This window comes from Thermobia domestica, chromosome 1 (genome assembly GCF_964235325.1).
Source record: "Thermobia domestica chromosome 1, izTheDome1.hap1.1, whole genome shotgun sequence".
Taxonomy (NCBI): Eukaryota; Metazoa; Arthropoda; class Insecta; order Zygentoma; family Lepismatidae; genus Thermobia; species Thermobia domestica.
The window spans coordinates 42,269,177-42,330,124 of record NC_137454.1 but is presented as its reverse complement, the minus strand read 5'-3'; the positions used below and the strand labels follow the sequence as shown (position 1 = coordinate 42,330,124).

The 60,948-nt window shown below is 35.8% G+C and overlaps 2 long non-coding RNA genes across 2 annotated transcripts; both read left to right on the top strand.

The window, feature by feature from the left end:
• The first annotated feature begins 737 nt into the window (after positions 1-737).
• LOC145684540 (uncharacterized) lies at positions 738-18,326 on the top strand. Its single transcript, XR_014131322.1, has 2 exons — positions 738-893; positions 17,999-18,326. It is a non-coding gene; the product is annotated as an uncharacterized LOC145684540 (long non-coding RNA).
• A 7,383-nt stretch (positions 18,327-25,709) lies between these two features.
• On the top strand, positions 25,710-57,568 carry LOC145684524 (uncharacterized). The gene is made up of 3 exons (XR_014131321.1): positions 25,710-25,922; positions 46,245-46,397; positions 57,403-57,568. It is a non-coding gene; the product is annotated as an uncharacterized LOC145684524 (long non-coding RNA).
• The last annotated feature ends 3,380 nt before the right edge of the window (positions 57,569-60,948 follow it).

Here is a 60,948-nt window from a genome sequence, read left to right as displayed (position 1 = left end):
TCAATCCGATTTACAGTCGGTATAGGACGGTCAAACGCAAAATTTTGGATCAGAAAAAGCTTTTGACTAGCCATTTCGCCCACAATAGAGAGATCCCAAGTTCGAATCTTCAGGATTGCCCGGTTTTTCTCAACTTTTACCCGTAAATTTGGCATAATACTTTTAAACGTTGTTAATGTGATCTATCTTTAATGTTAAAAAAAATTCTTAATGACTATATTTGGACTTTGTTAATAAATAGATCAATGATTTTTTTTAGTACTTCATAAATTGATTTACAATGTTTTCCTAATGAACTGAGAAAATAGATTAAAGAGGCAGACGTAGATTATCACTTACCCTTCTATGCACCGTCGATATTAAATTTGGAAGAATTGTGCTATCTACGTAACGAAAATGTATGAATTTGCAAGCAGCCCAAAACTTGTGTAAGTTTAGTTTTTGGCAGATAAACGGGTTTTATGGAAATAGGTCATTTAGAAATGTGAAGATTTTTTTTTTTTTTTTTTTTTTTAAAGAAGGAAAATTCTACAATCGTAATTCAGGTATATCGGACAATGAGATGGGTTTGATTTCTTGTAGAGATAAGAAAAACAAACAATGGCTAGTAATAAAAACAGGCATTCCAAAGAAAAAGTTGAAACGACTTCTTTTAAGCCATCGGGTAAGAATGAAGATTTTTTTAATTACCAGCTGTTATTTGTTAATTCTGGTTTTGTTTGTCTTCAAAAATGACACTTTTGGGAATCCCATGCTAGTTCTTAGAAACTGGTCGTCCATATTTGTATATAAAAAGAAATTACCATCAACACCTGGTTGTGAGACATTTCCAGAAGCCAAGAAGCTTTGAATTTCTCGCCTCGGATTCATCGAAAATGAAGCTCTCTATGACGGTATAGTATTCTAGTTTTATATTTATTACTATTTTAAAGTTATATCATAACTCATACTGTATGCATTACGCTCGTCTAAGGTATACTAACTTCAAAGATGCGTTGTTACGAATACCATCAATATTAAGTATGAATTAACAATAACAATCAGAGATATTTCGCAATTATTGGCAGTTACTTGCGGATGAGAAGCTTCCATGCTCCAAGACCTTCCATCAAGGGCGTCCATCAGGGGGGCATGGTGGGGCGCTCGCCCCCCTAGAGGAAATTGTACTTCAGAATATCGAAAATCCAATAGAATTTTTACATTAGTTTCAGCAAAATTTGAAACTATTTTTGAAACGTCGCTTAAACTTGCCTCCTTTGGAAACCACAACATGGGCGCCCTTGTCTTCCATTAACCTCTTCGTCTTCACGTGCAATTGAGGAGTTCGATGCAATAAGACCGTAAGTCTGAAACATGCAGTTGGAGAAAAAAGATGTTGAAAATTTAAATAGTTTTTTTTTTCTCACATAAAACAATGTAATATGCAGCATTTTATTCCGATATTGAATTGAAATGTTATCAGGAAACTAAACAAGCATGGCAAAAGCCACAAATGCGTTTGATGCGAAAAGAGCGTAAACTCGCTTACGCCCTTGTTACATTAAACTCCTCAATTTTTCTGTTTTGACATCGTCCATTAATTGTAGCCTTCTTCGCCCTTTCCCTCTGTTTCCTGCCACCATACCCTCTAGCATGTCCCTTATAATACAGTCCCTTTTTAACCAACGTATCAATCAATTTCTCTTCTTCTTCTCCTTCTTGTTCTTGTTCTCCTTCTTCTTGTTCTCTTCTCCACTACCATTGTAACATCCTCTCATTCATCTTCCGCTCGACCCAACAAATGCTCTTCAATCTTTTCCACACCCACAGTTCGAAAGCTTCCAGTTGTTTTGTTTTTTGTTTTTTAATTGTTTTTGAGTAATGTCCATATTTCTGCACATACAGTACAATAATCCAGGAGCGGATGCAGGACGGACTTCTAGGAGGGGGGGCGGTGGGTTGTAATACTGCTAGCTACTTAGAGTTACTTTTAAGAGCTTCAAACTCTGGGATGGGTTTTATTTATATATAAGAAATCTCCCTCTTCTGGAGGGGGGCATAGCCCCAATCACCCTCCCTGGATCCGCCCCTGCAATACTCCTCATGAAAATTAATTATTCTCATGAATTCCCATATTGAGGAAGCAGAACGAGAATTGAACGTCTTATCTTTTGGCTAATTATCCACTGTTGGGTTATTTTAATGCCTAGTTTCGGGTACAATCTTTAACATAAAAGTAATATCTCAATCTCTGATCGAAACAAAAAGCGTAACTTGTGTTTCAGTTTCTGCAATACATTAAGAGCCTTCATTGCTTCATTGGACATATTCTTTAAATTCATTACATATTGTATCTTATGAAGGCAAGGAAAATTATTGTGAAAACTATAATACAGTGTGTGCCAATTATTAATATGAGATTTTTGATTTTGTTAGATTTTGGTATCGAAATGAAAAAGCTAAAGACTATGGATGATGAATGAAAGTGATTGATTCTTTAAAAATTGGTGGAAGAAGAATGCGGGAGGAAACGATTGATTGATTGATTGATTTTTGAGTTTTACGTCCCGTTCAGCAGCGAGGCTATATGAGACGTGGACCTACTGATTAACGGGGAATCCGAACCACATGAGCTCCCGCCTGGAATCGAACCTGGGTCTCCCACGACGAAGGCATTTCGAGAAATATCGACATATCAAAAATATGGAAAATACCATAACATCAAAAAGTTTTGAAATATCAAACAATATCGATATATTGATCAGTAAATTTTTTCGATATTGATATTTCGATGTGTGAAAAATATCGATCGATATATCGAAATATTACACAGCTCCGCTTAAGTCCCTCTAAAGAACATGAACGTTTTTAACTGTTCTCGAAATGTCGAAATATTATCGAAATATCGAAATTTCGAAGAACATCGACATATCAAAATTTTCGAAATCTAGAAAAGCATTAAAATATCGAAATATCATAAAATATCGTAATATCGGAAAATACTGTAACAACAAAACGTTTTGAAATATCAAACAATACCGACGTAGTGATGAGTAAAATTTTTCAATATCAATGATCGATATATCGCACAGCTCTACTTCTAGGTCCCTTGAAAGAGTATGATTATTTTAACTGTTCTCTTTTTGTTTCTATTTTTGTCACTGTCGAGTCTAATAGTAATCAAAAGTATACGAAAGAAAAAAATAAGAGTAAGAAAGTTTAATTTGTGAAAAGATTATGCGAGGGGATTTATGCGAGGGGTCCGTATTTCGATACCATGCTATATGAATATCTTTGTGAACAAAATTGAATCCGTAAGTTTTCTCCCCCATTCTTATTTCACTAATACCTTCATAATAATTCATTTCCATTAATCATCCGCTCCTTTAGCCTACAGCGTGAAACGTTACATTAGTTATTTTGTTTAATTTGTTTTTGTTATAACGGATTACGTCTTTGAGAGATGGCAACCCCAAAACTGACTGGGTTAGCATTGATTAAAAAAAAAAAAAAAAAAGATTGTGTGAAGTACAACTACCAAACTTGTACGCTGATAGCGATCATGTATCAAACTATTTTAAGGGGAAACTATTATGATTTGTATTTACCTGGAGGAATAGTAACAGAAAGACTGACTTATATAATAGTAGTGTTAGTCGCTCCTTCGTGATCAGACTATCCGAGACGGTTTGAGCTGCATTAAGCAAACTTCTCACGGTAATAGTGGTACACAGGATTTAGCTCAATGAGGGCACACTTATCCCTCATTTATATTAGGATAGATTTTAACTTTTAATATAGTTTATGTTTAAAGACCATTGGCAGGCCAAAATTTCATCCTACCTTTGAATGTTATTTTGGGAATCAGAGGATGGACGTGAGACACGTGATAGTTCAAGCCATGACTGGTAATAAGCTTTTATACAGACATTTTGACTAGGGATAGGAAAATATTAATGTGTAAATATTTTACTGAATAGAGGAGCTATAAATAAGTTCAAATTTATGTAATTCGATACAATTTGGTAGATTGACAAAGTATTAGAAAGGTATTTTGTGTCTCTTGTCCCCAATTCATACGCTATTGCTTGGTAGAAGTGAGCATATAGAAAATTCTTTATGAGGCTACATAAAGATGTGGTAGCAAGGGCGCCGATCCTGGGGAGGCCAAGGGGGCCCGGCCCCCCCAAAGTTCATGTGGGCCCTAATAATATATGAATATACAATATTTGGCATAATTTGAGTGCAACTTGTCTTAAAATCTTCATATATATACCTTTTGCATTTGAATGCCCCCCCCCCCCAAATTTACAGAGAAATTGGCGCACTTGTGTGGTAGTAGCAGTAGTAGCAGTATACTCCATAGCACTATATTCTTTGAAAGGTATGACCGATCTGGAGATGCATGTCTAAATGATATTATAACAGTATAAGGCATTGGCTACCAACGCCAACGTTTTTCTTCTGGACTTCCTTCCTTTTAAGTCTGGCAGTCTTTATTTTTTTCTCTCCTGAGTTTAACATCCTGCGAATACACTGAGGCAAACGGAGACAGTGATAATGAAATTGATGATAATAATGTAATAAAGCAAGTAGGAAGAAACGTGATAACCCCTAGAAAATTCAACAAATTCCGCTTGGGGGAGGATCTGGGATCAAACCAAGGACCCTACACAATAGAGTTGGGTGCTGTACAAGTAAGCCCCCGCAGCCCCAGTTGGTTACTATTTAATTTAAGAAGCTCTCCAATTGTCTTGTGGTATTGTATCCAGTGACGTAACCAATGTTTATTTTTATTTACTTACTTATTTATTTATTTTGTAACAGCTACAGAAAAGTTACTTCTTGGGCATAATTTGAGATTTTAGAAGCTAGCACTTGATTTTAATATTTTCCTCCTTTCACATTGTTAAAATAACGGTTCTTAAAGCCAGAAATATAATGTGCACTTTTATGTTAAGGTTGGTGTAAAGGGACAAGTTTTGCCAATATATGTCACTACAGTCTTCGTATCTCTCTCATGTATTTTTCACGTTTCACGAACATTTACAATTTCTCTTACAAATTTCAACCTAGAGACTTCAAATTTTTGGAGAAGGAAGTTCATAAAATATCGAAGGCAACAATCCGTGCCGATTTCTAATTTTAAAATTTTCTTCATTATTGAAAGAGTTATATTGTTAAAGGTTTGGATATCCCTTTCAACAATTAAGCCATTTCAACAACGAAGAAAATCCTAAATAAAAAATCGGCACGGTTTGTTGTCTTCGATAGGTTATCAAGTTCCTTTTCTAAGAACTTGAAATCTCTCGGTTGAAATTTGTAAGAGAAATCGTGAATTTTCGTGAAAGGTAAAAAATACATGAGAGATATACGAAGACTGTAGTGACATCTATCGGTAGAACTTGTCCCTTTAAACTAACCTTAAATAATTTAACTAGGAAGAAAATGTTTTCCGATTTTCTTATAACTTTTGCTACAAACTTTGAAATTTCAATTCTGGAGCTTGATGCATCATTCATTCTTTGTGACTTATTTAACATAAAATTGATATTTTATTCGTTATCCTAATTTATAAAGTGATGGAAGTTAGAATTCGAAGACTTAGTAAAGAAAATATTTGAAGAATTACATTAATTGACAGTTGATTTTTTACCCATATTTATATTTGAATTTTAAATAAATGGTTGTGCAGATACAGAGAAATGGAGGATTCGGTATAGGACATTTCAATGCACGAAGGTCTCGAAGCACTGAAAGTTTGGTGCAATGAAATTCTAATAGAACTATAGAGGAGCCAGCAAGAGAAGGTCTCTACCAGCTCGCAGTGGCATTGACACTGCTCACGTGTCAAGGCATTTTTCGGTGCGTCTATAATGGCAATTTAAATAATGGTGTAAAACAGGACAGTGGTTGGTAACACTAGCACTAAAGTAGGGACTGTATTTTCCCTCTATTTGTGTTAAGGAACTTCAGAGACCATCTCTTGTTGGTCCTGCTATAGATCCATGGAAGATTAGGCCTAAATAAAACAACAATTCGTGATCAGTGCTTGGAAATAGAAGAGCGTATTACTGACACGTAGACTTCGGATTTACATGCACTAAAAATCGTTAAAAGTATGCATGCAATTATGGACTAAAAATTGCAAAAATATGCAGTAAAAAGATAGATATGTACCAAAATATGCAATACAGAAGTTAATATTTAATAATTCTATTAAACTCTTGGGAGCACGGTGGCTTAGTGGTAGACTGCTTATTTCTGATACGTGAGGTGACTGGTTCTATTTCCAGCCAAGTAAGTTTGTGGTGGACAACATCGTGCCCGTGGGTTTCGTCGAGGTCCTTCCACATTTTCATTCCATCAATTATTCCATCATTTACTTGCCTTAATCGTCCGTCTCCTCTAATCTAACAGAGATAATCGTGGGACGCTAAACTGAAAGGTTTTTATTTTCATTTAATTTCTATTGAATTCTTTATTGAACATGTTAAGTAAATTTCCTCATTCAAATGAGAATAGGGAGGCGCGGTAGCTCAGTGGTAGAGTGTTCACCTCCGGTGCTTGGGGTCCCTGGTTCGATCCCAGCTCGCGCCGTGTGGACTTTGTGGTGGACAAACACCTTGCTCGTGGTTTTTCTCGGAACTCTCCCGTTTTCTCGCACTTTCTTCATTCCACAATTTCATTCATTACTCATTAACACCGTCTCGTTTAGCCTAACCGGCATAACTGTGGGACGTAAATCTCAAAGATTTCATTTCATTTTTCAAATGAGAATATTCAATGTGTATGAGTTACAGTATAATGGGACAAACGGTCTCGATGTTGGCATCGTGCCCCCGCGTAGCATAATCCCTAACGCTCTCGCCTTCGGTGCGAGCGGTCCAGGGTCCGATTCCCGGTGGGGGCAGTCGGTCGAAAAAGTGTAAAACGCTTTTTCAGGCCAGCCATTCTGAATGAGGTTTTCCTGGGTTTTCCTCATATACACCAGACAATTTATAGGTCCCAGGCCGCTTCCTTCCTTCCCCAATTCTTTCTTCATTCCCTTTCCCCGGATAGTCTGCTCGTAGAGGGACGTCGCCCCTCAAACGTGACGGGCTAAATGGCCTTAGATGCCGACAGCCCAGAAATCTAAATCCTAAATCCTAAATCGATGTTGACATCCCCATTAAACCTAAACCAATCAAGTTACAGTGCTTGGGGTCCCGGGTTCGATCCCCGCCCCCGCCAAGTGAACTTTGTGGTGGACAAACACCGTGTGCGTGGGTTTTCTCGGGGTTCTCCCGTTTCCTCCCACTTTCTTCATTCCACCATTTCATTCATTACTCATCATCACCGTCTCCTTTAGCCTATCCGGCATAATCGTGGGACGTAAAACAAATATTTCATTTCATTTCAATCAAGTTACAATATAAGAATTTGGCGTATATGTGGGGGGAAAAAACTAGTACAAATGGCTTATTTTTATTTGTGTTACATCAAGATTGGAATTTACGCGCATACTTCGTAGACTTTTGGTTTGCGATAAACTACATATTTTAAATATTTTTTAAAAAAATATTTTTCTCTCCTGCGCTTAGCGCTTGACACACTTTTTCACCTAGAAAATGTTCTTTCTCTCTGATAAGTAGCTGTTATGTTTCAATGATGAAATGTCACTTGTTGAGAAATCGAGAATTTCTTGACTCATTTATTCCTTGAAGCATTTGATTTTTATCTGATATAAGTTTTAGACCTGAGGTTTTTTTTTTTTTTTTTTTTTTTTTTGCAACAACTTACTCTGCCTTTTGTATAAATGCTTTCCAATTGCCCCTGGAAGAGTTTGCGTTGCTACTGATCGGAACAGTTCTATATTCTTTCAATTCTATTACCCGCTAGTATTACTTGAAGCTCTACCGGCAAAAACACACCTTTCAAAATTTAAGAGGTCAAGTGGTTCTGAAAAACGTCTTAAAATTGTTAGGGGTACGTATCCCAAATTTTTCGGCACTAACCTTTGATTTTCCTAAAATTTGTGATTATGGGTATATGGTGGCCAATATTTGACCTTTGATACTGAAAACTGTTTGACATTTGATCTCTGAAAGACGTACGTGTTAGGCCTCCCTACATTCTGAAAAGAGGAAGAAGAAAGAAGGAAAAATGATAGGTTTCAGCTTAACGTCCCACAATTATGCCCTTTAGGCTAAGGAAGACCATGATTAAGGTAATAGGAGAATTAGTGGAATGAGAATATGGGAGGAAACGGGAGTACCCAGAAATAACCCATCCACGGACACAATATTGTCAACCACAAGCTTAGTTGGACGGGGATCGAACCAGGGACCTTATGCACCAGACGTAAGCGATCTACCGCTGAGCCAACGTGCCTTCCAGAGAAAAAAAAAGGAATGCAATCTATCTTGGCCTTGAATGTATGTTAGGACCGCGGTGGCTCAGTGGTAGAGCGTTCACCTTTGGTACTTGGGGTCTCGGGTTCGATCTCAGCTCCCGCCAAGTGAACTTTGTGGTGCACAAACACCGTGTGTTTCCTCGGGGTTCTCCCGTTTCCTCTAACTTTCTTCATTTCATCATTTCATTCGTTACTCATCATCACCGTCTCCCTTAGTCTAACCGGCATAACAGTGGAACGTAAAACTCAAAGATTTCATTTCATTTTTAAATGTATGTTGTAGAACAGGCTTATGGGAGTACATTCTCCCATAAGTTGATAAAGTTTCTTCGCTCACAATCCACTGCTTGACGGAGGAAAACTTGGACGACTTCTGTTTTGGTATCATGCTCTCATACATAGAACAGAACAATTTTGTCAAATGACTTCGTTGACTGACTGAAGAATATTTCTACTTTTGACATGAATCTTTCCAGCCGAGAAGTTTTTTTTTTTTTTGTTTCAACACGTGATTCACTCGCCCTTTACCCTCTTCACATAACCCTGGAAATTACATGAAGATATTTCAATTAACAAAGAATTAATTTAAACTTCTATACCAGATCCAGGTCAATAATGATCTAAGTTTTGTGGTCTCTAAGTTCTTTCTTTCAGGAACGGATTTTAGTAAATGAAGTTTTAAAAACGGTCAAACGTAATAATTCTATGAATTATTCATTTATATACAGTGAAGTTAGAAATATACATTATGTGCACTGGACAACTTCGTAATTTCGACTGCAAAGCGGGTGTAATGAATGTATATTAAGAGAGCATATCAGTATCATAATAGAAAATAAAGAACATAAAAATATGCAAAAATCCCAAGTAATTATAAGAAAACTCAATATATCACATTTCTAGCCTTTTAAGATCCATATCTTAATACTATTGTTAATCAGACACGTCAAAAGTGTATATATGCAACATACAGTAAATCAGGGGGGGGGGGGAATGAAATCTTTGAGTTTTACGTCCCATGGTTATGCCGGTTAGGTTAAAGGATACGGTGATGATGAGTAATGAATGAAATAATGAAATGTAGAAAGTGTGAGGAAACGGGAGAACCCCGAGGAAACCCACGCACACAATGTTTGTTCACCACAGCACCTATAGGGGGATCCACCCTCCGATCCCCCCCCCCAAAAAAAACCTTCCTAACTCAACATATTATACATTTATATACTTTCTCAACAAAGCCATATTTGTTTAACAGAGAAATGATTGATGTAGTATGAAGATTTGATCTTACACTTCATCTGTTCTTTTTCTATTTTTTTTTTTTTTTAAATCTAGCTTTATAATTTTTTTTTCTGAAAATATAGGTGGAAGTATTTTACAATTACTTATCGTCTTTTCGGGTGCAGAATAATAACTGTTCAATACTACACGGACGTAGTGTCTTGTAGTATTAGATACCCCCCCCCCCCAAAGCTTGAACCCCATCCAACAAAAATTTCTGGGTGCGTGCCTCGAGTTTACATCTATCAAGTAATGCATTAAACTGACGTAAAGGAACTTCACAAACGTATGGCTTACACACTTGTAAACTATGTGCTGTTTGCCTGAAACAGATATACAAAAATACAGGCCATTATGCTGTATCTCTTCCTTTTCTGCCAATAGAGCATTTCTGACTTTGGTATCTGCCATAAATAGTCCTCCACTTACGTAAATAGGTCGTTCTATACCTCTTTGCTTAAGTCGAATTTTTATCATAACTTAACGTTTGTCGCCAACACACACACACACACACACACACACACACACACACACATATATATATATATATATATATATATATATATATATATATATATATATATATATATATATATATATATATATATATATATATATATATATATATATATATATATAATAGTGTTTAGTAATACCGCAGTTTCGTGATCCAGGGGGCCCGGGCCCCACCCTGTCCCCCTTCGGGTGCCCATGGTCTGTAGTGTTCTCATTACAATTGTCACACATCCAATTTAAAAAGTACACACAGTGAACTCAATTCGGGCCTGAATAATTACTCCAGAAACATGAACAAGCGTGTCATTGGTCTTCATTTGAGAAGCTGTTCGCAACTGCTTCTATGTACTGTTTGTCTAATTGTGGTCAATGTTGAAGTAATTGTTGAAAATAGGATTAAAGAAAAAAGAGCTAAAAGAGGGAAAATTTTGCTGTAGAACAACGTTGCCAAATTTACGCCGCTCTATGCCAATTTACCCCCATTCTATTGTTCCCCCATTTTACGGTACTTATTTCAGTCATTGCTTCATTATTTTGGCTTTCGAAAATACGTGTGAGTAGAAAATCATTACTATTTCGCATTTTAGAATTTGCTTGATCTCGAATATGTACCATTAAGCTATTTCACACCTTCTATATAATTAGAAACTAACAAGGGAGGGTCACGAAGTTGCTCCGCTGAGATCTGAACGAGACAATTGTGTTTCCATTTGACATGTTATAACTAGACGAATCCCAAAGTTATACGTACGTGCCACCGGGCGGAATGTCGTGAGTTACAACATATTTTGTAATGTAAAAGCTACAAAAGATTACCTGTCAGAATAGTTTGAATCGAGTCATTTGTTCGGAAACGGTTGGGTAAATGGAAGCTCGGCGAACACATATCCCATCATTTTCAAGAACACACTTTTTGGGCCCCAGGGACCCCCGCAGGCAGTGATGAAAATTCACCGGAAAATTTTGAAACGGAAAATTTTCCGATTCATAAAAACATACTCCACTTATTTCTACATCGTTGTTTAGTCGAGATGTGAGGTGGAAAATTTTCTTCTATATTTTTCCGGAAAATTTTGAAACGGAAAATTTTCCGATTCATAAAAACATACTCCACTTATTTCTACATCGTTGTTTAGTCGAGATGTGAGGTGGAAAATTTTCCGTTCTTAACAAATATCAGTGATTAAGTAACAATTCGTCAGTATTCATAACATTGATTGAATTCATATATAGAAACGTTAAAAAGTGAAAGATCGTTTAAAGAATCTGAAAATTTTCATGGCTCAGACAATTTTCAGTACTATGTAGGAACTAGTGAAACAATTTTTCATGAATCGAAAAATTGTCTGTCCTACAGTGATGAAAATTTTCCGATTCATAAAAACATACTCCACTTATTCCTACATCGTTGTTTAGTTGAGATATGAGGTGGAAAATTTTCTTCTATATTTTTCCAGAAAATTTTCCGTTAACAAATATCAGTGATTAAGTAACAATTCGTCAGTATTCATAAAATTGATTGAATTCATATATAGAAACATTAAAAAGTGAAAGATCGTTTAAAGAATCTGAAAATTTTCCGGAAAATTTTCCGATTCATAATAACATACTCCACTTATTCCTACATCGTTGTTTAGTCAAGATGTGAGGTGGAAAATTTTCTTCTATATTTTTCCGGAAAATTTTCCGTTCTTAACAAATATCAGTGATTAAGTAACAATTCGTCAGTATTCATAACATTGATTGAATTCATATATAGAAACGTTAAAAAGTGAAAGATCGTTTAAAGAATCTGAAAATTTTCATGGCTCAGACAATTTTCAGTACTATGTAGGAACTAGTGAAACAATTTTTCATGAATCGAAAAATTGTCTGTCCTACAGTGATGAAAATTTTCCGATTCATAAAAACATACTCCACTTATTCCTACATCGTTGTTTAGTTGAGATATGAGGTGGAAAATTTTCTTCTATATTTTTCCAGAAAATTTTCCGTTAACAAATATCAGTGATTAAGTAACAATTCGTCAGTATTCATAAAATTGATTGAATTTATATATAGAAATGTTAAAAAGTGAAAGATTGTTTAAAGAATCTTAAAAATTTCTTGGCTTAGACAATTTTCAATACTATGTAGGAACAAGTGGAACAAGTGGAGTATGTTTTTATGAACCGGAAAATATTCATGACTTTTAATAAATTGAAATTTTAAATAATAGAATGGGATATTTGTACTCTACGAACTCGATGTATGTTCTCTGCACTTTGCATACACACACACACACACACACACACTGAGAGAGAGAGAGAGAGAGAGAGAGAGAGAGAGGGAGAGAGTAGTTGAATTGAGTTGATTTTGAGTTTAACGTCCCTTTCAGCAGCGAGACTATATAAAACGGTACCAACTGATTAGCGTGGAATCCGAACTACATGAGCTCCCGCTGGGAATCGAAGCCAGGTTTTCCATGCCAAAGCAACGAAGGAGCTGGCAGAGCAAGAGAGAGAAAGCGAGAAACACTGTAAAATTTTATTTCCCAACTTGAAATAGAAAATTTTCCGGTTCCCGAAACCTAATTGAAAAATTATAATTTGTTGCTGACTAACTTTCCTCTACTGAAATTCAACTTTGTAGCTCTATGTGCAGTTAAATATAGTGGAAAATTTTCCACCTAACGTCACTACACATAATATCCAAAATTGTCTGGCCTATGAAAAGTGTTTTCCACTTGTTTCTACATCGTGATGAAAATTCTCCGATTTATGAAAATTCCTTTCACTTGTTTCTACAGAGCAATAAAACTTTCTGATTCACAAATAGTTGTTTTACTTTTGCTTCAAAATGATGAAAACTTTCCGACTCATAAAAAGTTCTTCAATTTTTCCATATAAGGCAGAAAATATTTCGATTCATGAACAATTGTTTAACTTGTTCCTTCATTGTACTGAAAATTGTCTGAGCCATGAAAATTTTCAGATTCTTTAAACGATCTTTCACTTTTTTTAACATTTCTATACATGAACTCAATCAATTTCATGATTGCTGAGGAATTGTTAATTGATTTTTGTAATTTTTTTTAGAACGGAAAATTTTCCACCTCACATCACTACCCGCAGGGTCCCAGAAGGGGTCCAACTCAAAAGTTTCAAATGGCAAGGGGGGTTAAGTAGCACATCGTTTGAAAACTGTTGTGAAATGAAAGAAGATGGAGCAAGTCTCGACTCTCTACGACAACCTTATGCAAAACGGTGGCAGGTCAAAATGTAAACAAAAACTTGAAAAGTCAATGGCCACAACTATAAATCGAAAACTGTGAGACAAATGTGAAAACAGGAAAGTACGTGTGGTTTTAAAGTACAACGATTTAGAGTAAACACATCTTGTCCCAGGAGCCCCACAGGGTATCAGGTGGGGTCCAACTCAAAAGTTTGGAAGGCAAGGAGGTTAAATAGTGCATCGTTTAAAAGCTGTTGTGAAATGGAAGAATATAAGTTCACAATGACTGACTAATTTATGTATTATACAAACTGGATAGAAAATGAAAGAATAACAAAGAAGTAATCGAAATGGTAAATAAATAAATAAAAGAAACAATAGTGGTCTCCGTTCTATGATGCTTCCAATCGTCTACTGCTGCGGTTAGAGCTGCCATCTGGTGGCAACAACTTCTGTATTTCGGTCTGGTCACTCGTAGATCTCTTTATTTCAGCGGGTCGAAATAATGAAGATGCAGCATAATTGTCAGATGCAACATAATTGCCAGCATTTATATAGAAACTCAGTTTCACGATGGCAGCCATATTGGACTACAGATGATATTTCTTTGACTTTTTGTGGATATCTACTATTGACAATAAACGTAAATACCACATTTTGCTTCTCCAGCCCCAGTGGTTTGAGCTGGATATGGGTGTGATACATAGTGCGGCATTTTGTACTCAAGATGTCGCGTTTTTGAACATTTCGTATCTTTGCGTCACCTACGCTTACTGCTTAACACGCATGCCAAATTTAGTTTTCCTAGCTTCAGCAGTTTGGAGTGCCTATACTTTCGACATAGATTTTAAGAGGCCATCTTGGATTCAAGGTGGCCATATATTTTTCACGTAAGTTTGTGTTTACATTTTGACCCTCTGTCATTTTGCACAGGGTAGAGAATCGAGACTTGTTTCATCTTCTTTCATTTAACGACAGCTTTCAACAAACGATGTGCTACTTACCTCCCCCCTTGGAATGGTTCTGGAGAAATTCTACAAGGATATTCTTTTTTTTCCTTTCTTGTTATCTAGCTTCTGAATTAAGACCCAACCATGACGGATGCTTACAGCTTATATCAAATAAGGGTGCTCCACAAAAAAGAAGAAGAAGAAGAAGTAAATTTAATGATATTTGTATGAAACATAGTTTATGTGTATGTGTTTTTAAAATGTTTCAGCAAAGGGTTCAGTGTTTCACATTATTAAAGAATTAGAGTTGAGGTGCTATAGGAGAATAAAATGCAATGCACATTAACTAGCACGAGAGGAAGAAAATATAAATCTCTGATCAATATTTCTAACAACACGATAAATGAAAACAAATTTGGTTTTTAAATGAAGCGAGTTTCAGACTTAATGCACCTTTGAGCCGGCAAAATGATCGTATTTACCGTGCTGTTCACGCTAAAAACAAATTTCAGAGAATGATCTATTGGTGGAAATTGATAAGCAACAGCCGTTAGTCATGTGCTGTGGCGCGGTCTTCTGACATGGCAAAACAGAGCTGCGGTTTCTCGAAGGCGAGCTGCTGGGCAAGAACGTCTACCAAAATACAGAAGAAAGAAAGAAACAGTAAACCAGGTTGTAGAGAGATGAAATGTGCCAGTAATGGATCAAGATGAATGGACATATCGACAGAACGGAGCAAAAGCTTATACAGCCAGGGAGACTGTTGCATGGCTCAGAGCCAATACTCTGGACTTTATTAAATCTAACGACTGGCCATCAAAAAATCCAGATCTTCACGTATAGGGATGCGCACGAGACGAGTCGAGACACAATTTTCCTGACAAAATTCGAGTCGAGACACAGCTCTTCCAATAGAGAAGAATACATTTTTCGAGTCGAGACCACTTTTACAGCACATTTTCGAGACGAGACAGTCTCAAATCTTGTCTGGTGCGCATCCCTATTCACGTATTGAATTTTAGGATTTGGGGTCTATTTTTGATGCCAAGTTCAAGAAGAGGAGAGAAATCACAAATATTATGTGTGCTTTAAGACTATGTTGATAAAAACTTGGAACAATATTAAATTGAAAATGTCTTTATTTGTGAGGCGAGGTTCAGCCGTAGGTTGCTCTTCTACCTAACCTAATAAATAATTTTAAAAACACAAGAATCTGTTACATAAGAATATACAAGAATAACACATATACACTTAAGGCCAACCTTAGGCAGAGCTCCTCCCTGGCTAAGCAGTTAGTGTACGCGATTTTGGCGTGGGAGACCCGGGTTCGATTCCCGGTGGGAGCTCATGTGGTTGGGATTCCACATTAATCAGTAGGTTCACGTCTCATATAGCGTGGCTGCTGAACGGGACGTTAAACCCAAAATCAACTCAACCAACCTTAGACAATTTGCCGCCCTCTTTCTTCAGAAAGAACACATTTTAAAAGCCACAATTTTAAGTAGGCTATGCTATTCCATCATAAACAACTAAGGGGAGGGAAAGAGAACTCGCACTCAAAAAGGCCTAACTTTATAAATACAATCTCGTATTTTTTTCCTTAAGTAATAATCTATTATTTAGTGAAAGATGGTAATCCTTTTTATAGATTTAATTCTCAATATATCAGTTTGCAATCCCAGTGCAACTAGCTCTATTATCTTTATTTCTTGATTATCCTTCCACATCTGTTAGTAATTATTAAAAAAAAAGCTTGTTTCCACCTTCAATGATAAGGAACTTGTTTGTGACAAAGACAAGCCTATAGTTTTCGTAGAAGGAAAGTCTTCGCTACTGTTCGAGAATTGAGTTAAGGTCACATGGCCAGGATTTCGTAATGGGGGGTGGGCGTTACATGAAATACTGTGGTTACACACTAGGAGATCCATCAATCTAAACTATTTTACTGGCAATATACTCATATTGGTTTGTTAGGACAATAAAATGAAGATGTTAGTAATTATAATCATAATAATTTATTTTATAATTTATTTTAATTTATTTTTTATTATTCATTATAATTTATTTTAATAAAAATACTATGAAGAAATCTTGAGTAAAATAATATTAAAAAGAATTGAAAAAGATATAGTCTTCCGAGGTCATTCGAACTCTGTTCTTATTTTCTTTCTGCTAGTGCATCAAACTAAGATTTTATTCAGAGAAAACAAAATTCTTTATCTACGTTTGAAGATCAAGTGTTCTCTGGACTCATTTATGTCGGATAATGAATTTCAAGCGCTAACAGCTGTAATATTAAATGCTTTTGCTGCTTTTCTCAGTGTGTGCCGTGGGATGTCGAATGCTCGAGAACTTTTTATTTGGTATAGGTGGATTTCATTCCGAAACGTCAGCTTAGTTTTAAAATGTAACTGGATGATTGATTATTGTTTATGACTTTACTGTATGTAGTTGGCAGTGCAGACGCAATAATCGCCTTCTTGACATTGTTAGAACTTTGTTCTTATTTAGTAGACTTAGAATATGTTCAGATTTTTGTGTGTTAGATAAATCTCATGCAGACATTTTGGACTTTTTGAATGGTTATTGTTAAGAATTTTTTGTGATGGCTGGTTCATATACAAGGGTAAAAGTCGATCTGAAAAGACAGGGGGACGCATGACGTCACGCCGTCCTCCGTGCCTATCTTTGACGCCACATATATTTTCTGGAAGTAAGGGCCACGTTCTCTCTCACTTGCACCCGCGTCCATATTCAGAGTCACAATAAGCGAATATTGGAAACATGCGCGTGTGTACCAAGTACAGCATTATGTTCGTATTTAAGAGTTCGTTATTAAAAAAAAAAAAAAAAAAAAAAAAAAAAAAAAAAAAAAAAAAATTAGTGAATAAAGCAACGTTTATTTAAAAACAATAAATGCGTAACAGTTTCAACATATTGGTTTCATCAGACACTGTCAAGTCAATCTGTTAACATCTTCATGATTAACGGATGACTTTAACATTGCTGTCTATTATTCTACACGTTACCTCTTGAACGAAAGTGAACTTTATCTTTGTAATAGATAGCTAGAGCGGTTATCTCAACTGAAATCGTTAATGAAGCCAATTCGTTAACATCTTAACGGCAACGGTCCATCCGTTACACTGCATGATAACTCTTGAACGAAAGGGGAATTTTTGAATCGGTAATCCGTTAACATCTTCACTGGAAACAGTGGCTATCTATATCTAATTTTCTACTGTTGAAACAAAGGTGTTTAATTGCAGAATGTTAAAAGTTACAAATCTTATCGCTAGACGGCAGTAAACATTCTTCAACAGTCTTACTCCTACCAGTCGAGCGAAGAGGACCGATTAATCTTTCTAATTTCCAACAACTACGTCACGTAGAGAATAAGTCGACTGCAAATTGTAGAATATTCCTTATTCCTTGTATCACACTCACAAAGAAACCGTCATCAGCAAAACTAAAAGTCCTGGATGAAGTAGTTGTTATGTCACGCATAAAATATACTCTAGTGGAGATAAAGCAAAGCCTTGGGGAACTCATTGCAACTGAAACATGAGATAGGTTTGGAATAGCACATTTTCTTTAGTAATTGTAATTATAATAATGTAATGAGCAGATATGATAATTAATTGATTGTGTTTGTACATTACAGATATTTATTTTCGCTTCCATCCTGTTTCTGGTTGACACACAGGCTATAGTGAATGTATTGAATGGTGGAGTTCCTCTGGTGGATATAGATGTGAATAATGTGGGTCCCGGCGTCAATGGTTTAGTTGCTCAACGTGTTCCTGTCGGAGTGGGCATTTCTAACTTCTTTTCCAACCGAGTTGGCGTCGGACTAACAAACTTACTGTCTACCCCAATAGTCCGTGGAGGAGTTTCTTTTCAAGTTGGATAACCAGCGTTTAAGAAGAGTAAACTGACTTGTTTGTTGGGTTCATAAATATGAAGATAATAAATTAAGTGAAAAGATTTGATATGTGGTAGATCATTTGCAAAGATATCGCATTTCCTATGATACTATCTTTTCCGTTTGCTGAGAGAAAGAAGGCGACCAAAAATGTCTTCATACAGTTATGTATAAATTGATCGTTTTGGTAGTTTGGCATACTGCTAACAACTCTGCAGAACGCTCTTCTTCTTCTATGTCGAGAGCCTCCTGCAAGTTTCCTCAAATTTGTTTGTAAAATGTATAATACCAGTAGCGGTTCGTGGTGTGTACAAGCACCGGTTGCAGTATTACAATATCAAAGGTACGCGCAAGCAGGGATGAATTTAGGGGTAGCCCGGGGGAATTTACTTCCCCCCGGAGAAACTCAAAATTTCAATCACAAAATGTAGAAATTACTTCACCCAAACTTCCCTTTCCCCTGAGGAGTTCACATTCCCCCATGTGAAAATGTCTGAATTCAACACTGCGCGAAAGTGTTCCTCTCCCCCAGCATTCTTGAGTCTTATCCAAAAAATATTCAGGAAATATGAAGAGGAAAGTCTTTTAAGCTCTATTTGTATATTATTGATTAACGTATTTCTCTAATATTCATTTAATATATAATCTATTTCCTTTTTTTTTTTTTTCAAACAACCACTATCAATGTACGTCTATACACTACTTATATACAAAACTTCTACACTCATGTTATTGAACAAGAGATCAATCGAATATGTAGCATGTGCTGTGAATGATGGCGTTAACCCAAAAAGAAAAAAAAAAGCAAGAAAATTGCATATATTCATGCACGCAGTTAAACAAAATTATTTAATTATATAAACTATGCATTATTTCAAAATGGAAGGTCTTTCTTCGTTCTTTTCAAGCTTCAAATGTTTCTATGACTTCATTGAAATCTGAAGTGCTGCTCGCCAAGTTTTTCTGAATAGAAAGCAGGGCTACCGTAAATGTTTTCCGCTTTCTTTTCTTTAGGGTACAGAAACACCTCTCTTCTCCGACAATATGTATTTTGTTAGCATTTCTTTGTATGAATATAAGGAACAAAAATTCTATTTTCAGAAACCACGTATTTTTGTCTGCTGTTCTACTATAAAGAAGCATGAAAACTAAAACTTTTTCCTTCCAAAATAAAAAAAAGGCTATTTTCTAACATTCCAGCAAATTAGACTAAAGAAGACAGATGATTATTGAAAGTAAATGGTTTGAGATTAATTTTTTATGCTCTCCGCCGGAAATCGAACACGGGATCATGTGCACGAAAGACACAGAGCTAGGAGTTAGACCAGTTTTTCTTCTTCGAGACTCTATCTTCTCCCCCCCCCCCAGAATAGGATTTTTTTTTATTTTAAAAATAAAACATACCAAGAATTTTCATCTTTGTATTATAAATGTAAAAGAAAATCTACTGACTTCGAACGACCATCCTCCCCCAAACATTCAGCCTGGATCCGCCCCTGCTACCACCAGACACGTATTTGTTCTTTGCGAGTTTCTGTTTTGTGAATAACCTCTCTTCCAAGCGTCTATATCTCACTCACTCTATCAATTGAGTCAAGCGCTACCAAGCGGAGGAATTCGTAATTACTACAGAAGCTGACTATATACCAGTTGCCGGCGAAGGAGCAACTGCAAGAGGGCAATACGAGAGGATAGCAGCGATGCAAGAATAAATCCATTTCCCCACGCTAAGAGATAGGAACTCGCTGCCATATGCTCAATGTTACTTCTTCCAGTGGCAACGTTCTCTGCAACTGGAAATGTAAATCACTCTCTTTCTTTCAGTTTTTAAATTTAATTTTTTTAAGAAATGCATCAATACTGTTTTGCGCTCAAGAGCAAAGGTTTATTTTTTTTATTGATACAGTACTGTAATACTTAAAAATATTTTTAGTATTAAAAAAAATATCCGGCTGCACAACCATGCAACATATAGTACCAGCCGCCGCTGTATAATACGAACAACATTTTCAACCTCCGCTGAGCTATATTAGTGAGATGGCGAAACAGGGTCAAGGCAAAACTGTTTATTGGGCATTGCTCACCTCGAACATTTTGTCTCTCTCCCCCACCTAAGTTCTAAATTTTCTTAAAAACTTTACACCGTGGCATATCTTGTATGAAAGGACCAGGCGAGAAAGAGCAAGGTATGATAGTCAACCCACGTTATTAACCATTAAAGCATGATACTTATTGTCACACCATTGCCGAACGTCAGTGAGGCTTCTGGGATGACTTGATCCACATTTTTGTTCGTCTGTCTGAATGTATGCACCACGCTACACGGCGCAATTGCGGTCTTTTAAAATTAAATTTTGAGGGTAGAGGCACGAGATGTCCGGAATTTGCTGTACAGATTTTGACTGCGATCCGATGTACAATTTCAAAATTAGTGGTTCGGATCCCACTTTAAATAATATACCCTGTCTCAAAAAGCCTTGCTACTGATGCAAACTGTAATCAAACTAAACGAACTAATATTATGAGTTTCGAGCAAACAATAGATTGCAGGACAAATTTCGCTCCAACTTAGTTTTTTAAAAATATTTTTAGATATGGGGCCTTCAGTGCACAAGGGATCAAGTTCATTCTCAGAAAGGTTCACATTTGCTCAGCAAACGTAGTATTTTCGTAGCCAAGAGTGCGACATAAATGAAACAAAAACTACGTGTTTTAAGAGTTTCATAGGACAATTGCTAGACAAGGGCGTTCATGGGACGGAGGAACAGGAGGGCTAATTTCCCCATCCTTGCTCATAAATTTAATATATTAACATTATATTGCGTACGCTGCAGCGTGGGAATGATTAACAAATCAAGCTCCGAATGCCATAGTCAATGGCGCATAATTACGTTAAAAAAAATTACGGGGTGTGTCAGAAAGAATACACCGACGGAAAACGTCATATCTTCGCAACCACGAATACGAAATGAAAGAAAGGAAAACTAGTGACAAGGTGCAATCTAGAGTTGTATATGATCCGCTAGAGAAGGGCGTCCGTTTGGAGATCATTCATCCCCTACCCTGAATTTCAGATTTTAAGGGCAGTGATGCAGATTTAGGAACCTTTTGCTGAGCAAAGTTTAACAGAATAAATTTGAAGTCCTTATATCGAGCAAATACGGATTTTGATTGGCCGCAAGGAGCTATAGGCCTATATGCTTTTTGCTCAAGAGTTCCAAACGTGGCTCTACATTCGAGCTTCGCGCCTGTTTAAAATTCTGGAAATTGGACCTAAGCAAACTTTCCAGCTTTGATCATCTGCATTTATGCTAAAAGAGGCATTAAACTAACCTAATCTTAAAAAAGTTGAACATGAACATATTATAACTTTACGCGATATCAATACACGATAGCAGACTACCATTTATTCAACGCTTGCACTTAACTTACCATCTTCCAAACTAAACGAAATTCGAATTCCAGTCTAATTTATTACTACCATCGATTACCCACTTCGTTGGGTTAAAATAAAAATTTAAATGCTGAACTCCTTACCTTATATGTTTAGTACCCGTGGAATATGCTGTTTTTATTTTTAGTCGCATGGATTGAAACAGCATTGGAAGTATCACTGTTCAACTCTACGACTCCGAAAACTATGGGTTCGGCACCAATATCGGTCATTTTCAATTATTTTAAAATATCTCCCTCCTCCCCCCTCGTCTACTATCAAAATGATATGATAGAAACGATCCCAGGTCTGAATCTCATCTATGTTGAAAAATTGATCGAGATCGGTCGGGTGGTTCAAGAGAGAGGTCAAAGTGAGGAGGAACGCGGGGAAACGTCGTGCCCCACCTGCAAAATATGTACGCAACCTCCCAATTTCTAAATATATATATATATATATATATATATATATATATATATATATATATATATATATATACAATGGGCAAAGATAGGCAGTGGGCGACGTGACGTCATGCCTCTATCTACCGTCCCCCTACCTTTTCAGATCCACTTTCCCCCCTGGTTTCATATATATTTGATCCAGATCGATCGGGTCTCGATCAAGAGTCATTAAGTCACGAAGACAGTTACTTTCATATTCATCTTTTAAATATATCTCCTCCCCTTCACCTTCTCTACGTTGTATCATCAAACTCAAGCCCGAACCTCATGTATTTTAAAAGTTTGATTGAGATAGATCGGGCGATTCAAGAATTTTTAAGTCATAAACATAATAACTTTCATCTTTATATGTATTGATTTTTATATCTCTCCCTTCCTCTCCCCTGCGTTGCTCCGTCAAAGTGAAATGATAAAATCCATTCCAGTCCTAAATTCAGCTATGTTGATCAAGATTTGGTCGAGATCGGTCGGGTGGTTCAAGAGATTAAGTTATAAATAGTCACTTTCAATTTTATAATATAGATATGCAGTTAAATTAGTGTATCTCTATTCAACAAACTATTCTTTGAATGCAAATACTCCTGGTAACCACGCCTTTGGTGCTTGTCATGGTGCAATAATAGAGTACTTAGGTTTGAAATTCTTGAAATGGGAAAGTAATAATGGGATATGCTTAGTGAATCTAGCAAAGAACATATAATTTTACTCACAAATAAGTAAAATGTACTAAATTGAATTTAATTCTGTAAGTAAAGTTGCAAGAATTTCATATCTGGTTTTGAATACATTAAAAAAAAAAACTCCAATTTCTTCTTCTTCTCTTTTTTAAGACTGGTGGTTGTCAAACTAGGGAACGTGAAGAGCAAGCAAAGGGGGCGCAACTTTACAGATGCTACGTATAATGTGTTTGAATACTAAGTACTAAAAAGTGCTCACTTTCGATGTTACTGTAACCCTTCTTCTAAAGCTTTTTCAAACAACAGCACTAACTATTTTTGTTTTGAAAGTTTTGTCGATGTTGTTGAAAGTATTCAAAACATAAAATCTACCTTAAAAAAATTATCACTGATTTACAAGAAGCTAAGAGTGTATACGATGTTTCTCACAATTTCTAAAAAAAACTTGATTACGAATGTTTCAACAAAGAAACAAACGTTAATAAATTAAATCCTGTAAATCACAAATTAACTATTGTAAGTAAGGACTGCGGTTTCATTAAGAACTAAGCTGGTGAAAAAAAATTATAAAATAACACTGCACTACAACAGTACGTAGAGTCTCGCTGGGAATATATATATATATATATATATATATATATATATATATATATATATATATATATATATATATATATATATATATATATATATATATATAAATTGTGAGACAATGATTAAACTCCATTATTATTATTATTATTATTATTATTATTATTATTATTATTATTATAACAGAAAAATGTTAAATACCAGGGGAAAGAATGGTACGATTTCGATGTAATTTCATTCATGTGCATACTATCGGTGGCCTTTTAAATAATTAAAATCAGATAGGAACGTTTGACAACAGTAATGCACTCTGGTGGCTGTTCTGGATCAGATCGCATCAACTACTATAATTTATTAGGTGCCAATGATATGCACATTATGAAATTAGGTTATCAAACCATTCCTTCCAGATGCTTAAATTGTTATCAGTCGGTATATTATTATTACTATCATAGTATTAATAATAATAATAATAATAATAATAATAATAATAATAATAATAATAATAATAATAATAATAATAATAATAATAATAATAATAAAGAATAGAATGCTGCATCTGAAATTCCAGAAGGATTCGAAAACGAATTTTAGGAATGATCCAAAAAAATGCATCAAAAGATTGCGAACTTAGCCAATAACTTGTTTTTGGATCAGGGGTCACAAAATTTTTGAACGGACCCTAAATTGAGTTTTCGTATATTTTACGGAATAAGCACATCATACTGAGTTATGTGATAGTTTTGGTTTTGCTATCGTAGTTCTCCAGATATAACGCCTACAAGAAAATTTTTGACTGAAATATTCGGGATCTTTTGATCCAAAAATAAGAGCTGGAGACGATAAAACATGCGAAGTTTACGAAGGGGGAGTCAGATAAATAAGATTGGGAACCACTGTTTTAGAGGGTGCAGAAAATTTAATCCGGACACTGGTCGCTCTAGTCCCTTCCTAGCTACGGGACTGGAAGCCACTGTTGTTGATATTCCAAATTTATTGCTCTAGAATAGTGATTCTCAATCTAATTCTTATCACGACTACCATTTTATTACATCCTCTTGCTAGTGACCACCTTATAATTTCTGGTTTGTAATAACCTTGTATGGGATTTTCAATATACAATTTGTGGAGATCTCACGATATCCATCTATTTTTATATAATAATAGAATCCATTTCTTATATATATATATATATATATATACATATATATATATATATATATATATATATATATATATATATATATATATATATATATATATATATATATATACAGTAACATATCTAAAAGCTAATGGATTAAAACTAAATTTTGTCAGTTATTACAAATATCGAATCCGATCCGTCATACTGTTTCAAAATGAAGGCAGTTTGAAAATTTTAAAACTTCATGACTCCCTTAATTTTAGGTCATATGATGAAAAATAAAGAGATTTCAAATTTTGGTTTAAAAAACTTGGACAGTTTTTTTTTTTTTAAAAAAAAGTATTTATTACTTTAATCTTCGATAGGTCGATACTTTGAGTTACTTCATATTGTAGAGAATTTGGTACATTGTTGTGTATGTGTTCAGTATCATCGAAAGCTGTTAAAATTGATTTTTAAGCAACTCTGCACCTGTTGAAAATCAGTGGCGTAACTAAAGTCTTGGGGGCCCTCCCGCAGACAGCGTGGAGCGGAGCCCCTTCTCTACGTCCCACTTCACGATTTGGGGACCCCTGATGGCTTGAGCCCCCCCGCAATGCGGGGTCTACGGGGCCCTTATTTACGCCCCTGTTGAAAATGTTTAATAGATCTATTTTTTCTTGTTCTTAACAGTATGTATAAAAATAGAAATATGCCTATTAGAACAAAATTCAACATAACATTTAAAAATATTTTCCGGCATTAGATTCTAATTATATTTGTCTCTTCCGTTTATCTTCGCGACCTCCATGAAACTCTCTCGCGACCTCCAGGTTGTGAAACCCTTTTTTAGAAGGATAAAATCGTGATGATGTAGAGACCACAAGTTGTGACGTCAACCCTGTTTTGGAATAACATTACAACACGCTGTTTTGATCAATTCCACGTAAGTTGCAAAAGATAAAGCACACCTCGTACTGTACTGCACAAGGTCATATTTTTAAGTTATCGGGAACAAAGGTGAGAACGACTAACAAACAATAGGCAACAAGGCCATTGACGAGAAAAAGGAAATAAGCACAATCTTATTATTTCCTCGAAGGCTTTTTTAAATTTCAAATAATGTATAAACAACATTTGATTTAAATACAGTGATCATTGTTATTGTAAAAGGGAAAGTAATAGACAATGCTAAATATCTTGTATTCGCTAAATTGTTTTTCTTATTGATTGCTTAAACTTGGTTTACGTTTAGTATGTCTAGTTGAACGAATAGGTGCTTACAAATGGTTATCTTAATTGCTCAATGCAATTTAATCCAGAACATTACGACGTTCAGGTAGAAATATCCAGTATGAAGTTCTATTTTGCTGTAAGTAAACGCTTTTAGCTATTTTGTAGAATGTGCAGATAAATTTAAGATTTCTATATAGTACAACACCAAAAGTATTAAGTAAACTGTGTGACTAACATAACTGGCTATAGTAATCGGCTAAGCACTCTGTTCGTCGCTGTTGACTCTTGTGGAAGCAAAAGGTTTACAGTTGTGCCACCCGTTGTCTCTATGGTCAATAGTAAACATGAATAATTCAGAGTTGTATCGTATGGTGTCGCTAGGGTCCCAATTATAGGTTGACCCAGTGCGGAACAAATATTCATGATAGGCTTATGTACCTTCATTTATCCTGAGGTAACTTAAGAATCGAGGAACACACATGTTACCAAACAGATTTGTAGGAATAATAATAACAGTAATAATAATAATAATAATAATAATAATAATAATAATAAGTAAACAAATAAAGAAACTTTATATTATAGCTTAAATTATAAAGCTAAATTTCTAAACATTACATTATATGTTTTATTACTATTGGTATCTTTGTAACTTCCAGGTCTGTGATTTCCACTTTAACAGCGTAATTGCATGAGATACTAATTTTATGAAAAATGAAATTTCGCAAAAGTTAAACGCATCATTATAATAATCACAAATATACAAAAAATAGTGTTCAGGGTTTTACTTACTGTAATTAAAAAAAAAAATAAACTTTTGGTTTTGCTAAAAATATAAAATCAAAGCCATTTTCTTCAGAATGTCTTGATTTCAAAGGATTTTCAATGCAACGAAGCACTGGATTTTCAGTGTAAAGAAACTCAATGAACATACACGGAAAAGACAGGCCTTTCTTAAGACCACATTGATCATGGGAAAATAAGACTCGTCATCTCAGCGGAAATTTTAAATCGGTATTTTACCTGAGACTTGTGATTGCGATACTTGCAAACTTGCACTTTATTTATTTATTTAATTATTTAATCAGGGACGTAGCTAAGGGAGTACCGACCTCCCCAAATCTTGGAAATATTTATTTAAGTTTATGTTACAAATTGTTTTTATCTAACAATAAATGAAAAAGTTATCCACAGTAAACTTAAATTTTTCATACTTCTAAGAAAAGGTTATTTTTAAAATCCATTTACATTCTATTCCTCAAACGTTAAGTGAACAGTAAAGTAACTTTGAGGGCCAGGCGTAATCTTCGTTAACGTACGGAGATTCTTACAGCTCTTAGATGATTCCAGCCTTATAGTCGCCTTGAGGTACGAAGGCCTAAAAATCTATGCAAATGCACTTTTTGTAACCGACCAACATTGTAAGACAAAACTGAAAGCTCAATTCGACTCAGAGGCTAGAATGATGCCCCCCTCCCCGCCGATTGCTGGGTTTTGCAACATAGTATTTACGTTTTGATTGTTTTACCAAAACGTATTGAATGTTCATTATGATCAATAACGATTCTAACAAAACAGAAAATAGAATATGGGTTATTCCATTTGCAAATATGCCCCACCCAAGCACAGAACTCTGGCTACGTCCCTGTATTTAATTATAGATCATTCACTTATTTTTGTAAGCAACACAACGTATACTCATTATTCAAAAGACAAAAGATTGAATTTCGGGATTTTTGTCGTCCCGGTGACAAAAAAAGTTCATCCGGGACAAGACGTGAAATTCCTGTTTAATCCCGTTTAAACCGGGACAGTTGGAAACCTAGGTGTCGTTACTATCGGTAATATAAGTTTTATAGCAACAGAAGTGTTGTTATGTATATATGAAAATGTAGTAAAGTATAATAACTTAAATACACCTCAAATATTCAGAATTGAGTACATATATTTGAACTGCGATGTTATTAAAGGAGTGGATTGTTTTGAGAATTGAGTCAGAGCCGTAGCTAGGGTAGAAGGCTAGCGTGGCGGTAGCCCAGGGCGCTAATCGAAAGAGGGCGTCGAACGAGCAAGAAGAAAGAAAAAGTATTGGAAATAAGTAAACGACGCGTCGCCCCGAAAACGAATTGACGCCCTATTAAGTCAATAACATTTCGGTTTGCAGTCATAGATTGGGTAAAAATTTTCTTGCTCACTTCGCCCATAATCCAAACGTCTCAATATGAGTCACAACAACTTTTTACTTATTACTAAAAGAATGTTATTATATATGATTTCTTATGACAATGTGATATACAAGGTGCCGGGTAGTGATTTACAACATGCAGGAGCGTTTTGAATATTAGAAACGGTCCTAGTCTGAAATACGTGTTTGCTGTTTTGATGGTGGTGTATTTGCTTAGTTAATCACGCTTTCATGCCCAACCGAATTAATCATGAACAAGATAATGACGGTATGAAAATGAGAGGAGTAAAGAGACACATACACGCTGCTGTTTGTGCGGCAATATTAAAAATTAAGGTAAATAAAGGGAATAATAATGTTTTCGAACTTGAAGCAGTTTCAGAATAGGGGATTAATGGATCAGTTACTTAACCCAACGAATTTCCTCTTTTTCAAAGGCTGATCACTACCAGGAATTTTAAAATTCCATTGACGTATTCGATGCTTCCCATTTGAGGGAATTTATTGGGATCACTTCTCCATCAACAACTTGTATCGTCAGGATTGTGTAAAATTCCATTGACATATTACATGCTTTCCATTTGAGGGGATTTATTGGGATCATTTCTCCATCAACAACTTGTATCGTCATAATTGGATATAGAGTAAGAACCCCTAATATGAGGATAGGCACCTAAATTGAGACCCCTACCTATCTTGTGAAGCAATAGCTACAATCTAGTGGAAGCGAGCTAAATCAAAAGGAAATAGTCCATCACAGCACCGGAAGTCACGTGAGCTCGTTATGTGGAGAGTTGTTATTATAGTGGAGGCTGGAATAAATTGCGCCCCTTCAAAGTTTCTTAACATGCACACATCAGGCGCTTAAAATTGGAGAAGGTAAATTGGTATTCATTCTATCTTTACTTTCTTTTATACCAGTGAATATGCGTATTGCACCATTTAATGAGTTACCAATTTAGTAATTACTATAATTTGATACATGTAGTAACCAAAGTATATTTTGAGTTTTAAATACAAACATTAAACATATTCTTCACCTCCATCGATCAATATTGAAAAATTCGCCAAGAAGGTTCTTTCTGAATTTCCATTACATTTCACAAAATATTTTTACCGTAAAAGAAGCGAAATTAAAATGTTATTTGTGTGGTCACATACAGAATAAAATTACAAAAGTTTACAATTATTACTGGAAATTAATATTGTCACCCATTTCAAACAATTTAAAAGAACATAATTTGTAATGTGTTGAAATTTCACTTCTTCACGAAAGTATGAAACGTTGTAAATAGTTGCAGGTTTACATAACTGTTCTCTAACTAAATGTAGTTTTGTCAAGCTTAACAAAATTTCCAAAATAAGCCTCCTGAAAACAGCTCTTATTTGTAAAAGAATACATAATGATCGCTTTGGACTGTTACAATGGTCTGTCCAAGAAGCTTGATAAAAATTTAGTGTAGCCTAACAAAAAAAAAAAAGATGCTTTCTTATCTGTAAAAAAAAATAAACTTTGTAAAGTGAGTGTAGGGGACGCCGAATTTTACTTCGCCCCGGGCGTCAAAATCTCTATCTACGGTTCTGGAATTGAGTTCAGATTTGATTTGTAGTTTTACATTTATTGAAGGATTTAGTTCTTTAGAGCAGTGATGGCCGATTTACAAAGGTATTTCCAAAAGTTTTCTGATTCATACTGAAAATTGTGCCACTGCTAACAAGCTGTTCATGAGATATAGTGCCATCTGTGGTAGAAATAATGTACCAGTATCAACTGTCTGCCTCCATCAATTTGTTGGAGACAGTTATTTGAATCCGTTGCTATGAGTTGAGCTCGAATCTGCATGATAACGTTCCAGTTCACGCGGCTGTCGTTGCCAAGACCACAGTGAAAAGGCTATGGCCTCCAGTAAACTCAGCATGCACCTTTGGAAACGACAGAAGCATGGAGTGGAGCATTGCCATACTACTGAAACTGATACATTATTTCTTTAGTCGAAGGCACTATGTACCATGAAATGCTTATTGCCAGTAGCGTAATATTTCAGTCAGGGGCGTAGTTTGGGGAGAGCAGGGGCAAATTGCTCGGGTGGAAAAATTATTAGAAACAGATGCTCTTTAATAAGTTATATATTAATATATAAAGGTAACCGAGAAAGTTCTTTTTTTTCACTCATCACCTTCGAACATCGATATGTTAAATAACACATACCTGGAAGATGAAAAATAATCTCCATTAACATCGACAACTTTCTGCCAACCTTCTCTAAGGCCATCGATTTAATTGCGTTTGAACTTGGTGGGCCGCGAAGCGAAGAAAATATCAAATACATTTTGCACCTCTACTAGGGATCTGAACTGGGGTGCTGTATGGTGATTGTCCAAGGAATGCAACATTTGATAATCGGACGGTGCAATGTCAAGGGAGTATGGCGGATGGAATAGTATTCTCCATCCAAGGTATAGAACGGTATCTGGGGTCATCTTAGGCACGTGAGGCTTAGTGTTGTACTGTAACAGGAGGACTCTTGCGATTCAAAGAAGTGCTGGGTCCAGAATTTTGAGTTTTTCTTGCATGGTAGCAGACCCGATGCACGATGTCGCGAGCAGTCCACCAAACATACAAGATAACCTTCTTCTGGTGCAGTACTGGTTTCGGGTGTTTTGGAACTGATTCATGGAATGCTAACCAATGATGACGTCGCCATGGAGCTTCGTACAGGATCCACTTCTCATCACATGTCAACACCCTGCCCAGAAATGGCTCCTTCCTCAGACGAGACAGGAAAGAAACACAGGTGTCTGCCCGCGTTGCCTTCTGGCCCGGAGCCAAATCATGTGGGACTTATATTACCCAACTTGTAGTGCTTCCCAACTTGATTAAGGTGGCTGCCGAATGGTTTCTCCACTCACACTGATTTACAGTTCCAGTTTCTCACATGTCTGGTTACTGTTCGCCTCAATTGCTGCCTGAAGATCTTTATTTTGTACATGTGTTGGTCTTCAAGCACGAGGTGCGTCTTCGAGCGTTTTGTCACCATGCACCACAGGTGAACGCTCTGCCTCTGAGCCAGCACCACCCGTCTCAATTCAAGTATACTATCAGTGTGTACCTACAGTTTTTCTATCACGCATCAAGTTAAAATAAAGAACAAATCACACATTTTTATTTTTATTTGCGGGCCGAATGAAAGATACTTACGGGTCGGATGCGGTCCATGAGTTGTCATGTGTCCATCACTTCTTTAGAGAATCAGGGGGCTTTATAGGTGTGAATAATTAATGAAACACCAATTCAAAAGCTATACCGCTGAAGTGGACATTCATGTTGGAGAGAATTAATGTTTCGTACGCTTTGTTACTCCCGTGTAAATTAATTTTGTGTAGAATCGTTAGGGAGGTACAGGATTGTTGGCAAAAGTCTCGAAGAATATCCAACCTGTGGAGGAGAGTTTGCTTGTAAAATGAAATCTTTCAGTTTAACAACGTACGATTATGACCTTTAGACAATGAAAAACGACGATTTATGCAAATAAATGATGATGTAAGAATTTGTGGAATGAGGAAGTGGGAGGAAACGGGAGGAGAACAGCCACAGACTTGATAAAGTTTGGTTGAAATGAAAGAAGATACAAAGGCATAGTGGCTCAATGGTAGGGTGTTTACCTCTGGTGGTAGGTCCCTGGTTCGATCTCTGGCCAAATAAATTCGTGTTGGACAACATCGTGTCGGTTGGTTTTTTCGGGATACTCCCGTTTCCTCCCACATTCTCAGACGACACTACTATTTGTGAAAGGAAAATGACATGCTCCTCATTTAATGTCATGTAGGCTAAGAACAGACAATGAAAAATTGGTTGATATTGAAAGAGTTGGTGGGAGGATCGGAAGAAAAGCTATGGAGATATATTATCCACTGGAGACTAATAGTTTGTTCTAAAATTAAGAGTGGTTAGTATCTGCGCCATTTTGGTTTCAAGCCAATTGATTTATATGGAGAAGTATTCTTTTTTTTTCTTTCTTTGAAATTAACTGGAACTTTAATGCTATGATTTTAGTGATGACTATTACAAAATTTAAATCTCTCTTGCTTTTGGGAAATTAAATTCGTGTATAATTTTATTATTTATTGATTACATTTAACTTAGGTATTATAACGTTTATAAAGTATAATGCATTTTAAGTTATGTTGTCTACGAGACAACATGAGAGACCAACAATTATTTTTCTCATTTCGTCTCGATTTTCGATTAATTCTTTCTGGTTTCGATTCTCGAAATACATTTTCCGTCTCGTTTTCAACCCTTTATAGTTTGTGTACAAAAAGTATATACTCTGATTTTTTTTTTCGTAATTTCATCTGCCTTTCGCGTAACCAGCGTTCCACGAAGAAAGTGAGGCTTAAAGCAATATTTAAACCAATTTTTATTATTAGAATATATGAGGGAGTGTTGAGAAGTCTTTAGATTTCCTAAGGAAAACAAACCAATGTCACAATTTTATGATGGGTATCAACATATTCTCCCTTCAATTCGATACGGGTTTTGCTTTGGACCTGCAGTTCGTTTAATCCAATAATAATAATAATAATAATAATAATAATAATAATAATAATAATAATAATAATAATAATAATAATAATAATAATAATAATAATAATAATAATAATAATAATAACTTTATTTTAAGTGCTATGAACAGCTCATAAGCAAAAATTCAGCACTATGTTAAAATCATTATATAATCATTTTAAACATACCAGAAATTATCTATCTATTAAAATACTACAAAAGCAATAAAAAGACATTATAATTTCTCTTATGTAATTGGAGTCTATGGGTAATAGATTTTATCCTTCTGCCTCTCAGAGGGTTACGCCCTCTCTTTGGCATGTGATTCTTATATACAAAATAGGCGCAGGAAAAGGTAGGAGATGGGCTAAGGGATATTCTTTATTATCAGCTGAAGTGGAACATCTATTAAGAGGGTTGTGAACTCATCATCATTTAATTTTATATCATCATTTTACACTTATTTTTATTTATGCTAATAAACATAATATATAGAACTAGTGCATAATGATATAGTGCAAAAAAAAAAAAAAACAAACAAAACAAACAACATACATGTGATATAGTGCGAGAGAATCAAAGATAAGGAACAGGTGCAACATGTGGCCAGAGAAATTGTAAAGTAATGAAGATGAAAAGTCACAAACATAAATGTGTTAATCAGACAGATGCAGGGTTATATCTTCTGTCCCGGGGCGACTCGGGACTGATGAACACAGGGGGGAAGCCCTTGTTAGTGGTGAGGATCTCTGTGCAATAATGGAAAAAGATGAGGAATGTGATCACCAATGAAATAAATGTCGTAGATTTCTCGTTCGTCGGGTGTCAGGTGCGTATTGTTGATATATAGAGATATAAATATATTTAATGGTGAAAGTTTGTACCGAAAGGTGGAGTCGGTGAGAGCGTCGGAGTGAAGGATGTCTAAAAAGAGCGGATGACCTGTGTGTATGTGAGAGTTGACGTATCTAATACGTAGTTCTGCAAGATGTTCCGTAATTTTCAGAAAGGAGATGTATTCATAGGTGAGCCATGTGGGATATGGTAGTTTAAGGCGATAGGCTAGACGAATCACGTGTCTCTCCAGTATACAGAGCTTTTCGTAATATGAAGCAGAAGCATTGCACCAGGCCGTATGTCTATAAGTGAGGACGGGGCGGAGAAACGCCTTATAGGTGTGAAGCAAGACATCCGCTTTCAGGCCCCAAGTTGTTCCAGTGAGTCGGCGTAAGAGATTCAATCTATTTTTAGCCTTATCTGTTAGCCTCTTCAAGTGGGCGTTCCAAGTGAGCTTGGAATCGAAGACCATGCCTAAGTAGGTAACAGTCGATGTAGGATGTATAGGATATCCATCTACAGTGACTCGGAAAAGAGTTGGATTCCTGCGAATTCTGGAACGTCTTTTAGGTGGCAAGAACACTATTGCTTGTGTTTTTTCTTCGTTGATAGTTAGGTGCCACTTCTTACACCAGGTGATGAAATTATTGAGTGTAGTTTGAAGAGCAGTATTAAGTTGATGTACAGTTTTGCCAAGAGCGAGAAAAGCCGTATCGTCTGCATATTGAAAAGTAAATACATTGTGCGGAGTTGGAGGTATGTCGGAAGAATAAAGTATATAAAGTAAGGGGCTAAGAGCTGATCCCTGAGGAACTCCAGTAAACGGAAAAATAGGCCAAGAGAGCACATTACCAAGAGTGACGTAAGCAATACGATGTGTAAGAAAAGAATGAATGAACCTCAAATAGCACACGGGAAGGTTGAGTGACTGAAGTTTTTGAATTAGTCCATAATGCCAAACCTTATCAAAAGCCTTTTCTAAATCCATGAGTATAAGACATGATGGGAATGCTTTGTTATACTGGTTTGTGATTATAGTGCTAAGGCGAAGCAATTGGTCATTAATTGAGAAACGTGGTCTGAAGCCTGCTTGATGAATACGTAGTATGTTGCGTGCTTCCAGATATGAATGGAGCCGGCACACTAGAATTTTTTCTAGTAGCTTACTGAACACTGAAGTAAGTTGAATTGGTCTATATGAGCTGACAGAATGTATAGGCTTATTTGGTTTGTGAAAAAAAAAAAAAAAAAAAAAAAAAAAACGCCAGAGGTCTAATCTCTAACTTCTGATTTCAAACCTTGGACTTACAATTATTTTTGATTTCACGTTTAGCAAAGACAAATATTTTAAAGTATGTATACTTTATAATAAATAATTTAAATAGATCTTTTTCATAAAGTTTATCTCTTTAAAATTATTGTTCAAAGCCTTTGTATTTTAATAAGCCTTCTCCAAAATCAATGCAAATGAATTGTGCTGCCATCTTTGGAGTTCTTTTAAACTATACGTTTGTGGACGTTTATATGTTTGTAGTCAATCATTTCAACAATAAGATCTCGGAAACTGCAGGCTCTAGAAAGATGACATTTCAACTGATCGATTGCAAATTTTGCGTAGAATGTCCAGATCTAACTGAATATTTAAAAAAAATATGGCCATTATTACTTTATTACATTTTTACGGGGACACTGGAAGTGTTGAAATTAAAAAAAACTAAAACTTCATATCCTTCACATTATACATTCCAACACCACATTATTGTATACAGGGGTCGAATATCTCTCAGGCGTTTGTTTCATGGCCAAATGATAATGAAAAAGAAACGATTGTGCCGGTTAGGCTAAAGGAGACGGTGATGATGAGAGATTAATGAAATTGTGGAATGAAAAAAGTGGGAGGAGACGGGAGAACTCCGAGAAAACCCCCACACACAGTGTTTGTCCACCACAAAAGTTCACTTGGCGGGAGCAGGGTTTTAAACCGGGACGCCAAACACCAGTGGTAACGCTCTACCATTGAGCCACCGCGACCCCAATGAAAAATGAAGAATAACCATTTCTCCAGTCTAAGTTGAATCTTTATTGTCTGGAGTGCTTTGCCCAATGAACACCATATAGTAGTGGCATTATAATTAATTGTATGTGTTATGTATTTGCTTATTACATACTGCATGCAAGAAGAAAGAAAACACTGATCATATATTAATTAAAAACTCCAAACTGAAGTAGGCTCAAATCTTGCAAACGATGCGAGAAATTGAAAATGTAATTGAAAAAATCTCCTCTTTACGGTATATCTTGCCAATTTTTATCAAGACGTCTTTCACTTGTGTCTGTAAAGGGACATGTACAGATGTGAGGAATTACAAAGAGATTTATGCTCATATGTAGAGATGCAAGGGCTCGGAAAAAAACCGGCTTTTTTGGAAAAAAACTCGGTTTTTTCTGCTTTGCTTTTTTGCTTGGGAAATTTTGGGCTTTTTTCAAAATTCTGCTTTAAATCGATAAAGCAGACTTTGTTTCGCTTCTCTATAACACAGAAAGTCATTTAATTAGTGGTTGATGCCGATAATAATATAAAACCTCGAAAGTAAACCATGAATTTCGAAAAAGATATTTTAAACAATTTTACTTCAACATTTTTACATTATGAATTCCAAAGGATTAACCAATGTATATAATAAACACATTTTAATCTCCTATATACAAAAGTAAGCAGAGTTGGCAAGAACCATGGTTATTTCTGAAAATGCCAAAAACCCGTTTTGGGGGGGCAGTTTAAACCAGGCTTTTTTGAGGTTTAAACCAGGTTTTTTGATTTAGATATTTTGCTTTATGTATTTGTATTACATATTCACAGAAATAAGTTTGTTTCGCCTTGGTGTTATTATTCAACAACGGGGTTATGCTGGAAGGGGTCCCATAAGCTTAAAGAAGTCCGGTCAGTAAATTTCTTAAATTGAGAAACTCCCGCCCTAGCCGTCGGGAAAATCCCGTCATTCTTTTAAATGTAAAACAATAATGGGAAAATCCTGTAAAATTTAATTTGCATGTAAAATTTAAAGGTCAACATATCAGTACGCTAAAACTGAGTGACACACAATCATAGTCAACGTCTTGCGAATAAAATCAGAAAAATAAACACACTGCTGAACAAGACTGCACTTATTTAATATAAAAACACATTTACACGTGACGTTTCGATCTTCTATCCAAGATCCTCATCAGACGTGAGTGTACGTCTGATAAGGATCTTGGATAGAAGATCGAAACGTCACGTGTAAATGTGTTTTTATATTAAATAAGTGCAGTCTTGTTCAGCAGTGTGTTTATTTTTCTAAAACTGAGGTATTAAATTACAAATTTAGTATGTAGGTATCATTGAAAGTCCAATCCAAGCTAATGTTGGAAGCTAAGTAGGCAATCGATAAATTTTACCAATTTTAATCAATATATTTAAGCAACCTTCGCTTCTTTATAAAACAACAGGCATGCAGAAATATATAATTTGGTTTCGTTTTGTATGTTTAGGCTTAACATCCTTACGTAATACCGAGGTTATCAAGGAGAAGACTTTCGCTTAAAGTGACATCCGAAAGAGTACTTGGTTTACACATAAAAGAAGGGTTGTGGTTCGACCGACAATTGAACATGGGACACCTTGATTAAAAGGTGAAAAGGAAATAAGACTAATGCAGATGGTTTGACATGTGAAACGTCACTATGAAGTTCACATGATTCGCATTTTTGTTCTTTTAATTTTTTTAGTTTAAACCAGTTATTTAAAAAAAAAACAGCTGGTGTGAACGAGCCAACCCTAAGAGTAAAAACTTCTTTCAAAAAATACACAAATAACTAGCAAAATTGTATGTAGTATTTTTACTTCAAAATATTCCATACCCTCTTTTTGAAACAAAATAAAATTAAAATAAAACATAAGAGAAATACTTAGATTTGTATGATACAATTAAAGGCTGCACATGGTTCTGTATATTCTTGAAATTCTACAGTCAAGTTTTTTATAACCACCATCAAGGGCGCCCATCAGGGGGGTTAAGGGGGCGCTTGCCCCCCCTAGAGGAAAATGTACTTCAGAATATTGAAAATCCAATAGGATTTTTACATTAGTTACAGCAAAATTTGAAACTATTTTTGAAACGTCGCCTATACTTCCCCTCCTTGGAAACCACAACATGGGCGCCCTTGACCACCATCACGGTTTACCCAGTCCTCAAGTTTTCTGAATTTTTAACAAGAGGAATTCAACATATCATTACGGAACCAAAAAAAAAAAAAAAAAAAAAAAGACTACGGAATATATTTAAGTTAAGCTAAATACAACTGCACAACAAACGTGACTGAGTGGTTGGCTTTTGCGCTTCTATCGGGAAGTCCGGGATTCAACCCAGCATTCGACCATTCTGACAAAGCCTTCCTTCATTCCATCTGAGAATGTAGAAATAGTGCGTGTACTGGCCGACTAGGAGTGTAGGAGTTGGCCGACTTCCTTTCTTATTGTTTTTAAATCGTTATTATTACTAATTACCAGCAGTGACGGTTTTGCGAAGGTTAGAGGATCGGTCTTTCGAACTGAAGCCTGTTCTCCAAAGTTGTGGAAGTTATGCCTTTACTCATAAACTTTAAGCTCCCGTCAAATAAAAATTACGAATGTTTAGAAAAACTAAACATTAGTAGTAAGAAAACCCCTCCCAAAACACTTTTTTAAATTCGCCACTGATTCTTAGTATAAAATGATCTTCAAGGTTGTATCCGGAAGATTATTGCTAAACATATAAACGAAACGAAATATTAGTTATGCCTGTACTCATAAACTTCAAGCACCTCCCAAATAAAATTAGGACTTTTTAGAAAACGAAACAATCAGAGAAACCCCTCCCAAAGTACTTTTCTAAATCCGCTATTGATTATTTGTATAAATTGGTATTCAAGGTTGTATCTGGAAAATTATTGCTAAATCATTGCACAACTACAGTATAACAGAAATGTGCAAATACGGTTTGACGGACATATTGAAAAACGTATGCTTTGACGGATATATAGAAAAACGTAAGTTTAACTTTCGTGCTAGAAGCTGGAGTACTAAGCTCTTAGAAATGAAACACGGATGACAAACTAAAATGATCTAGAGAAGGAAAAAAATGTCTATAACTCAAAAGTTAAAATAAAGTTAAATAACCTGTAAAATTGCCCTCAAATACTACATTCTTCATGTTAGCTTTAATTCGTAAAACATGTGCTCCATCCATCTTGATGGTGAATTACAGAGCTAAATATGGCATTCAGGTCGTGGAAATCTTATCTAACTATAGAATATACTATAAGAAAGCTATTTGGATAGAAAAATCATGAAAATGAAAAAAGCCAAAATTTCCAAAATTCTCGGTTTTTTTCCAAAAAAGCCGGCTTTTTATGTGAAAAAAACCATCGATTCAAAAAACCCGGCTTTTTTGCATCTCTACTCATATGTGAATGATGCTCTATGTAGAGAGCGCAGGTTCAGCTAGTATAATATAAAATGACTATTAGAGCAGGTTAAGGCCTTTGTCAGAAGATTAATATATTAAAATTATAAATAATAATAATTATAATTATTTATTAACTATAAATTGTATTAAAATTATTATTTAAGGTTCAAACTGATATATAAAACAAAAAAAAAAAAAAATAGAAAGTCAATTTCATAATATACGATTAAAAGAACTATGCAAATTAAAGTCTCATTTAACTACCATTTAAAATAATGAAACAACCTTACTTAAAATTGCACATTCACATGCAAAAATCTCTTTCATTTATTGTCATATTTTAACGTAAAAGACTGGTTCTTTGAGTAAAAGATTATACTCAAAAATCTCTTTCATTTATTGTCATATTTTAACGTAAAAGACTGGTTCTTTGAGTAAAAGATTATAACATAAAAATACACTGCAAATACACAATAACAATAAAATAAAGATAACCCTTGTCATAAAGTTAAATCAGTTTAATTTTTGTAAGAAATGCTCTGATATTTATCCAACATATGTTCATCTTAAATTGTAAGACATTGTCATCCTTCTTAGTATTTCACGTTTTAAGTTTAATGCAACCAATGTCGATCGATTTCTAACACTATAAGTCGGCACTCTTATTCGCAATATTTGCTACTATATTTTTTATCCAACACCATTTGAATAAATAATTTATCAGTAACTTTCCTCCTTTCCGATAGTTCTTGAAGCCCCCAAAATGTTAATCAATATCCATATTCATGTGCATAGTAATCCTTTTTCATTTTATAGCACAGTAGCCTTATAAAACATTTCTGTACAGCTTCGATTTTGTTAACAAGTGTGTTGGATAGACTGTTCCAGACAACTGAACCAAATTTCAATTTAGATCTAACAAGTGTCTTGTATAAGTACACATAAGAACTACCATTTATAAAACCAGGCCATTGATAAAGTATAAAACCTATTGTTTTTTTTTTTTTTTTTTTTTTTTTTTTTGCTGATTGCACTATGTCATTTATGTGATTAGCAAATTTTAATTGCCTGTCATACAAAATACCGAGATCTTTAATTTGCTGAACTTTGTCTATTGTTACTCCATTAATTTTATACTTGCTAACAAAATATTGCGTTTTATCAGTGAATGTCATATGTTTACATGATGATGTTTATGTTTACATAATAATAATAATAATAATAATAATAATAATAATAATAATAATAATAATAATAATAATAATAATAATAATAATAATAATAATAACAAAAATAATAATAATAATTTCTATGGCGTATCAAACCATACATTTGCAGCTGCAATACTTTAGAAATGTTACTGAATTTTTGTCACTACATTTTTTTATTATTATTATTTGCGAATGGGTGGTAGTCAGATGAATCTTCTTTACCCTACACGGCATAACTGCGGGACGTAGAACTGAAAAATATTCATTTAATATATTTTAAGAACTATACAAATATATGTCGACTTACGAAGTTTGGAGGGGGTCCAGAGTCCCTCCAAACTTCGTAATTTGACAGACATTTATACAGTAATATACAGGTACTTGTTTAGCAGAGAAATGAATGATATAGCACGAAAGTTTGATCTTACACGTCATCTGTACTGTTTTTTCCCTATAGAAACAATCTGGTTCAATCATTTTCCCCTCGAGTGTATAGGTGGCAGCACTAATCAATTACTTATAGTCGGTTTCGGTGAACAATAACATCGGTTTAATACCAAATAGAGTTGTGTCTTGCAGTATTGGACACCGCCCAACAAAAAATTTCTGGGTTCGCGCCTGATACGTATATACAACGTTGCACGCGGGTAGTGTGTACATGAATTATACAATAGTTTGTAACAATCACACAACAGAAACCCATTTTGATTTCATCAATAAAACATGTGGTTCTCATATGCCACACAGCAACTACTAACACAATGACCCTCCCGAAGCACACATGTATGTCATAAATAAAGATGAGTTCCATTACTCCGAAGTGTTTTACCATACAATATGTAACCATTTGATTATTGATACTATTTAGCAGACAATTGTGTATTGAGACAAGAGGTACTGTTCTTCTTATTATTTTTGAAAGCTGTCCATTTATAATAATTAGTCCTGCCCATTATAAGAAACTAAAAACCGTACTCTCGAACGGTTATGATCGCTTATTCTTTGTTGCCAACATAATAACTTATGGATTCCTCTACCTTATAACCAAATCATTTGGTGAGCACAAAGCCAATCAGTGCGCTGTATAAATATCCTACTAACATATAAAGTTACTTCTACACAACTCTAAACTTCCTCAAATTCAGTTAAAACAATTATACGTCTCGTAATTCCACAAATCATCAACTACTGAATCGACATTACAGTTTCAGTTAACTCCCTTTCGGAAGATTTATAATGTAAGTCCCAGCCGTAGAGCCTTGTGGACTATTTCACTAAATTTGTTTTAAATCAAATTTGTTTGAAGTAGTCATATGTATACTAAAATGGCACGTGCCAAAATGGCCGAATTTGCCTGTTTGAAATATAATTGTTTATCACACAGTTAATGTAATAAGAAAGGATAAGAGGCGCATGAATATATTAAAATTGAAATACAGTGTATAAATATTTTCACAAATACTGAAATTGTCAAAAGTAATGAATTATAAACAATAAAAATTGAATAAAAATTGAGAGCAAAGCTCCCCAATACTTAATGTTTACAGCGCCATCTCTTATGCTGTCGACATTTCCCTATACCCAGATGCACACATACACTAACTAGCAAGGATCTTATAAATAGAGGATCTGCCCTTACAAGAAAATCTTGAATCCATACGTCACAGTTTCGCCCCCCCCCCACTCTGCCCACTCCGCCCAATAAGATCGCAATATTTTGAGCCAACAAACATGGCGGAAACGAAAGTAGCCAATCAGACGATGTCGGAAACGAGAGCAGCCAATCAGACGTGCCGATGCTCGGTTGCTTTTTGGCTTCATTATTTAATAGGATGAAGATATATATGGGGCAGATCCTCTATTTTATAAGATCCTTGCTAACTAGTTACTAATAACAAATTTTCAAAAGAATTAAACTGTCGTTAATAATTTTGTTTTGTTTGCCAACTCTACACCTGGAACCAACAAGTTGGCCTTTCACGCCGACCCTACACCCATTAATCTTTTCATAGTCCATAAGCACTAAAAAATTTCATCAATTAAAAAAAAATCATGAACATCATAGTTACTCTCACGAGGTAGTAATAATTAGAAAATTAAAATAGTTTTGTTTAGAAGCGGGCTTTAGAATTTTGATTTTGGGTAGGCCCGCTCCCTCACTGATGGATACATATACACATTTTATTGATTAATGACAGTAGGAAATTACTTTTACACTGGTGGTTGATGCTATTTGTTAAATAATTATCTACCATTAATATAAATAGAGGAAAATATATTTATTCTTTAGTGTATCTTTTAGCGTTTATTTATTTTTCATCATTGTTGGGTAAGGCCGTCACTACCCGGCCTACCCGCTAAAGCCGCCACTGGTTTTGTGTTATTTTCAACTAAAAGAAAGAAAAGTTATAACATGAAGTAAAATGTATTAAGCAAATCAGAAATAGGCTCCAGTTCAGATCCCTAGTAGAGGTGCAAAATGTCCTCAGCCTGTCCAGAAATGGCTCCTTCCTCAGACGAGACAGCAAAAAATCGCAGGTGTCTGCTCGCGTTGCTTTCTGGCCCGGAGTCAAAATGCTCTTGATATTTTCCTCACTTTACTGCCCACAAAGTTCTACCGCGATGGAATCCATGGCCTTCCAGAATGTTGGCGGAAGGTCGTCGATTCTGATGGGAAATATTCCTGGTACGTCTTAGATTACATATCAATGTTCGAAAGTGGTAGGTGAAAAAGCGACAGAATTTTCTTGGTTGCCTTTATATATTAATATTCAACTTATTAAAGAGCATCTGTTTCTGAAGTTGTCCCCACAGCAATTAGCCCCTGCTCCCTCAAATAACGCCCCTGACTGAAGTATTACGCTACTGGCAATAAGCAGTTCATGGTACTGTACATAGTGCCTTTGATTAAAGAAATAATGTATCAGTTTCAGCCGTATGACAATGCTCCAGTCCATGCTTCTGTCGTTTCCAAGGCTGTGGTGTTAAATCTGAACTGTAAGGTGGATGCTGAGTTTCCTGGAGGCCATAGCCTTTTCACTGCGGTCTTGGCAACGACAACCGAGTGAACTGGAACATTATCATACAGATTCGAGCTCAACTCAATACAACGGGTTCAAATAACTGTCTCCAACAAACTGATGCAGCCAGACAGTTGAAACTGGTACATTATTTCTTCCATAGATGGCACTACATATCATGAACAGCTTGTTAGCAGTGGCACAATATTTCAGTGTGAATCAGAAAACTTTTGCAAATACCTTTGTAAATCGGCCATCACTGCTCTAAAGAACTAAATCCTTCAATAAATGTAAATCTACAAATCAAATCTGAACTCAGTTCCAGAACCGCAGATAGAGATTTCGACGCCCGGGACGAAGTAAAATTCGGCGTCCCCTACACTCACTTTACAAAGTTTTTATTATTATTTTTTTTTTACGGATAAGAAAAGCAGCTGTTTTTTCTTTTTTTGTTATGCAACGCTGAACTTTTATCAAGCTTCTTGGACATATTTTTTGATCATACCTTATATTTTAACAATAGGCCTATTTTTTCTTTTTTCTTTTTAGTTAAACAGAAATTGGAATATTATAAAAGTTAATGATAATAATTTTAATATTTCTCTTTAATCATACTGTGTACTGGCGTGTTGTCAGCATCGTAATGATGAATTTAGTGATAGTATATTTTAATATGACGTGGTTAACGTACAGCATGAGTTTTTAAGTTTCCAAAACAAATTCGTTTTTCTCCAGTTTCTCAAACGCCTGCGCATAGGTTTTTACATTCATAGTTCAATACTGTATCAATTGGTATACTGTAGTATCAATTGGTATACTGTATATTTCATCTTTTGATATTCCCCCCCCCCCCGATAATCGCAAACACTGTTGTAGAATTTAAAATTTTAGTACTGGGAAATCACTGCTTATTGAAATGATCTGTTAAGTTAAGGCTTGCGTCAGAAACTGAAGAATGTTCGGTAGTGTTGGCCGCGAAACGAGAGGTACATTTCAAAATTCGAGACGAGACGAAACACCTCGAGACGAGATGAGAAATTTCACGAGTCTTCTGAGTAACAGTAATTCACCCAACTTTTGGGCCTCAAACCTGTTTGAGTGTTACATAATTCAAAGCATAAAATTTAAAAATTTCTGAATTGATTGTACGAACACAATTAAAAACAGGGGCGGATCCAGGGGGCGATCGTCCCCCTCAGAAAAAGAAACTTTCTTATATTATATATAAATTAAATCAATTCCAGAGTTTGGAAGCTCTTAAAAGTTGCTCTGTATAGGAGTATTACAATCCAACGCCCCCCCAGAAGTCCGTCCTGGATCCGCCCCTGATTAAAAACGTTATTAACGTTTAAAGATATATAAGTCATTACACAATATACTGTACTTCAATAATAAATATGGGTTATATGTTATTTATATCACACCTTTTGTGGATCACTCGTGATGTTGAAGAATTTTGATAACTTCTAAATCAAATTAAGAAAAATAATCAGAGCATTACACTTTGTACATAAATTTACGAAACCAGACGAGAAAAAGTTTTAGACGAGACGAGATCTTTTCCGGAATTCAGATAAGACGAGAAAGAATTCTTCGAGAATCGAAACAAGATAAAACCTCCTCAAAATTTACGAGACAAGACGAAATAATCTAGTTTTGTATTTTGTAGTTCAGTTTAGTTCAAAAAAAGAAAAGTGGTTTAACTCATGTGCGTGACTTTGTATGTGCGTGGCCCCGGGTATGATTCCTGGTGGTGATACTTAGCTAAGTAGTGATTCGGCTTTTAGGTTGACAAGAGACGTTCAACTGTAATCAATCAAACAACCAAACACTGGTCTAATAAAGTTGTTAGACAAAACAATTGAAATTGTCATGAGGGATTAATGAAAGGAGAGGTTACAAATAAAATTCTAAATTTTATTGCTATTTATATAAAGTAAAATAAAAGGATATACTATTTAATAAATAATTTCGTTACAGTTTCGGCAAAGTATCGTTGCCTTCATCAGAGTTTTTTAGGTTTTCCCTTTCTTCCCCCAACCTTTGCCACTCTTTCTTTTCAAATCTTTTTTCTATTCGCTTCGAGTTCTCAACACTTCTTCTCTCACCAACACTAGGCGTAATAATAACTTATCTTCAATTTCTTTTTATTTGTCTTCTTTGTCACTTTTTTCATTCCTTTGAACTTATTCTTGTTTTCTCTAATTAAATCTCACACAAGTTGTTTCTCTGCTTTCTTCATCAATTGTTTATATCTCCTTGTTTCACACCTTACACTTTTCCTAACAATTTTCTGTCCTTTCGGCGTCGTATTCTCCTCCAAACATTTTCTTAAGAATTTTGTTTGCTGTCTCTTAGACTACGTTTCCATTTTACATGAATCTTGTAGCTGCCATAAAATCCCTTGCAACCCGATCTCTCTATTGATTGTTTACAACTTCCTGAAAGCAAGAAAGGTGCAGCACTGCATTCTAGTGGACAAATAGTGAACCTCCTCATTAAAAATGTGTGTTTTGGCGCACTTCTCCTCCCTGTCCAAAAGAATCCGTTGTTTCGGAAGCGGCGAAACTGGTTTTTGTTTTATGTTAACGGGAGGGCGATAGCAGGTAGCAAGCAAGGCGACCCAGAAGGTTGCACATGGTTTAACTCCTTGCCAGTTGGAAAAAAATGTGTGTCACTTTGAAGATTATGTTTACATGGGGAAATATAGTAGGGTTGCAAGGTTCTTTTTATGACAGCTACAAGATTCATGTAACGTGACAACCACCCTTTAGATACATCCTTCCTTTTCCTGTCCTTCCACCCGTTTATCCTCTTATTCAGACTTGGAGGTACTTTAATCTGAACACCACTCATTCTACCTTCGGAACTTCGTGTATAAAGTAAAACACAAATTCTGTCCAAAGCATATACGATTTAGTAAATAATATCGTTATAGTTTCGGTTGAGTCTGATGAAGGCGAAGACACTTTGCCGAAACTTTAATGATTTTTTTTTTGGTATTATTTATTAAACAGTATATGCTTTGGTCAGAATTTGTCTTTTATTTTATACAAAATGTTATTTATAATAGTTTTTACTGTAGTTTGTTTGTTTGTTTGTTTGTAAATACTTGTTTGTTCGTACTTTTCTTTTATATTGTTCTTTTACAGCTAGTCATGGTGACCATGATATCTATAGCGGTGATTGTTTCTGTTGCTTTACGTATTGAAGATTTGACCGAAGGAAATCCCAGGATTAAAGGATGGCACTTACGACCCAGAGACATACTGAGCTTAGCTACCATCTTGTCCAACTAAGTTAAGGTAAAGATTAACTTTTTTTTTAAACGTAGAAAACAATGCTACATTTGCTCTTCTTCTGATGTTGGATTTTTAACATCTAGCAGTATACATTGTGCTGTCCAAATGCAAAATACGGTGTCTGCAGATTTGATCGAAATTGAGTTATTAAGAGTTAGCAAATGATATGAAGGCATCTAGTATCAAAATCCGCCACATCCATTTCGCTTAGTTTCGAGTAATATCGCAAAACTTACAGTGAAGCTCCATATACACGCGTACAAAGTCCTATATTTGAATGAGTTTTTTAGTATTAAATATTAATAGGGATGTGCACGAGACGAGTCGAGACAGAATTTTCCTGACAAAATTCGAGTCGAGACCCAGCTCTTCCAATAGAGAAGAATACATTTTTCGAGTCGAGACATCACTTTCACAGCACATTTTCCAGACGAGACAGCCTCAAATGTTGTCTCGTGCGCATCCCTAAATATTAAGCTTTTAAACAAAATTCTGTTTCCATGGAATTCCTTTAGATCAAACATATAACAAGCGATATATAACTCAATTTCGGTAAAAAATGGATTTGGTGGCATTTGATAATAGGTGCCTCATATGATCTCGGGAATAAACTGACAAGATCATAAAATCATATCTATCACATAAAATCATATCTATTACATAAAATCATATCTATTACATAAAATCATATCTATCACATAAAATCATATCTATTACATAAAATCATATCTATTACATAAAATCATATCTATCACATAAAATCATATCTATTACATAAAAAATATCTATTACATAAAATCATATCTATCACATAAAATCATATCTATCATATAAAATCATATCTATCACATAAAATCATATCTATTACATAAAATCATATCTATTACATAAAATCATATCTATCACATAAAATCATATCTATTACATAAAATCATATCTATCACATAAAATCATATCTATTACATAAAATTGAAAAGGATCTTGTTTGTGAACGCATCACGGGTTTCATAATTTACATTAAAAAAAAAAGAAAGAAACGGCATCTAATGAGTCCATCAAGTTAGAAAGATGGAACACAACATATGAAATCCTTACCAAAAAGAAGGGGACATGTATTCTAGTGTTTTTGAAAATTTCCGTTTTAGGGGGAGGGAGGGAAGGCATAATTCCTTTTTTTTTTCACACTGAAAGCGATGTTGCGAGTTCTTTGTGATCACATTGTGGGGGAACAGTTTAACAGTTTAAAATTAATTTTGAAAAATAGTTAGAGCCTTTTCATTTCAAGTGTTCCTTCCCCCCATGGCGCTACTATCGATGTGTCGTTTCCTGTACCACCCTCGAAAGAGGAGGTACAAGTTGCTGCGGCCGAGATTTTTCAATTGTTGGATGCGGAAGCGCTGCCACAATAAATTACTTCACGGACCTTCGCTATGCTCTGTCTTGGTAGCCATTCTAAGTAGCCTACGATCTTTACTCTTCAAGACCAAACGGCTGAATGACAAATTGGCAACACAGCTGATGCCAAGGGTTTCATCCGCCAGAGGGCAGGCGGGGGTGGGTTCGCATAGTTTCCGAGGGCACATGTGGAATAGACAGGCTCTAGTACCTACCTACAGCTGGGTTTTTGTCATCTTGCTTCGATTAAAGTGTACATAAGGCGGGAAGAGAGGGGGATTCAAAATTTATGTAAAAGATACAGCATCTCATGGTCCTATCAATTTAGGAAGATGGAATTCAGTGTTTGTAAACTCCTCATTAAAAATTGTCCAAGTCTTTTCGAAAAATTCTGTTTTAAGGAGGGGTAATTTTCTGTAATTCCTTTCTTCATGTTGAAAGCGATGTTGCCGGTTGTTTGTGATTACATCACGGTAAAACGGATGAACAGTTTGAAAAATCATTTTGGAACACAGTTAGCACTTACCTTGATCTAAGTTTTCATCATGTTACGAGTATTTTGATTAAAAAGCTTATGCTAAGAGGGGAAGAGGGGAGTTCAAAATTTATGTAAACTAAGTATCTCAAGAGTACGTCAAGACAGAAAGATGAAACTTGGCTTATAAGCTTATTTAAAATAAGGGAACACGTCTCTTCCTAGTTTCTGAAAATTTCCATTTTAAAGGAAGGAAAGGGACTATTTTCTTCACATTGAAATGGGCGTTACGGGAAATGATTGAACAATTTGAAATGCATTTTTGAACATAGTATTTACCGTGGCCGATCCCAAGCTCGTGCTGAGAAAGGGGGAAGGACCCCCTGTGTATGGCCTGTCACATTCCTTGTGGTGGCCCGGTAACCCACAGGGGGAGATAGGGTTTCGGGAGCAGCGTGGACACACGCTTCACTCTTGTCTATCCTGTGCTAAAAGCTGGCAAATTATTTAGTTGTCGGTGCAAATCAGGATAACAACCTACCGGCGGAGGAGAGGCTTCGGCTATGCTCCGAAATGGGCGACTAACTCGTGCCATTGGATCTGGGAGAGTACGTGTGACCTCATCACGTTCTCAGTAAGGTAGGTAGTCTCGACTGCCGTACCTACCGGCAGAGGTGAGCCCTCGGGTATCCACCGAAATGGGCAACTAGGTCGTGCCCTTGGGTCCGGGAGATAAGGCTACGTGGTGCCCCAACACGTATGAAAGAGTAGGTAGCTGGTGTGTCTAAGAGTGTGGGCGGATCCAGTGCCCTACCGGGAGGATGATTTAGGTAGTCCTCAAAGAGAGTGCTATGCGTTCTCTTGGGTCCGGGATGGGATACTTAGTAACTCCTAACGCATACTCGTACCTCAGGAGTGCTGAGGAAGTGGGTCGCTCCTTCGTCCAAGGCTTACACATTCACTGGGTGCAGAAACTCGCGACCCTACCAGGGGAGCCGGCGCTCCTAATTGCCATTGTCTTTAAAGGTAGACAGACTACATCAACCATTGGGTCTGGTAATGTACGGTGTAAGTAATAAGAGATAGTTCCGTATTGCTTGAACGGCCCTACCGAGGAAGGGTGTGGGCGCCCCTCCTAATGGTGGCCTACACGTACCATTGGATTTCGAACAAGTAGCTTTGCTACAACATGTACGTGGTACCTAAACACGTAAAAGATACGTAGCCTCGTATTGTTTGGGCGGGCCTACCAGAGGAGACACGGCTCCCTAGGGATTTGGGGAGACACGGCTCCCAAATGACAATGTTTGCCTTGAGCAAACGGCCTACATCAGTCATTGGCTCTGGTAATGTACGGTGTACCTCTACCGTAACTAGAGGAAGTTCCGTATTGCTTGGACGACCCAACCAGGGGTGGAAGTTTCGGATTCCAGCCTATGGGGGGACCAAACGGAAGTGGGGGAGGGGCCAATCCCAGGAATCTGGGTAACGGTTCTGATCCCGCTAAAGGGAGGGAACTCTGTGGGATATGGGCCGGCACCAAACTCAAATGGTGACTTAACACTACCATTGGGTCCGGGATGAGATACGGGAGTATCTCGACGTGTGCATGGTACCTCTACACGACAAGGCGGTTGCCAGTTGAACGATAGAGGTAGGCAGGGCCGGGATTGAGCAAGCCCCCCCGGGCATCGCCTGGGGCGCCGGATTTGGGTTGGACTCTGCCGGGGTGTGGTCATACCGTGCGATTCGGTACCATGCGGGAGCTAATCCCAGGAATCTGGGTAACGGTGAGCGTATGGGGGAGGTGAGCTTGCCTTGAAACGCTCGAGCGCCATGCCTGCAGAGCATGGTAGGACTGACTCGCTAGCAAGCTGCCTCAACCAGTAGCTTAACCAGTAGGACTTCGGTCTGGCCGCGCGGTGGGCGTATCCCACTTCCTCAGAGAATGGGGGTTAGTTACATCGCTTAGGCGAGTCAGAATTAGGGGACAAATTCTGACGGTGCACCTCGTACACGAGAATACATAGCGTATTGAGGAATTACGGGCGGGGTGCGACACATTTTAGCGGTACGCGTCCATTAAATAGACCGAACGGTCCCGGGCATGCTCTCCATGCATGCAACTAAGCGGGCATAGTAGACTACTAGCAGCAAAGTAGCACTCCGTTTACAAAGGGTAGTAAGGGACTTCTGCGGTAATCTCTAATAACCACATCACAACTCTTAAAAATTATATATATATAAAAAAATAGAAAACGTGCACCATGGCAAAAATTTCTGTCATCACAAATAATATATATATGTCCCCTATCAGTAAAAAAAAAAAAATAATTGAAATCGGAGCCGGACAATTGGGTGATGTCCCTTGTTAGCTATAATATGCATCGGGAAAGAGTTAAGGGGGCAGACTACTAAATATTTTTCGAATTTTTCTTTTGCCAGTTTTTCGTAAGTGAAAAGAGATGATGAAATGTAACTTACCTCAGTAATAGACAATGTTATTCTACACCCGAAAATACGAATAGTAAGAATTTTCAATGTTGCCATCAATAGAAATTACAGTGTGACCACAATTTGAATTACCCAAAAATCTCGGTTATGGAAGCGACTGGAAAAATGAACTCAACGGCAATTGATGACTTATCATGATGTCTGTATTCCTTGTTAATTACTTTTTAAATAATATTTGTATTTTAATTCCATTGTTTATTAAAATAATTTATTTTGTACTCTTTGTTACAAAATAAATACAACTATTATTTGAAAAGTAGTGAACAAGGAACACAGACAGCATAATAAGTCATCAGTCGCCGTTGAGTTCATTTTTCTAGTCGCTGTCATAACCTAGATTTTTGGGTAATTCAAATTCTAGTCACACTGTAATTTCTATGGATGGCAACACTGAAAATTCTTTGGATTCGTATTTTCGAGTGTAGTATAACATTATATATTATTGAGGTAGGTTACATTTAATTATCTCTTTTCATTTGTGAAAATCTGGCAAATGAAAAATTGTTAGCTTTTGGAAAATATTTAGTAGTCTGCCCCCTTAAGTTGGAAACTTTTATGGAAACCATAGAAAATTTGTAAGCTCATAATATACTTATCATAGTCTGGGTTCTGACTCCCCTCCAGTTTTCACCTTCTGGATCCGCCACTACGTGTCGTTTTCTAAATTTATGTACAAACTCCGTGCCTTGATTTTTATTTTATTTTCCTCTAGAAGATATCAGTATTCTTCCGCGTCACGAGAGGTTCACAAAGATTGTGATATAACAACACGTTGGAGTACGTTGTGTAATGATTTGCGAAATCCTTAAATGTTGATAAATGCTCTTCATTGTGTTCGTACAATTCCTTTATCAATTTCTAGTTTTACACTATGAATCATATTACACAAAAACAATGTTTGAGATCTAGAACTTGAGTGCTTTCTACGAGTCTCATAAATGTTCTAGTCTCGTCTGGAAAACGAGACGAGAATTCTCATGTTCCTTGTCTCGTCTCGAATTTAAAAATGAGCTTACTGGTGGTTAAACGGTTAGCGCACGCGCCTTTGGCATGGGAGACCCGGGATCGATTCCCGGCGGAAGCTCATGTGGTTCGGATTTTACGTTAGGCTGTAGGTTCACCGTCCACATCTCATATAGCTGAAAGGAACTCTAAACTAAAAATTAAATCCAGTCAAATCTAAAAATGTACTTTTCTTCTCGTGGGCAGCACTATAGTCCTATATCCTATTTGCAAGCATGTTACTATCACATTCATTGAAACGTTATATACAGTATAAAGAAGTAAATTACTTTCGATGATAATTAAACTTGACAGTTAACTAAAAGTTTTAAAGACACTTTCTGTTTTTTTTTTTTTTTTTTTCAAAAGTAATGAAACGGATAAGAAGAGATAGAAAGTCAGAAGATAATTAGATCAGAACTGTTTGATAAACTTGGCTCAAGCTACATCGTTAACTTTCCAAACACAACATCAAAGGTGCTGTATGATTAATGTCAGGCAGAATGAAATATATGTTTGGAAGTTCTCCTTTGTTACACTATTCTCTGTCTCATCTTGTTTCCCCGAGTTCTGAAGTTCTCTGTTCACTTTCTAGCTAGCCTGAAGCTAAAACCTATAATATTCTCAAAGGAAACGCTACATTTCAACTGTAAAAAGTTACTTTGTTACATGCTTTCTCTTAGCTTTCTCTATTCTGAGAAAAGCTACAACTCTTTCAGTTAGTGCGACAAATGGCACCATACAAGATGCGTTAGACTTAAACACAGATAATGGACTTCATTGTTGATAGGGGTTAAAACAGGGGTACAAATAAGAAAGCAACAAACTTTTACTCGCCCAAGAAAAAAGCTGCTAGGTCATATCCCATTTTTACAGTTTGACATAAATAATAGTGACTCACCCACACCGATGAATAGGGATGCGCTCGAGTCGAGTCGAGACAGAATTTTCCTGACAAAATTCGAGTCGAGACATAGCTCTTCCAATAGAAAAATATATATTTTTCGAGTCGAGACATCACTTTTACAGCACATTTTCGAGACGAGACAGTCTCAAATATTGTCTAGTGCGCATCCCTACCGATGAACCACTCGCCCATGTGCATCCCTAGGTTAAAATAGTTTTCAAGCGGGAAAGAGAGTGGATAAGAATATTACGTTAAACAATATCAGATGTCGATTTGGGGCATGGTGGTTCAGTGGTAAGCCGGTTTGAAGTAGTCCAAGCGGAAAACGAATCGTGGGTTCGAGTTTCACTGAAAAGCATGAGTGTTTTTGATTTCAGTCATGTCAAAAATGAAATATATATACAGACAGATACAATGGAATATATTATACGCTTTGCGAAAATAATGGAATACAGTATGCATCTGGGGCCGCGGTGGCTCAGTGGTAGAGCGTTCACCTCTGGTGCTTGGGGTCTTGGGTTCAAACCCTGCTCCCGCCAAGTGAACTTTGTGGTAGACAAACACCGTGTGCGTGGGGTTTCTCGGGGTTCTCCCGTTTCCTCCCACTTTCTTCATTCCACCATTTCATTCATCTCTCATCATCACCGTCTCCTTTAGCCTAACCGGCATAAACGTGGGACGTAAAACTCAAAAAATTTCATTTAATTTCACAGTATGCACCTGTAGGCAAAACAATGAAGTGTTATTGAAAGTAGAATAGCATACACTAGTAATTAAAAATGCTAATTTAAGGATAAAATTTTACAGTTAGAGCTTTATAACATAAGATCACATATTATGCTTCTCTTTCATAATCACTCAATAGTCTTATGAAAATGATTACCAAATGTGTCATGAAATTCGTTTTGTTCAAATGCAGAACTAGAATGCCATTATAAAAATCTAAAAAATAAATAAATAAAAATAAATGTCTGTAAACCATATTTTACGAAACTTTTCTGAAAGCATCCAGAACTGCAAGGTGTGCTATTGAAGTCAGCAGGTAAGCTTCAAAGCGAACCTCCTTCTTCCTTAAGAACTACTCCTATTGATTAGGATTGAAGATGGTAAAACGTCTTTCATAAATTAAAAAAAAAAAAAAAAAAAAAAAAAACCTTACAGGTTTACTTTTGGCGCACGACAAGAAAGAATTGTTGAAAAATTATAATTCTTTCACTAATTATCTTCTTATTGTCCCCTAAAAGGTTTCCACTTGGTGACATGAAAATATCTCACTTGGCATAGATAAAATTCAAGTGCACTACAAGAAGTAACTGTTGAGAAATTACAATTCTTTTACGATTTGCATCTAAATACGGCTTTCGGATGTGCATCATAAAACTGCAGCGCGAAAAACACAAACCAACCTGTGTTAGGTAACCACTAAAAAGTACGAATGCTATCTAACTGAATCAGGGTAGGACGAAACTGATGAGCCCGCACGGTAGCGTGGGGGTGAGTTCGAAGGAAGCAGGCACGTCAGCAATGCTGGATATACGCGCAAGCGAGGGTAGTGGAAAGGATTGGGTTTTAGTAGTGACACGAGTTTCAATAGCATTTGTCACGGTTTCATACTAATAGCTAATGCTTCACTCGCAAACATAAAATGCAGGTTCTGTACAGTGCGTAGAAATGTACCATTGGTGGAAAATAACATCTAATAGAGCCATCTTTCATATGCACTTACTTATTATATCCGTTGTAAAGCACTTGTAATGATTTTTCACTAGTAACTATATATTTGTAAATCTAATATACAATTGTATTACTTTGTATTTAATTCTGTCGCTTGCAGAAATGTGTTCCTTATAAACATGTCTTTTCATGCAAATTATAGAATTTTACCTGTAAATCTTCCAAAATCTGGTGTGCCAAAACTACACCTGGTCCGAAAAAAGTATGTATAAGTTTCCTTTACAATTCAACTCCGGTCTACTGTGCTATGCTATAAACCAGGGGTACCTATCCGCTTAGATACACCCTCCTAAATTTATCTCACATGTTCCCGAAAACAGTAGTCATTGCTACTGGTGCCGATAGTGTGGTTCTGTAAAGGTTAGTTTACATGTAGTGTGACATTCCCATGCCGTGCCCCGACAGGCCGCCTTAAAAAGAAACCAACCCGGTCATGGCTCGTCGGCCGCGATCCTTAGACTTTCTTCGGAGCACACGAAGCGACACGAAGTTGACCAGATCCAAAGGAAATGGTGTAGAAAGCAGTAGCAGCCCTGCCCGGCATGTATGTGTGAATAGTCACGGCCTTGGTACAGACGGACCATGGCAGAGGAATTTCATGGACACAATATCCAATGTGTGAATTTAACTTTTAAAACTCTCTTGGAGGTGAGATACTGTGGTGAGGAATGGCCTATACTTCAAGGTTGATCTTTCAGGCGGTCTGCGCTCCTCAGCTGCATCAGATTCAATCCCGACCATGATTTGAACTCCACGTTAATAGTATATCTCGTCGTTCGTAATCTTGACGCTACATAACGACGTAAAACATAGAGGCTACTGCTTATAAGCCGATTCAATGGCTCGTCCACCAATACCTCCCTCCTAACCCTGGGTGTAGCTTTTATTGAAACATGTTTTTGGTTTAATTAATCTTATTTTAAATATATTATTAAGTCTTCATTATTTTCAATTAAGTTACTTTTGAAAGATCCCCTAAACTTTCGATGGCACACTGTGGATTATAGCCCATTCACCCTTTTGGGCAACCCTGCTGCAAACTACAATCTTAAATATTCGATAAAATATGACGGTATTCGCTACCTATTCGTACTGCTTCTACAAGGTGTTGTTTTGAACAACACCGACAACGTTTGGAACGTAATTCTTGACACCAAGAGAAGACAAAAAGTATAGACCAACCTGGGTGTACAAATGCTTCCTTTCGGAGTTATAGGCTGGCGAAAACATGAAAAAAAATGAACTTTAAAGGTCCATTGCTCCAAAACTATGGGAACTACAGTAATCGGGTCAAGACTTCACTTAGCAACTAATATATGCGCTATCTAAAAATACATGTTTCAGAATCCTGCGGTACTTCTGTAACAATTTTTATATAGGCAGTTTATTAACGGGCATATGATCTGAAATGCTCACCAACTATTCCTATCAAAATTGTTGTGGAAGTACCACAGGATTCTGAAAAATGAATATTTGGATAGGCCACATACTAGTTCCTAAGTGAAGTCTTGACCCGACTACGGTAGGTTCCATAGTTTTGGAAGTATGGAGCTTTATTTTATTTTATTTTATTTTTCATGTTTTGGCAGCCTATAACTCCGAGCGTAAGCATTTGTGCACCCAGGTTGGTATATACTTTTTTGTCTTACCTTGGTGTCAGGTATCAACTCCCAAAGTTGTCGGTTTTGTTTTGAAACATCCTATATATTATTCTTAGAATGAACGCCATAGAACCTAGCGTGGTTTTGTGGACCGGGAAAGCCAGAAATAAAGGTGTCAAAATCGATGTGATGATGGAGATTACTCGTCATACAATCGAACGCGCGATATCTAGTGTACCGTGTTTGTACCTAGGTATTCTTCATAATTAAAAAAAAAATATTATTAGTATTATTGCTCCCGCCAAATGGACCTTGTTTAGGACAAACACTGTGTGCATGGATTTTCTCGAGGCTCTCCAGTTTCCTCCATTTTCTTCATAACATCATTATCGCCTTCTCCCTTAGTCTCGGAGCGTTGACGTGCAATGCTGAACTGTATATACAGTAGAGTTCCTAAAACAAGGCACTGGATAATGTAGCCGGTAGTCCGGATAACTCTGCCACACCCTGGTAGGGCAAAAAAATCCTGCGCGCAGACCCGTTCAAGGTCATTGCCCGCTTAAGTGTGTCCCCTCTTCCAGTGTGTGTTTATTAATTTTAATTTCATATACAGTAAATGCTTTATGCCTTCATAAAGTACATACTTCTATTTTGTTTAAGGGTAATTGGGCAGTTTATTCTTTGTTGTATTCTGAACCAACCAATACATACAAGTACAGTACTATATTTTCTGAGGAAACACTCGTACTTATTCTTTTTAACGCCATTTTTGATAACCCGGCATTTTCACAAACTGGCCACTCTTCGGTCTACATTACGCCGAGTTTTCTGGACTTTACTGTACATATATAATTAAAACCTCACAGACTTTCCAATATATTACCTTTAACATAAGGAATTATCTGCTATTATTTTTGTTGATATTATTGTTATATTTATATCCTGTAGTACGTACTTTAACCAATATGACAACAAAGTGACGTATTGTAGTTCAATGGATATGATCAATGTAAAAAGTTCAAGGAATTTCTTTTAAATTAAAGGTTAATTACGTTGTTTTCAAAGTGGCATTTTAGAACACTCTTTGACTTGAACGTTGATTTTTAAATTATAGAAATTTGTATATCTTAACATTCAGACTCAAACCTGCTCTGTTCACACTTGTTTTATAATTCATTATTATTATTATTATTATTATTATTATTATTATTATTATTATTATTATTATTATTATTATTATTATTATTATTATTATTATTATTATTATTATTAATTTTTATTTAGATGATTGCTGGAGTAATGCGTAATTTTTCATATCCAATATCTTAAATTCTAAATTCAATTGTCACTGTCATTAATATATATGTAAATGTGTTCCAGATGACGCAGATGCGAGTGAGAGAGAGACATCAACTTCGTAATGAAATTAGGAAGCTGTCTTCAACACATTTGAATCCCCTTTTTTTGTGTATAAATTTTGTACATTTAAATAAAGGAAAACATTTTTTGTATTAAAATGTAAATAAAATTCGTAGTAAATTGTTTATTTTCAAGTTGTATATTTCAGTTCATGATTCGGCTCTTTGTTGATATTCTTTGAAGTCCTAACACATGAATTTATTTCCATATTTATCTTGAACAGATCTCTCCACATATGTGAAATTTACGTATCGGTCATTGCATATGTAATAACTAAGAAATTCCCAACGAGCACTGTCAGTTTATACTAAGGTTTCCCGTTGTTATGAACTAAATACAGTAATACCTCGATCACTAGAAGCTCAAGGGAATACATAAAAATTCGAGTTATAGAGTTTTTCGGGTAATCAAGGTTCTAATTATCAAGGTGGCCGCAACAAAAAATTGAGATACCAAGGTTTCGCGTTCCTAATTAAAAGTGATTACGTAACTTCTTCAACTCGAAGTTTTATTTATTCAACCTCTATAATTCGAATTTGTGAAAGTTTCAAGGAAGAAGAAGAAAAGTTATTAATCTAGAAACATGTAGAAGGGGGAGGGGGCTTTCATGTCTAGACATGAGTAAGATGCAATTAGAGTACACATTAGCAACAATGACAGGGCTAGCAAAAATGAGAATTACGGAAAAAAAAAATTTAAAAAATCATACAGTTATACTTTCGAGTTATCGAGGTCATATCAAGGGAAATTCGACTTACAGAAGTAAATTTCGACTTGTAGAGGTTCAGAGATATGAAAGTTCGAGTTAGCGAAGTTTTAAAATATGGTTACGTCCATAAAAATTCGACTTGCCGACGTTGTAATTTTTAAACAATATACTTTTAGAGGTTATTTTAACATTAAGTGTTATGAAGAGTTCAAGGGAATATGAAAAAATAAAGTGGAGAAAGGATTCACGAATTTAATCCGTTCCTAATTCTATCAGCAAACCGAAATTATTTATCGGATTGAAATTAATGCAAATACAATTAATTCGTTGTAGACAGAGAAAAATTGTACTTTATATTTTTAAGTACATTTTTAAATGTTTTCCGTGAACGAAAATAACGTTTTACTTTAACGACAAATATTACGCAATAGTAGCTAAAAAAAAACACACACACACACAAGTGAAAAATAGGTTTTGATCATAGCACTCTGATAGATAATGTTTATGGCAAACCCGCAAAACAACTACTGGGCGCGTGGAATTGTGGATACACATCCGTGTGTGTGTGTGTGCGTTCGTAACCCAAAATGTTCTTCGTACGTGGAGGGAAAAGTTATTCACAACACTTGTAAACCGATTAGTTCACGAACCCAGAAGTTCGTAATCCAAGTGTAAACTGTACATAGAAATTTATAAAACAGGAAAACAAATAATGAAAAGTAGAAAAAAATAGTCACAAATAGTAAAAATGTACTGTACAAACTTATTGCACTTTATGCACGTATTAATACAAATATTTTCGTATATTTTTTTATAATTATAAGCTTGACTTCTTCTTCTTCTTCTTTTTTATTGTGGCTTGATACCTCATCTAACTAACTATTCGATGCATAAACATGGGAGGTGGGCTTATTCAGTTATTCTTAAATGTGATTAGCTTCATGCTAAGAATTTGAATAACACATGATTTAGAAACATGTTAGTAATGTTATGAACGAATTATATCAAAGAAAGCCAGTCCATACTTTTGCACAAGGTTGTCCAAACGCATTCGGAGAAATCAAGATAACAAAGAATATTAAATAAAAATTGTAACAGATCACCCTTCTGTTTTGAGAAAAAAGTGATGAGAAACAACAAGTAAAATTTTGGAACAGTTTTTTTCTAAAATTGAACGTGTTGGCTTTGCTCTTGCTTCTAAAGGAAAAGAAATTGCCTTGTTCTGGCATATGGGAGAAATAAATTGATTATAACTGGGGATGCCTGCAGAACCTTTTCCAAGGAAGCAAAAAGACCGATTTCAAAGGGGGTGGGGAAGGTAAAAGACTAACACAAAAGCACAATCACAAATACACACAGTTTTTCATATGGCCAATTCCGGAATTTTTACTTTCCGGAATTCGGAAAATAAAATAGGAAAAATTCTGATTTCGGAAAAAATCCGGAATTTAAAAAATCCGGAAAGTGAAATTTCCGATTTCGGAAAATAAATTTTCCGGAATTCGGATTCCGGAAATTTGGCTATCCCTAGATGTGTACACATAATATATCATATAAAGCAAATTTAAGCACTTATATAAAGCAAATTTAAGCACTTATCCTTACTAACTACAGCAGCGTTTCCCAACCGGTGTGCCGCGGCACACTGGTGTGCCGCGAATGGGCCGCTGGTATGCCGCGAAAAAATCGAAACAAATTATTAATTCTATACGAACCAAATTGCAAGACAGGGGAAAATGTATATTTATATTTCACATTACTATGAACCTCTACTATAAATCTACAATTTTAAATTTCATACTGTGTTACTTTTCTGTACATTTTTAATGTTGAAAAACGTATTTATCATTGCCATGACCATTATTACTTCTTTATTGTTGCAGACTATTTCGTAACTTGAAATTTTAACATATCATTCAATAAATTCTACAAAGCAAGCATGCATACAAATTACCTACATTTGTGTTTTAAAAGTATAGGAGATTTGTTTATTTGTTCGTTATTTAGTGATCTTCCCTTTTAGTTAGAGGTTAGATACAGTTTTCGAAAGAGAAAGTGGATTTTTAAAAACCCGAGTCCTATATTTCATTGCTATTGTTTTCTATTTTAAAATTAGAATGAAAAATAAGTATAATGATTTAGCACGGGGGAAAATCAGTGATCGAGCTTTCTTCTCTGTAAGAAGGAAATTAGTAATCACATTAAAATACCACGGTAATTATATATATATATATATATATATATATATATATATATATATATATATATATATATATATATATGGGTGTGCCGCGAGAATTCAAGTTACACCTGTAGTGTGCCGCAAGTTGAAAAAGGTTGGGAAACGCTGAACTACAGTATTTAACGTAAACTATAGTTTTTAATATAAATCTTATATCGGGAGATACACAATCCGAATCATTCTTTTTCAACGGATCAGTATCACCGTTCAACGTAGAAACGTTTCAGCCATTTTGGGTACATTACCCACCTGTAAAGAATTAGAGGAGATCTTTCTCATATAAGGAATCCCATAATTATTCAGAAGAGTTTCTATTATAATCAACGAGATGGAATTCGTAAAAGGAGAATCGAATTTGAACGATTCGAACTTGGTTTACGACAGGGATGCAAATAACCACTCACCTGGGGCGAGTGGTTCATCGATGCAAGCGACTTTTTAATTTCACTATTAAAATAGCGAAGGTAAGTAAATGATTTCTATTGTGGGATCCGGGCTAGTAACTTTCTTCTTGGGCTAGTAAAATTTAGTTGCTTATTTGCATCCTTAGTTTACG